Source organism: Salvelinus alpinus, chromosome 4, assembly GCF_045679555.1.
Source record: "Salvelinus alpinus chromosome 4, SLU_Salpinus.1, whole genome shotgun sequence".
Lineage (NCBI taxonomy): Eukaryota > Metazoa > Chordata > Actinopteri > Salmoniformes > Salmonidae > Salvelinus > Salvelinus alpinus.
In genome coordinates, this window is record NC_092089.1 from 70,153,248 (window position 1) to 70,225,336 (window position 72,089).

The 72,089-nt window shown below is 42.3% G+C and overlaps 1 pseudogene; it reads right to left on the bottom strand.

The window, feature by feature from the left end:
• Positions 1 to 40,544: 40,544 nt before the first annotated feature.
• On the bottom strand, positions 40,545 to 44,415 carry LOC139572644 (protein lin-28 homolog A-like; annotated as a pseudogene).
• Positions 44,416 to 72,089: the final 27,674 nt, after the last annotated feature.

Sequence of the window (72,089 nt, forward strand, 5' to 3'; positions counted from 1 at the left end):
GTTGAAACTAATGATGCTAATGACTCGCAATGCCCCCCTGCCAAACGCTTAATCATTAACTCTGTCCCTTTAAGTTTCCACCAAATGTGCATGTTTTTTTATTTTGGGTGGGGGGGTTAGCTGGATTAGAGTTGGTTGGGAGCGGGAGGAAACAAGTGATAGAATGGATGAAGTTATGCAGAGCACTTAGCTTGCTGATAAATCAAACACACTTGCGCACACACACACGCATGCACGCACACATACATCTACACACATTTAGTTTGAAAAACAAAAGTAGCTTGTGATTCATTCATCTTATTAATGTGTCTTAAGTGCACTGGAAATGAACTTGTCTCTTAGATTAACAGCTTGCAAAAGTGACATCCCCCATGTGCGAGTTTGTAGTCTGCATAACACCACAAATTTAAACTGCATTAACTATGAGTTTCAATATGTCTGTGTGGGTGAGCTTTTCTGAAGGGGGAGAGGCATAGTGACAGAAACAGAGCAAGCTAGAGATAGGGAGAACTACAGAGACAAAAGAGAGAGATGTGAAGATAGGGGGAGACAGAGAGAGAACGAGAGAGGGTGAGAGAGAATTCCAGAGAGAAGGAGATAGCTAAGAGAGAGAGAGAGAGAGAGAGAGAGAGAGAGAGAGAGAGAGAGAGAGAGAGAGAGAGAGAGAGAGAGAGAGAGAGAGAAATCATCCAGTAGCTGATCAAATCATTTCAGACACAAGGAGAAATCATGGCTTATCTCAACTAAAGCTGCAATATGAGCCAGGCAGCAGATCAAATTCTATTACCTTGGGAACAAGACACTGTATTTCCCCCACAGCCCAAATGAAAGCCTAGCGATGAGGCTGGAGACCTGGTCGTCTTCACTCTCTCTGTCACTCTCCATATCTCAGAGCCCAGGCTCCACATAGAGACTGACTGACTGGTTCATCTAGCACAGTTACTGATGCAGTGCTGTATGTGCCCTATTCCTCCACTTTGGTCTTCATCTCAAACTCCGGTTAGATATACAGTTGATATCATTATGACAGCACTTGCTGTGACAGTAGTCAAGCTGATAGCATGAGCAGAATGCATATCTGTTGTAAAGAGTGGATATTTTCTGATATTTCATTGTATTCCTTGATGCTGTAACACGCATACAGTAACACATATACACCAGCTGTACAGTTAAAATTGTGCTAGCATTGGTTGAAGTTGAACAATATAATGCACATGACTTTGTAATGAGCAATGAACTTCGATCCATAGTTCATTGTAGTGAACCCCAGACTTCAGGAATGTCACGCTGTTCTAGTTGGGTGTGTGTGTGTGTGTGTGTGTGTGTGTGTGTGTGTGTGTGTGTGTGTGTGTGTGTGTGTGTGTGTGTGTGTGTGTGTGTGTGTGTGTGTGTGTGTGTGTGTGTGTGTGTGTGTGTGTGTGTGTGTGTGTGTGTGTGTGTGTGTGTGTGTGTGTGTAGTGTGTGTGTGTATATGTGTGTGTGCATGCGTACAATGTGTGTGTATATGTGTGTATATCTCTGGAAGAAGAATATGCAGCACTGCCTCTTGGCAGACTGCCTTATTTGAACATGTTACAATGATCTTCACCCTAAGAGTATAATCCCTGCCAACCCTCAGAGCACCGTCAGCGATGGCGCCGTGCCAAGAGGAGATGCGAGAGCTGGGCATCGTTTCATGACACCCGCTGCTCTGCCAAGGTCAAGTGTATTTAGCCGTGCTTTTTCTCCACTCAATGGGGGGGGGGGGGGGGGGGGGTTATACAGTACATTCATATTCAGATTAAGAAATCCATTGACAGTGCTCTCCAAGCTATTTTCCCCTGGATGCAAAGTTTAACAAGACTAATATAGGAAGAATACAGAGGACGTTTCCAAAGATGCATAAATAGAGTCTAGGGGATGTAATATGTGGATATGTCTTAATCTGGAAACCTTTATATGGACATAGAATATAACTCAGGAAATTTGGAGAAACATAGAAAGAGAGAGAAACAAAAATGGAGAGGGAGAGAGAGAGGGAGTTTTGAGTGTTTATTAAACCTTTATTTTATACTCATGAATTAACCAATTAAATTGGGGCGGCAGGTGGCCTAGTGGTTAGAGCGTTGGACTAGTAACCGAAAGGTTGCAAGACCGAATCCCCAAGCTGACAAGGTAAAAATCTGTCGTTCTGCCCCTGAACAAGGCAGTTAATCCCTTGTTCCTAGGCCGTTATTGAAATTAAGAATTTGTTCTTAACTTCTTATGGCTGCAGGGGCAGTATTGAGTAGCTTGGATGAAAGGTGCACAGAGGTGCCCAGAGGATACGGCCTGCTCCTCAGTCATAGTTGCTAATATTTGCATATTATTATTAGTATTGGATAGAAAACACTCTGAAGTTTCTAAAACTGTTTGAATTATGTCTGTGAGTATAACAGAACTCATATGGCAGGCAAAAACCTGAGAAGTTCCACTTCCTGTTTGGATTTTTTCTGAGGGTGCTAGATTTTCAACCAAGCTCTCATTGAAATTACAGCGAGATATTGATGAGTTTTCACTTCCTACGGCTTCCACTAGATGTCAACAGTCAATAGAACTTTGTCTGATGACTCTAATGTGAAGGGGGGCCAAAGGAGACAGGAATTAGTCACCACTGCCACGAGCTGACCATGCTTTGACCACGCGCGTTCACGTGAGAGGCATCTCCGTTCCATCGCTCAACTGAAGTCAATCTAATTCTCCGGTTGGAACGTTATTCAAGATGTATGTTAACTTGGATTCAGTACATCGTTTGACATTTTTCTACTGACTGTTATGGAACTTTTGGAAATTTCGTCACGTTATAGTGGACGCGCTTTGTGACTTTGGAATTGTTTAACAAACGCGCAAACCAAAGTAGCTAATTGGACATAAATAACGGACATTATCGAACAAATCAAGCATTTATTGTGGACCTGGGATTCCTAGGACTGCATTCTGATGAAGTTCATCAAAGGTAAGGAAACATTTATCATGTATTTTCTGGTTTCTGTTGACCCCAAGATGGCGGCTAATTTGGCTATTGTTCTGAGCTCTGTCTCAGATTATTGCATGATTTGCTTTTTCCGTACTTTTTGGGGGAAATCTGACACAGCGGTTGCATTAAGGAGAGGTATATCTATAATTCCATGTGTATAACTTGTATTATCATCTACATTTATGATGAGTATTTCTGTTGAAACGATGTGGCTATGCAAAATCACTTGATCTTTTTGGAACTAGTGAATGTAACGCGTCAATGTAAACTCAGAATCTTTGATATAAATATGAACTTTATCAAACAAAACATGCATGTATTGTGTAACATGAAGTCCTATGAGTGTCATCTGATGAAGATAATCAAAGGTTAGTGATTAATTTTATCTCTATTTCTGCTTTTTCTGACTGCTATCTTTCGCTGGAAAAATGGCTGAGCTTATTGTGGTTTGGTGGTGACCGAACATAATCGGTTGTAGTGCTTTCGCTGAAAAGCATATTTGAAATCGGACACTTTGGTGGGATTAACAACAAGATTACCTTTAAAATGATATAAGACACATGTATGTTTGAGGAATTTTAATTATGAGATTTCTGTTGTTTGAATTTGGCGCCCTGCACTTTCACTGGCTGTTGTCATATCGATCCCGGTAGCAGGATTGCAGCCATAAGAAGTTTTAACTGACTTTCCTAGTTAAATAAAGATAATACAAATTTACTAAATAATGGCACACTGTGCCTTTTCAGAAAATAAACAACAAATGTGTCATTCTTAAATGAACATAAAAAACGAATAAATACAAATAAAAAAACATTTACATTCAACTCATTTCATCAACAAAAAATGGTTTCCTCTCCTCCACAAAACAAACAGCTCCTTCGTAAGCCTACTTCTCCTCAAACAATGGGAGATCTTTTACAGCCGAGAAGAACTCAAAATACACTTTTATTCTCGTTTTGACTAATCCCTTAAAAATACATTTGACATCCTGCCTATAGCCTGTGTCTATCTTATGTTCCCTACTCAGAGAAATTTACATCTTAGCTTGTCCCAAAATAAAATGTAAACAGTTGACATTTTCTTTTCTGTTGCTTACTATATTGAAACCCCAAAATAAAAACAGTGTTATTGAAAATCTCCCCTACAGCTGTAAACAAAGACTCTATTATTTCAAAGAGATACTTTATCCTCTCACACTCCATAAAACAACGAAAATTGTTTATGTTATATTAGAAAAAGGACATCTCCAACATCTGAATTAATGACAGAAACAAAAGCATTAACTGCATTGATGCCATGTATCACCCTACATTGATGCCATTCAAAACCCTCCATTGATGCCATGCAAAACCCTCCATTGATGCCATGCAAACCCCTCCATTGATGCCATGCAAAACCCTCCATTGATGCCATGCAAAACCCTCCACTGATGCCATGCAAAACCCTCCATTGATGCCATGCAAAACCCTCCATTGATGCCATGCAAAACCCTCCATTGCGTATCACCAGTACCCTTTTGTAACGATGGTTTATACAGTGCTCTCCATGCTGGCTTTACCTTGTCATCAAGGCCCAGTTTTATTTGACTATTTTTCAATTTATCTTTATTCAAAACCTTGACACTATATACATTCTTCCCATTCACCTCATCCAAACCCACCTCTTCCAACCCTCTCAAATCCAGTAATAACACCTTTCTTTCTGACTCTGAGATATTGGGTGTAATCCCTAGTCTTGGAAATGGGACGTTTTCATCTTGTACCTTTTCCGTGTGACTGTTAAGCATAATCCACTCTTCTGCTGACAGAGCCTTCCTGCAGCTTCCAGGCAGTTGTCCAACAACCCTTTCCGACCTCACCCCCAAATGTTCAGCCATGGCCCAGCCATGTTTTAGGTTGATGATTTTGCCCTTCACCAGAATCATGGAGAAATGTGGAACAGCTGCAGATGTACAATCCGATCTTGCCCCATACACCAGAGGTTCCTCCAGCAGCCAATGCACAGACTCCGTTGTAGTGCTTCTGGACACCTTCATTATACTCCAAACCCCAAGAAGGCCTCTGTAAAACAGAGGTACTCCCTAGAAATCTGGCTACTATCAACCAAAAATAAAGCCTTCTTTAAACCTAATCCCCTACCTGCTGTATTACAAGACCTCCCACACCTCTTCAAACTACATTTTTCGGTCCATAAAGCAACCTTTGAATAAAGTGGAACCGGAAAGCAGCAGCCCTACTAGCAAGATGTACAAGACCTTGTCCCCCCTCCTCTTTCGACAAATACAAAAAAACTGTCTGTAATGAACACGATGGGAGACAGAGAGCTGGTTTCAAGCGCAGGGCGCAGCAGGTGTTTATTGGTAAAGGACCACAGGAGGAGGCAGGTAGCTGGGTCCAGGGGCAGGCAGAAGGTCATACACAGGGGGTCCAAAAAAGGCAACAATACAGGAAGGGAAAGGCTTGTAACGTCATCAAGGAGATCGGGCAATAGGTTGATAACAGGAGATCCGATAAGCTAAAGTACAGGCAGGGAATATACAAAAAGCGTCGTTAGTGAGGCAGGCCAAAACTATCATACATGGGAGGATTGAATTACAGAAAAAAACAGAGCTCCGACTAGAAGTGTGTCACAAAACAAACAATACCTCACAATGAGGGGGTGCAAAGAACTGAACTAAATAGTGTGTGATAATGACATACAGGTGTGTGAACAGGTGATCAGAATTCAGGTGATTGGGATCTGGAGAGTGAGCTGCGTTCAGGGGATCTATGTGTTTGAGAATGTGGGCTGTAAAGTGGGCTGTAAAGTGAGCTGCGTTCAGGGGATCTACGTGTTTGAGAGTGTGAGTTGGAAGCAGACGTTACACTGTCGAACCCAATGATATTTATCCCCCCAAAAATCTACAATAATTGCCTGTATCTTAGCCAGAAGGCCAGATGGTGCCTCTAAACATGACAACCGATGCCACAGTGCAGCGGCAACCACATTGTTAACAATAATAATGTGCCCCCTATATGGCATACGAGATAACAACCAACGCAATCTCCTCATTCTCCCTTCCACCATTTCAACCACTACATTCCATGTTTTCCCCATAGTCCCCTCATCCCCTAGGTACACTCCAAGATACTTAAAACCTCCCTTACACCATTCTAGCCCCTCTGGCAAAGCCATAATCCCTCCAGACCATTTCCCAATCTATAAAGCACAACTTTTTCGGCAATTTACATTTGCAGAGGATATTCCCCTAAACTGATCAACTATTAGACTCAAACTATCCACCTCCGCTTGATTCTTCACTAAAATAACTACTTCATCTCCATAGGCTGAGAGACGAACAGGAGGAATATCCTCTGAAAGGTACACCCCTTCAATCTGACTTCTAATGCTATTTAGTAGTTGCTCTATATGGGGCAGCAGGTAGCCTAGTGGTTAGAGCGTTGGACTAGTAACTGAAAGTTTGCAAGATCGAATCCCCGAGCTGACAAAGTAACAGGTCGTTCTGCCCCTGGACAAGGCAGTTAACCCATTGTTTCTAGGCTGTCATTGAAAATAAGAATTTGTTCTTAACTGGCTTGCCTAGTTAAAAATAAATACGGTGATGGCATATAACATTCCTGACAACAAACACAACTGCCTAACACACTTTAAAAGGAGCACTCAACCCACTGTTAACTTTCAACACACTTTCAATGTCACCATATATCACTGTGATCATGGCAATAAAACCAGAGCTGAAACCAAAAGCCTCAAAGTCGCGCCATAAGTATTGATGTTCAACTCGGTGAAACTAGACCAGCATCCAACCCAACAGCCCTGGAGACGTCCACAACATCCAGAATCAGGGAAATATTATCCTGCCTGCCAGGAACACAGTTGTGTATGATTTTCCCCATCACCTCCCTCAGCCTTTTGGACAAAGCCATGGACAGGATCTTATAATCAGTGCACAATAAGGCCACCAGCCTCCAGTTCTTCAGCTCCCGAGGGTCACCCTTTTTTGGTAGTAGGGTGAGGACAGCCCTTCTGCAGGTTATCGGTAGTAACCCTCCGGTCAAGCTATCGTTAATTACTGCTAGCCAATCCTCTACCAACATAGCCCAAAAATACTTAAAAAATTCAACAGGAAGCCCATCAATTCCCGGTGCCCTTCCATTTTCCATGCTTTTCAATGCAGTGTATACTGTAGCTCCTGCAAAGACAATGGCTGCTCTAGCTCAACCCGGAGCTTCTGCAGACACCTGTGGGAGCCCATCAAGAAACTGTTGTGTCACTGTTAAATCCTCTTTGTCCTCACACTTGTAGAGCTCAGCATAGAACTCTACTGCCCTCTTTCTAATTTCACTTGGGCTAGTGAGCTCCTGTTCAACAGCTGATTTGAGGCAATGAATAAATTCTTCTTTGTCCATTCTTTTTCTCGAAACCAAAGAAAAATTTGGATGAGGCATCCATTTCAGAGATTCTCTGGAACTTACTTTTCACCGATGCCCCCTGTGCTCTGATACCCAGCAGGTCTGCCAAAGCGGCTTTTTTCTCTCTTGAGGGCCTGAGTATAGCATTGATCTCCTGTGGTCTCAACCAACATCAGGAGTTCCACTATTTCAGACTCTAAGGTGTTCATTGATCTGGTTTATCTCTGGTGACGTTCATCGTGTACTGATTACAGAATTGTTGAATCTGGATTTCCCCTCTATCCCACCACCGTTGAAGGGATACAAAACTGGCCTTTTGAGATCTCCACCTCTTCCAGAAAAAACGAAAACATTTCCTGAAGTGAGCATCACTCAATAAAGTTATATTAAAATACCAGTATGCACTTTGGGGTTTTACAGCGTTAATGTACACCACCTCTGTTATTAAACAATGATCAGAAATTCCCACTGGGGTTTTATCACACTTGATTTACAGACCTGAGATTGATGCTCAAAACAATTAAACCTATCTAACCTGGTCAGAGAGATGGTGTTCTCTCTCACTTGAGCCCATGTGTACTGTCTCGTACCTCCATGTTGGATCTGCCAAATATCACACAGTGTACAATAAAACCTATCTAACCTGGCCATAGAGATGATGTTCTCTCTCACTTGGGCCCATGTGTACTGTCTCGTGCCTCCATGTTGGCTCTGCCAAATATCACACAGTTCATGTGTTACAGTAAGGCGTTTTTAAAAAGTCCTTGAGGCTATATGAGGTTCTTTGTGGTTTCTATCTAAATCACTGACTGTGCAGTTAAAATACGCAGCAAGAAATAAATAATCATCAGTGTTACATTTCTCAATGATATTTGATAATGTCTCAACAAAACATACCCTCTCAACTGTCACCACAGGGGCATATGCATTTATTAAACACATAGTGATGTTTTCATACCGCGCTCTAACTTTGAATAACCTCCGCTCAACTACCTCTTCAACCTCATATGACAAAGGCAAAAACCCTTTTGAGAACAGGATAGCCACACCCCCACTTTTGAGCTTTTATGACTACACACCACTGTCCCCCCCTCCACACTCCTGTTGCCACAACTTAATTTTCAATATTACTACGCGTTTCCGGTAGAACTTGTCACTTCCCTTTCCCTTCATTAACTAAAACAACACAGCTCTTTTTTTTTACTCTCTCGCCCCATTTATTTAAAGAAGAAATCTTAAAACTGCTTACGGCTGGGGGAAAAAATATAGAGGAAGAGACAGAGAACTATTTCTGTCTCTTTACAGAGTTAAGACTGCGACTGAACTAGCGACTTCAGGGCTTGTCAAACCTCCCCCTGTTATTTTTTACATCAAAACCTTTGCTGATTCAATAAAAAAATCACTTTCAGGAAAAAAATCTGTTACATTATAATCCTGCATATATTTCTTCCCTTTCATCAAATTCCTAAATTGATGTACATTCTCAATCCCATACCTCCCTTCCACACCATTTCCCTCACTATTTTGTTGTGATGCATCAAATGACTCACTCTCGCTATCCTCCCCAGAAGAAAACTCCATCATCTCTACAACCGTTTTATCCTCAACTGATTTATCAATCTCTACCTTCGTCTTAGAATTAGAACCTTCATCACCCCTTAAATTCTTCCTCTTATTCCTCGGTACTTTAAACACAGCTGCTTCATTTCCCATTGTTTCATTCTCCTCTTGAACTCCACTTTCATTTTCCAGCACCGACTCAGCGACCCCAGTCGCAGACTCACCGGCTATTTCCCCTCCCTTTTTGGTCTGACCCACCACAATTGCCCCCGTAGGCACCCTGCTCTCCTTTCCTACTTTTCCAACCACATCTGCCCACCTTCTCCCTTCCCCTGCAACCTTAGTATGTTCATCCCTTCATGGTGGTGCATTAGCTGTACCATCGCTATAGCTGCTACCTGGATCTGCGCACTGGTTTTTGGGACAATAACGTACAAAATGCCCCCCTTCTTCCACAGCCAAAGCGTTTCATTGATTCAGTAGAAGCGTAGAACACATAATCAAATCTTAAAACTGAATGCTAAATTCAGTTTGTCAGTATCCTTCTTTAAAATCATGTGCACTTGTCTCCTATGAGACATGACATGTTTCAGCAAAGGAGATTTGAATCCAAAAAGTATCTTCTTTATTGTAGATACAAGTTGACCATGACGAGATAACTCTCGCTCCAACACTTCATCCCTAACTAATGGTGGCACATTAGAAAGTAGAACTTTCTTCACTGGATTCATAAGAGGAAATACCGACGTCTGCGTATCCCGCAATACCACACACTCTCAACTATCGTATTCACCTTTTCAATGGAATCTAAGAATATCACTGCAGCGCTATGCATCCTTGAGGCAGATTTTATGCTATCCTACCCAATGATAGGGCCAACTGTTTTAGCTACATTCTTCCGCAGAAAACCCTGCGGCAGCCGGAATCTTTACTCCATGCCGCTGACTAAGTTTTTCAAACCCCAACCCTCCGTGAGTGGCCATTGCAACCAGCCCCACACGCTGGTTGCACCCTTGACAAAAACAATCTGTATTATCACACCACCCCTTTACGTGCTTAGTGAAAATGAGACAAATATAACCTTAGAACAACTAAACTAATCAATGTATATACAGTTGAAGTTGGAAGTTTACATTCACTTAGGTTGGAGTCTTAAAACTCGTTTTTCAACCACTCCACAAATTTCTTGTTAACAAACTATAGTTTGGCAAGTCGTTTAAGACATCTACGTTGTGCATGACACAAGTAATTTTTCCAACAATTGTTTACAGACAGATTATTTAACTTATAATTCACTGTATCACAATTCCAATGGGTCAGAAGTTTACATACACTAAGTTGGACGTGCCTTTAAACAGCTTGGAAAATGTAAAAAAAATATGTCATGGCTTTAGAAGCTTCTGATAGGCTAATTGACATAATTTGAGTCAATTGGAGGTGTACCTGTGGGTGTATTTCAAGGCCTACCTTCAAACTCAGTGCCTCTTTGCTTGACATCATGGGAAAATCAAAAGAAATTAGCCAAGACCTCAGAAAAAAAAATATATATAGACCTCCACAAGTCTGGTTCATCCTTGGGAGCAATTTCCAAACACCTGAAGGTACCACGTTCATCTGTACAAACAATAGTACGAAAGCATAAACACCATGGAACCACGTAGCCGTCATACCTCTCAGGAAGGAGATGCGTTCTGTGTCCTAGAGATGAACGTACTTTGGTGCAAAAAGTGCAAATCAATCCCAGAACAACAGCAAAGGACCTTGTGAAGATGCTGGAGGAAACAGATACAAAAGTATCTATATCCACAGTAAAACAAGTCCTATATTGACATAACCTGAAAGGCCGCTCAGCAAGGAAGAAGCCACTGCACCAAACCCGCCATAAAAAAGCCAGACTATGGTTTGCAACTGCACATGGGGACAAATATCGTACTTTTGGAGAAATGTCCTCTGGTCTGTTGAAACAAAAATAGAACTGTTTGGCCATAATGACCATTATTATGTTTGGAGGAAAAAGAGGGAGGCTTGCAAGCCGAAGAACACCATCCCAACCGTGAAGCACGGGGTGGCAATATCATGTTGTGGGGGTGCTTGCTGCAGGAGGGACTGGTGCACCTCACAAAATAGATGGCATCATGAGGTAAAAAAATTATGTGGATATATTGAAGCAACATCTCAAGACATCAGTCAGGAAGTTAAACCTTGGTCGCAAATGGGTCTTCCAAATGGACAATGACCTCAAGCATACTTCCAAAGTTGTGGCAAAATGGCTGAAGGACAACAAAGTCAAGGTATTGGAGTGGCCATCACAAAGCCCTGACCTCAATCCTATAGAATATTTGTGGGCTGAACTGAAAAAGCGTGTGCGAGCAAGGAGGCCTACAAACCTGACTCAGTTACACCAGCTCTGTCAGGAGGAATGGGCCAAAATTCACCCAACTTATTGTGGGAAGCTTGTGGAAGGCTACCCGAAATGTTTGAACCAAGTTAAACAATTTAAAGTCATTGCTACCAAATACTAATTGTAAACTTCTGACCCACTGGTAATGTGATGAAAGAAATAATAGCTGAAATAAATCATTCTCTCTACTATTATTCTGACATTTCACATTCTTAAAATAAAGTGGTGATCCTAACTGACCTAAGACAAGGAATTTTTTACAAGGATTAAATGTCAGGAATTGTGAAACACTGAGTTTAAATGTATTTGGCTCAGGTGTATGTAAACTTCCGACTTCAACTGTATATATACACACTGAAAACACCAAAACCCAATAGAGTGAAAAAAATTCAGTTGCTCTCACAATCGCTCCTGCTTCCCGACTCACTCACAGCATGCACTTCAACGAGAGAGAGAATTTGAAAACATTGATAAACTCCATATATGTTGGGCAAAATACCATTGTGCAATCACAGCAGCAAGATTTGTGGCCCTTTGCCATGAGAAAAGGGCAACCAGTGGTGCACTAACAACAATGTAAATACAACCTATATTTAGGTTGAAAATAGACTCATTTTTCTCCCTACTGTGTTATTGACTTGTTTATTGTTTACTCCATGTGTAACTCTGTGTTGTTGTCTGTTCACACTGCTATGCTTTATCTTGGCCAGGTCGCAGTTGTAAATGAGAACTTGTTCTCAACTAGCCTACCTGGTTAAATAAAGGTGAAATAAATAAATAAAATAAATCTGTTTATTTATTTTCCTTTTCCTACTTAAACTATTGGCACATGGTTACAACACTGTACATAGTGAATAATATAACATTTGAAATGTCTATATTCTTTAAAAAGTTTTGTGAGTGTAATGTTTACTGATTGTTTATTTCCCTTATTTACTTCCCTTTTGTTTATTGTCTATTCCATTTGCTTTGGCAATGTAAACATACGTTTCCCATGCCAATAAAGCCCTTTGGAGAGAGAGAGAGAGGAGAGAGAGAGAGAGAGAGAGAGAGAGAGAGAGAGAGAGAGAGAGAGAGAGAGGGAGAGAGAGAGAGAGAGAGAGAGAGAGAGAGAGAGAGAGAGAGAGAGAGAGAGAGAGAGAGAGAGAGAGAGAGAGAGAGAGAGAGAGAGAGAGAGAGACCAAGCTTCATATCCATTTAACATAGACCGCAGCTACCTAACTGCTCACAGGGAATTAAACAAGAACGTTAATAGTATTGGCACAAAATGGGACATCAACACAAATGAGAACTACTGTAGTATGATAATATTGTATTTGACATCATATTCCTGTCAGACTTGAATAAATAAATTAACTTCAACATGATAATGTTGCTTTTGACAGCATGGTTTTCTATTGAATTACGTTTCCTGTATGGTTTTCTAATTAGTCTATAGTCCAATTACTTATAAAACTGCATGGCTTGTGATAACACATTAATCACATGAAAAACAAACTGTGTACCACCATACTTAGAGTCTGTACATGAAACACAAACACAGTGATATTATCCTGAAGCAAGATGATGGTCCTTGTGTATGGTTGTGACCAGGACAGAGTGAGAAGAGTTGGGTTTTAAGATAAGGAAAATAAACTCAGTAACTCATTGTCCTGTGTTAACCCCCATAGGAGAAATGCCAAGGCATTAGCATTATAGTGACTAAAACAACAGCCTGGAGAAGGAGAGAGCTGTCAGTGATGTCTGAAAGGTTACACATATTATCGGTCCTACCTCACATTACCCCAGCAGCCTTAACTAGGTTCCTCCATTCCTGACCTGAACTATCTGCATTCTGTATCTTAGAGGAATATGATTGGCCAGTGAATATGAATAATGAGGATTACAGGATATAAGTTGTGAAGGTTTAAGACCAGGAAGAGAGGAGAGAGGAGAGAAAAAGAGAGGAAAGGAGTCCACTCAGGAGTATTGGGCCTCAGTGTGGGTGTAGGACCGGAGCCAGCTATACAGTCGGAGGTCTGGCCATGGCTGACCAGTCATTGTGGATGTTGGCTGAGACCATGAGGACTACCTTTGGCTGACCAGATGCCTGTCGCCATGGTGAGGGGATAGCACTGCTGTGGACCTCCTCACCTGCTGCGTCTCGCCTGATTACTTCCAGCAGGACGTTAGATACACTGACTGCGGTAGGTTGAAATATGGCCACGCTCAGCATCTAGTGGTACATTCAATAGAATGTCCTGGCATTCGTATACTGTAGTCTAGGGCTTCTGTAATGGAGTAGAATAGACTAATATGAAATGGAAGTTAACATTAAGGCTTCAGAGTATAGCTACATCCGACATCAATCGATCAATCAATTAAACAGCTGTGTGAAGATTTGCATGTATACATGTGTATAAATGTGACATTATTAGGGACTCATCCTACGAGAGATCTAAAGAGAGGCTCACTGTTACATTGCCTATAATCCTCTCTACCTGCGGTGTATCTAGGGGTGTATATTCTGGAAGCACTGCTCTGACAGCTAGTCGACGACAGCCTGCTTCTCCCCCAGACAGCCTGATACATGATTGATAGTCTCTTTGAAATATTAGCCCTGTGAAAGCCACACACTCAATTTCATCACACTAATGAAGCGCATGCAGGGGCTCTTGACTAGACATTAGAAGAAATAGCTAATTTCAGACACAGGTTCTTTTTAAATGTTGTTTTATGTTTGGGATGAAAGTGGGTAGATATCTGGCCCTATGGTTTTGGATATGAATGACAGGCTATGTAATTTGCTGCCAGAAAGTGGTATTTCTAGTACCCAACATACTGAGTGACTGAGGTGTTACTGGAAACACATACAGGAAGACACAGAGGTGGGTCTTGTCCTCGAAACCCATCAACATCTCTGAACGTCTGAAATCTCTAAATTGAAACAGAAGCACTGAAGGTGGAATCTTGCTATAAATACGTATATCCACCTTGTTGTTGCAGGAAACATCCGGAGGTGAAAGCCAACCCAGCAATGAGAGGTTATTTTCTCTCCTTGTCGTTGGCTGTTTGGCTTTCTGGAGCATGCAGGGCTGGAGGCCATCTTGTAAAGAACACACCTGAGTTAGGGTGCCAGGGGCAGCCGGGGATCAGGTGTGACTAATCTCCCACCTCTCACTGGACATCACGCCTCTGAGTGCTTTATCTTTATTTTGAAGTCTGGAAGCTCAGGTACAATAGCTTGTAGTGTGTGTGTTAGTGTGTGTGTGTGTGTGTGTGTGTGTGTGTGTGTGTGTGTGTGTGTGTGTGTGTGTGTGTGTGTGTGTGTGTGTGTGTGTGTGTGTGTGTGTGTGTGTGTGTGTGTGTGTGTTTGTGTGTTCACGCATGTGTGTGTGCGTTCGTGAATCGTGTGTGTGAACACACTGCATATGTATTCATATTTAGTGTGTCTACGTTAATTGGCCATTTTTGTTAATTGTGAATTGGTTAATTAATGAACGCTTCCGTTCTCACCAAGTAGTCAATATTCAATTACCGGATAACATAAAGATATGACTGCAGGCTATACTGCTCCAATAAGACTGTCCCCTTCACATGAGGAGACTATTAGTAGCAGGGTAGTAACACTCTCCTCTGCTCCCTTCCTCTATCTTTTTCAGCCAGGTCACCTGTGATGATACAAGTCAGTATTCGACGTCAATCCATATCTGAGTACGTCGGGAGAGGATGTGGAAAAACGGCCACTAGGGACAACAGCGAGAGCTGTTACCTTCAAGTAGGTTTTGGTTTTTCTAGTGTGTTGTGGACAGGGATGGCGGATGGTTGTAATCCTGTTCAAATCCAGCTATGTTTGTTTTAAGCCTATCCCAAACATTAACCCTTACCTTAAACATCCAGAGTTAATACCTAACCTCAAGGTTTTGGAATTAATGCCTAAACTTTTTTATTTTTATTTCACCTTTATTTAACCAGGTAGGCAAGTTGAGAACACGTTCTCATTTACAACTGCGACCTGGCCAAGATAAAGCAAAGCAGTTCGACACATACAACAACACAGAGTTACACATGGAGTAAAACAAACATACAGTCAATAATACAGTAGAAAAATAAGTCTATATACAATGTGAGCAAGTGAGGTGAGATAAGGGAGGTGAAGGCAACAAAAAGGCCATGGTGGCGAAGTAAATACAATATAGCAAGTAAAACACTGGAATGGTTGATTTGCAGTGGAAGAATGTGCAAAGTAGAGATAGAAATAATGGGGTGCAAAGGAGCAAAATAAATAAATAAATACCGTAGGGGAAGAGGTAGTTGTTTGGGCTAAATTATAGATGGGCTATGTACAGGTGCAGTAATCTATGAGCTGCTCTGACAGCTGGTGCTTAAAGCTAGTGAGGGAGATAAGTGTTTCCAGTTTCAGAGATTTTTGTAGTTCGTTCCAGTCAAGTTTGAGAAACATGGATGAACGTCTAAATCAGACGTGAGAGCTAGTTGCTCTTGTTAGAGATGAGAGATGCTTAGGTACAGAAGAGATGAGGTAGTACTCAGGACAGAGCTCAGAGCTAAATTAATCACTTCAAGCCTGTCTGCTCTCTTACAGTAAAACAGACAAAGTCATACTGTTAGGCCCCTTTTAGCGGTTCTCGTTGTCGTTTTCTTTAGCGGGCCCCGCTTGCCCTATAAACGTTTCTCTCATTACCGCCAGGCTTCTGCCTAGTTGCCTACAATTGCCTTCCCTTCTTTTTTCTTTTTTTAATGGTCTGTTTTTCCTTTCTCCCCATCAGCTGTGTCAATGTAATTGAGGGAGACTCAGTTAAGGATCTTTTATGCTCTTTGGTTGTTGAAAGTGTCCTAAAGGGGGTTCGTCAGTGTTTTACAGCGCCGGAGGAAGATGGCGGATCAAGGACAGAACAGCTGCAGACAATAACAGAGGAAATTGGTCCTCTGGTGCAGAGGGGGGTGGAGGTGGGGGGTGAGAACACGGCACGGCCTTAAAAAGACAGCTAACACGCACGGAACACTATCACTGCAGTTTGGTTACTGCTTACCATCCAGCAGGCCCTCTGGCTCGGCTCCAGCAGCCAGCTCTGCAGGGGAAACAACCTTAGCTTGATGTTATAAATTGGTGAAAATGGGATGCAAATTGGGTCTGAAATTGTATTAAAGTCTTTTGACAGGTGAAATTGCATGAAAGTCTATATGACAGGTATGAGTGATGCTGAAAAGACAGATTTTGTGTTACAGGCAGTTTCATTTGTGATATCAGGAGAGAGAGGGAGAGGGAAGAGAAGAGGAAGAGGGGAAGATAGAGAGAGAGAGGGAAAGAGAGATCTAATAACTATTGGCGACAAAAAAACAACCCTTGTGCCATATTAGCTGCAAAATATGTAGCTTCCTGCCACACCCATAGGGACAGCCAGTGGAACGACCAACCAGAACAATAACATTGCTGCCTGTGTCTTTCTCACTATTTCTTACTGTAGTGTCCTGTTAATTGTTACTACTCCTTGAGTATTATTATTGTTCCTATTATTATCTATCTGCGTCATCATTGATTTTATATGTCTATATGTTTGCTTTGGCAATGTATGTGGTAACACTTTCCATGCCAATAAAGCCATTTGAATTTAAGAGAGAGAGAGGGGAGTGGGGAGAAAGACGGATTGAGAGAGAGAGAGAGAGAGAGAGAGAGAGAGAGAGAGAGAGAGAGAGAGAAGACTGACAAACTTAGTCTTCCAGCTGTCAGGATAATACACTAGAGACATGAAGAGGCACCACTGTGTCCGCGCCATGGACGCCATTAGTCCAATATTCCCGCTCGGATGGGAACATTCAGCTTTCCTACACCGCTCCACTTAGAAAGCAGGAGATAAAGCGAGGGGTGGCAGAGACAGAGAGGAAAAAAGAGAGAATAGGAGAGACCGACGCCGAGAGAGAATAGAAGTCAGAAAGATTGAATAGAAGAGAGATTTAGGTCAGGGCTGACACGATGACTGTAGCACAGAGGCTGGCCCAGGATTGAGGTCAGCGGCTGGCTGGACACACAGCCTAGTCTGAGTCACAGTCCAGAAGAACACTGTCGCCAGTGAATCACTAGTCATTAGAAATCAAATGACTATCTGTTTGTTGTGACATTTCCCTACTATGGGAATTTGGGCTATGCAGAAATATACCATTTTTAATTGTTCATTACATATGGTATCTCCTTCATAGAATACACCATGCACATTTTAGTCATTCAGCAGATGTTTTTATCCAGAGCAAAGTAGTAAGTTCATACATCTTCACGCTTTACCTTGAGGGAATCAAACCCACAACCCTGGCGTTGCAAGCACCATGCTCTACCAACTGTGCCACACTGATTGTACAACATGTCAAGAGCACCTTCCTAATATTGAGTTGCACCCCTCCCCTTTTTGCACTCAGAACAGCCTCAATTAGTTGGGGCATGGATTCTACAAGGTGTCGAAAGCATTCCACAGGGATGCTGGCCCATGTTGACTCCAATGATACCACAATTGTGTCAAGTTGGCTGGATGTCCTTTGGGTGGTGGAGCATTCTTGATACACACTGGAAACTGTTGAGCATAAATAACCCATCCGCATTGCAGTTCTTGACACAAACGGGTGTGTCTGGCACCTACTACCATACCCCTTTCAAAAGCACTTAAATCTATTGTCTTGCCCATTGACCCTCTGAATGGCACACAGACACAATCCATGTCTCAATTGACTCAAGGCGTAAAAATCATTCTTTAACCTGTCTCCTCCCCTTTATCTACACTGATTGAAATTGATTTAACGAGTGGCGTCATTAAAGCATCATAGCTTTCACCTGGATTCACCTGCTCAGTCTATGTCATGGAAAAACCAGGTGTTCTTAATGTTTTTTACACTCAGTGCATGTGTCTAGTTGCATGGCCAGTACAACCCCAGACAGGAAGAGACAGAGACCATCTACAGGCAGAGATGTCTGAACCAGGTGTTTCTGACTGCTCCTCTCTTAGCACAAAATGGCTGACAGTATGTTGTGGTCTATCCTCATGGCAATGAATGAGATACGGTAGGTCGAATCCATATAGAATCAGAGTTAAAACCCTTGACCCAAGGCCAACCGCAAGTGTGTTCTGGGGAATGCTTTCTCTCTCTCTGTCTGGCATCAACCAAACAGACACACACTCATATAACACACAAAAACACACACACTTTAGCTCCACAATTACTTTCTAATTGATGGTCTGGCCCCTGTCTAAACTTGTGCAGACCTGGGCAAGCAGGGCCAAATGAATCCTGACTTTGATATGAAATAAACTGCAGGAGCTTCCCATGTCAATGTTTCATTCCTTCTCCTTCTCTCGCTCCTCTCTTCTCCCTCCATCACATCTCCTTTAGAGTGAGGAATGAGGGCAGAAAAGGGGATGAGAAGAGGGAGAGTGGCAGGAGGGCTAAGGAGAAGGGCCGTGGGATGAGGAGAGATGTGATATGGGGGTGAGGGTTGGGGTCGAGGGTCACGGGTAGGGGGATGATGAGAAGCAGGGAGGCAGGGTTGTGGATGATGATGAGGGGAAAAGGGGGTGAGGAGATGGGTCCACATTAGGTCAGCCTGCTACTTGAGTGTTATCAGGTTCCACTTGACCCAATTACAGCAGAGAAAGAGAAAGAGAGAAAGAGAGAGGCAGACCAGAGAGAATGATTAACCCTCGGCCACACACACACAGCCACAGGCGCTCTGGGCCTGAGAAGGGGAAGAGGGCTTGAGAGAGGGGATAGGGGATAGGGGAGAGTGCCTGAGAGGGGGAGAGGGTGATGGGATAGGGCCTGAAAAGGGGAGAGGGGATAGGGCCTGAGAGGGAGATAGGGAATATGGCCTGAGAGGCGAGAGGGAAGAGTGGAAAGGGGAGAGAGGGGAGAGGGGAGAGTGGGGACAGGGGAGGGGAGAGAGGAGGAGGGGGCTTGAGAGGGGGAGAGGGCCTGAGAGATGGGCGAGGAGGGAGTGGGACAGGGGAGAGAGGGGGAGGGGGCTTGAGAGGGGGAGATGGGAAGGATAGAGACTTAGTGATCCAATTTTGGTTGTTGTGGTTGCTGTTTGTTGGGTGTTTGATTACAGAGACACCATTTTCTGGACCTCATGACCTCTCATCCGTTATGGTGGCGCTCATGGGCAAATCACTTCCCTGAAGCAGTATTTACTTGATTGTCCTTTACTCTGTGATTCATACCAAACATTTCCACTGCCCACTAAATCAGTCCTGCCTCTTCTCCTCCTTTCCTCTGTCTCTTTGACCTCCTCTCCGCCCAGTAAAGTTCACCCCAGTTTGTCTTCCTCAACGACTCGGACAAAGACAACTCCTCCCCTCCTCCACTCTGCCGTCTCTCTCCAACAGAGACTCAAATAAATAGTGACGCTTCACACAGACCCCATGAAACCATCTGATATACTTTATATGTCTCCTATTGATTGGCCCCTGGCCTCTTCCTCAACCGCCTGGGTCGGCATTAGTATCGACGAGGAGGAGATTTCTCACCCTGCCTGCTATAAAGCAGCCATTTCCGTGCCCTTTCAAAGACGGAGAATTAGATGAAGTGCTATTTACAACCCTTCCTCTCTGTACCGACACATAGACAAAGTGCTGCGGGTGTGTACTCCAAGGGCCATGAGTGCTGCCGGGTCGAATACGTTTTGGAGTCTCTGACATGTCTCACTTTCCAGTATAACGTCCCTTTCAGACTCTCTAGCACTGTCATATACACCTCAGAGTAGTTTGAAAGTGTCTTAGAGACTCAGATCAGGTTGACTTTATGTTATAATCTTGAAATACTATATGAGATTAGAAAGGTCCTAAATTTCCGTAAGGAGACCTAAACACAGTGCGGTGTGTTAGGATGAGATGAATCCTGCAGGACATTCACCTTTCCGAGCTATCATCTCTGTCTCTAGCTGTCTGATTCTGGAAACTCTAAATATCAAGTTTGGTGAAGTCTGTATGCGAGACAGACACAACACATTCTCTCCAGCCTGAAAGAGGCTCATCCTTCCTGTGAATGGAGAAAATAAAAACAGAACAGAAGGAAAAAATAAAGAGGTAAAAGAACTAAAAAGGGAGAGCTGGCTGGCCCAGACTTTAAAAAGTCCTTGACCTTGGCGTTAGGGCCAACCTTCAGCTGTACCTTTATTTGAGACGTGCTAATGAACAGTCACATCATATAAGGGCCTCTACCAAACTAGGCCACAGGAGAAAAAAAGAGAAAAGAGGGAGAGATTGTTTTTGTTGTTGTTGAAAGAGTGGACTCGCCGCTCGTCTTATCCAATCTCTTATCATGGTTAGTCACTCACCCTGAAGGTTGAAACCTAGAAGTTAGACAATCAGAATGTCAGAACGTCACACGATAATACCTGGTGCATAGACCCCGTTTACCGTCTTAGTTGCCTCTCTCTCTGCCACCAACGAGAGCGACTTTGTTGTATAAAATACGAGATGTGTATTTGGAATAGGGAACTATTTCCTCCTCCTGTCACACCAGAGATATTGGAACTCATAACATGGGGAACATAATTGGTTATAGGGAATATTGTGAAGGGAAAAGGAGTGAAAGAAAGAAAGGGAAAGGGAAAAAGTAAACTCATTTGCAAGCGACTACACTTATAATTAAATTCCAAGCTAAAAGCCTTGCTTGTCATGTGTACTCATTTGCATCTCTGTTAAATATTCATGAATTTATTTGCATGAGCAGGCACAGTGTCTACACATGAGACGTCACACAGAATTTTTAATATATACTTTATAATATTTGACAATCTGCCCAGTGGCACCAGACAGGGTAATGCATTTGTAGGGATATTTTTTTTTTACAGAAATGGAAAGCCATAGTTACTGTAAAATTCACAAAATGATTTTCATTAATCTCTCAACAGCTACATTAGAAAGAAGAGGCAATTGATTCCATGGTAAACTACTTGCGGATGTTGAAGTGGCTACTGAGTAGGGTTGTTTACTGAAGCACCTCAGGAATTCATCCTACAAGAACATCAAAACATGCTGTGTATTGATCTGATTGATCTGTTTTTTATATGTATTACATTTTTCCTGACATGGTTTTCCTGTATTGGATCCATTTCTTTTTCATTGTATCTAATTTTCCTCATATGAACCTGATGGGCATCAAAGAGCAAAACCTAGATTTATGTGTAGTTCATTGAAAACACACGTAGCATCTCCAAATGACATTGAACCCCCCTGGTCGGTAGTTGCAGTGAACAAAGCCTTCCGAAGGAGAGCATCAAAGTAGGCTTTGAGTTAGACACACTCCCTAAGTGACAGAATGGTCCGGATCACATTCTAATACCTCTTTGTTTTATTAAATCACTAAGCAAACACTTTGTGTTTCTCTAAATGTGCTGCTCTCATTCCATTACCATCAGCCCAGACCGGTAGCACAACCAGGGTGAGAGGCATTCGACACGACAGCATCTTCTAAATATTTAACATCGTGGGACAAAGCAGAGAGAGGGATCGCACTCCGTAAATAAGTAAAAAACAAAGAGGGAAAACACATAAGAGGAGAGATTAGTCCCTGCTAAAAGTGCAACAATGCCTCACTGTTCCAGCCTGCATAATTTAGAGGCCTTGCTGTGTCCGATCGAGTCCCAGCCCCTCTGGATTGAGACATCCTTCCATGGAGCACCAAGGAGAGAGGGAGAGAGGGAGAGGAGCCGCCTGCTTCCGTTTTGCTCGGGCTCGGTCGGAGAAAATCACAGTTCCGTGTTTACAGATGAGCTAGTTTTCCCAGAACGCACTTTGCATTTTAATGAGGCCCTTGCCTGCATACTAAGTGCACATTAAGCCGATGCAGTGGGGGCGAATGTAGTGATACATTACGGTCAAAGGGAAACAGCCTCTTCAAATTTTTAAACAAACAAAAGTTTTAGAGGGGCCAGAGTTGTTGTGATGCAGATTAGGGTGGAAGTTGTGCTGGTGGTTGTGCTGGTGGTAGGGATGATGATGAGGAAGAGGAGGAATACTAGGAAGAGGCTGGCTCATAAGTGATTATCTTTATGTTTAGATTGATGATAGTGACGATAGTGTCAGTGTTAGCTCAGGTAAGTGTTCAATTCAGAGGTATGATCCAGTTAAACCACAGCATCCCCCAAATACCTCTCCCCCTAATACAATGATATATTTTCATACAAGAAGTCTTCATTTTCTAACAGTTATTTAGAGAAGGAGTACCTGTATGTACTGTACTGAGCCTGGCTGTGACCCCACTCTCAGAGGGTGTCTCAAGGAGAGTTGGGATACGATATCTGCGCCACTCAGGAGCCCCTAAGAAAACTTGACGATCTGAAATGAGAGACAATGTTTTTCTTTTCCCTTAATATTCCCAATCCTCCTCGTCTTCAGAGGTACTCTCGTTACTGTAATTGAGTAGTTTTCCAAGTACTTGTACTTTTTTATAATTGTTTTAGTAATCAGTCATTGAACTTCTACTTTAATGACATTTTATTGAAGTAACAGTCCTTCTAATTGAGCAGGATATTCAGTCCTCTTTCCACCCCTGGTGGTCTACTATTCCTGCAGAATTCCTGGTTTCCTTGGAGACAGCCAGGGAGCGTCGGCGGAATGGAAGACGCCAGGTCTCTTCAGGCTCAAGCGGGAAGGATCCTGCTGTGGCCAAAGCCCTCTCCGGAGCGCCGGGAATCCAAACTGACACAGATTTTCCATCGCCCAGTCGGAGCCAAACACCAGCTGACAGTATCAAGCACTTCCTTCAGGCCCTGTCTCAGACAGCCAGACCGCTGCATTAAGGACTAGACTACAGACCAGCAGAAAGACTGACCAAGGAAGGCCTTCTTCATTCATTGACTCAATCATGAACCCCAAATTCTCAAAATGGCTTCCTGTTATTTGTTCACATTTCCCGAAAAATGCACATTGTTTCGAATAATGTTCTGGGTTGCTATACATAACCCATGCTTAATTAAGCGAAAGCTTGGTCCTTATGGAAGTATGTGTCCCTGAAATGTGAAATATAATATTTTTCCTTAACCTTTCAGAAAATAATTCCTGCTGTTTCCTGAAGTGCTACATTTGTCTGAAATAATTTGCAACCTGATTATCTTGGGGGAAATGAACAGTGCCATTTGTAGATGAAAATAAAATAAATAGCAAGGTCTAGAAATGATAGCTCAGGGGATCAAATCCAGACAGGTCAGGGAAGTAAGAAAAATAAAGTGGCCTCCTTTCCGACCATGTGTTTGGTCCCCGGGTATTACACATAGTTTAACCCTGCGACGGCTGAAAAGCCACTCAGGCTCAGAGGAAATGGGTTGAAGGGAGAGTGAGGGAAGGTGTGCTCTTCTTAGTGAACCTCCCCAGAGCGAAAAAAGTAATTTCTCACTCTGATAATATATGTCGTCAAAACTTATTCATTTGTATAATATGTTATGACAGGGTTGTATGAATTGCTAATATTTACTATGCTATTTCAACTGGAGGGTATTGCTAGATAAGCGTCATTCAATAGCTAAGATCTGACCTCAGAAAAGTTTTTAACCCCTAGAGTGGTTTTGACTAGATAATAATCTGTTGTCAGTGTCAGAGGTGACAAATAACAATTTCGTGGTCAGGGTAAGAGACATTCCAATGTATGTACAGTACTCATATTTACAAATGGCAATACATTAACATAGAGTGGAACTGAGTTAGAGTTGACAAATCCGGCCTCCCGGGTGGCGCAGTGGTATAGGGCACTGCATCGCAGCGCTAGCTGCGCCACCAGAGACTCTGGGTTCGCGCCCAGGCTCTGTCGCAGCCGGCCGCGACCGGGAGGTCCGCGGTGCGATGCACAATTGGCCTAGCATCGTCCGGGTTAGGGAGGGTTTGGCCGGTAGGGATATCCTTGTCTCATCGCGCACCAGCGACTCCTGTGGCGGGCCGGGCGCAGTGCGCGCTAACCAAGGGAGCCAGGTGCACGGTGTTTCCTCCGACACATTGGTGCGGCTGGCTTCCGGGTTGGAGGCGCGCTGTGCGGCTTGGCTTGGTTGGGTTGTGTTTCGGAGGACGCATGGCTTTCGACCTTCGTCTCTCCCGAGCGTACGGGAGTTGTAGCGATGAGACAAGATAGTAATTACTAACAATTGGATACCACGAAATTGGGGAGAAATTTTTTAATAAAAAAATTATAAAAGAGTTGACAAATCCTTAAGTGGCTCTTGGAATGGTACCTAAAGCGAACATTGCCATTGACTGCACAGAGTAGAGAAATCCCATGCAGCCTTGTTTACGCGTTCGAACACTGGAATGTGAGATGTAATCTACACCTCAATTACATGCTGACCAGACCGGACACGTCACGTGCGCGAGCGTCGCAAAATACATTTTGAAATCCATGTTATTCAATTATTGCACCCACACTGCTCACGAGCGCCAACGAGCATTTGCGATGCCAAGGGCTAAAATAGAACTCCTTTCTATTTCTGACGCAGATCGCGCTGCAACTCCTGCCTCTCCCATCTCCTCATTGGTTTATAGAAGTAGGTACCCACGTGCCATACCCTCATTGGTTATACCCACGTGTGTGATTGAAAGACGAACTGTTGCCGGTAGTCGTGGTAATACTATGAAAGTTTAGATGCCGTTCACCATATAAGTTCAAAGATGAAAAAGCCTGGAAGGAGGAGAGATGACTAGAAACGATCCGGTTGGCCGTTTTATGTGTGGATTAATTGTCGGAGTAGAAGACCTTGTGAATTTCAGGTAAAATAACAACTCAATGTTTATATCCCAGGACAAATTAGCTAGCAACAGCAAGCTAGCTAAATAGGACAAATTAGCTAGCAAGTGCAAGCTAACTAGCTAAATTGCCATACATGTTTAATGCTTTTCAATCTGTCCCCAAATTAATGTCATTGGTTCAGAGTTTGTTTTGATATTTTAACCTGCGTGTCGTGATCGCGTTTGGTGTAGGGGGACAAAATACATTTATGCACGATAGCGCACAGCCGGTTTGGATTCCGTGTTAGGCTCATTATTTAGTTGAATGATTTTCAATGTGAGCGTCATTATTTCTATCTAACATATCCCAGTCCACGTGATAGAAGCAATCTTGAAGCGTGGAATCAGATTGTTCGGACAAGTGTTGAACAGACCTGAGTACGGCGTTTCCTGTTTTAGTTTCTGTCTATAGGCTGGGAGCAACAAAATGGAGTCGTGGTCAGATTTGCCGAAAGCAGGGCGAGGGAGGACTTTGTAAGCGTCGTGGAACATAGAGTAACAATGATCCAGGTCGTGCATTCAATATGCTGATAAAATTTAGGGAGCCTTGTTCTCAGATTAGCCTTGTTAAAATCCCCAGCTACAATAAATGCAACCTCGGGATATGTGGTTTCCAGTTTACATAGTCCAATGAAGTTATTTCAGGGCCGTCGAGGTGTTTGCTTGGGGGGATACACACGACTGTGACTTTAATCGAAGAGAATTCTCTTGGTAGATAATGAGGACAGCATTTGATTGTAAGGAATCCTAGGTCAGGTGAACAAAAGTACTTGAGTTCCTGTATGTTGTTATGATCACAACACAACTCGTTAATCATAAGGCATACACCCTCGCCCTTCTTCTTACCAGAGATATGTTTGTTTTTGTTGGTGCGATGCGTGACGAAACCAGGTGGCTGTACCGACTCTGATAATGTATCCCGAGTGAGCCATGTTTCCGTGAAGCAGAGAATGTTGCAATCTCTGATTTCTCTCTGGTTGTGAGCACTCTGGAGCAATGTTTTTATCAAGAATCTCAAATCAAATCAAATCAAATTTTATTAGTCACATACACATGGTTAGCAGATGTTAATGCGAGTGTAGCCAAATGCTTGTGCTTCTAGTTCCGACAATGCAGTAATAACCAACAAGTAGTCTAACCTAACAATTCCACAACTACTACCTTATACACACACACAAGTGTAAAGGGATAAAGAATATGTACATAAAGATATATGAATGAGTGGTGGTACAGAACGGCATGGCAAGATGCAGTAGATGGTATAGAGTACGGTATATACATATGAGATGAGTACTGTAGGGTATGTAAACATAAAGTGGCATAGTTTAAAGTGGCTAGTGGTACATGTATTACATAAAGATGGCAAGATGCAGTAGATGATATAGAGTACAGTATATACATATGAGATGGGTAATGTAGGGTATGTAAACATTATATTAAGTGGCATTGTTTAAAGTGGCTAGTGGTACATTTTTACATAATTTCCATCAATTCCCATTTTTAAAGTGGCTGGAGTTGAGTCAGTATGTTGGCAGCGGCCGCTAAATGTTAGTGGTGGCTGTTTAACAGTCTGATGGCCTTGAGATAGAAGCTGTTTTTCAGTCTCTCGGTCCCTGCTTTGATGCACCTGTACTGACCTCGCCTTCTGGATGATAGCGGGGTGAACAGGCAGTGGCTTGGGTGGTTGTTGTCCTTGATGATCTTTATGGCCTTCCTGTGACATCGGGTGGTGTAGGTGTCCTGGAGGGCAGGTAGTTTGCCCCCGGTGATGCGTTCTGCAGACCTCACTACCCTCTGGAGAGCCTTACGGTTGTGGGCGGAGCAGTTGCCGTACCAGGCGGTGATACAGCCCGACAGGATGCTCTCGATTGTGCATCTGTAGAAGTTTGTGAGTGCTTTTGGTGACAAGCCGAATTTCTTCAGCCTCCTGAGGTTGAAGAGGCGCTGCTGCGCCTTCTTCACAACGCTGTCTGTGTGGGTGGACCAATTCAGTTTGTCCGTGATGTGTACACCGAGGAACTTAAAACTTTCCACCTTCTCCACTACTGACCCGTCGATGTGGATAGGGGGGTGCTCCCTCTGCTGTTTCCTGAAGTCCACAATCATCTCCTTTGTTTTGTTGACGTTGAGTGTGAGGTTATTTTCCTGACACCACACTCCGAGGGCCCTCACCTCCTCCCTGTAGGCCGTCTCGTCGTTGTTGGTAATCAAGCCTACCACTGTAGTGTCATCCGCAAACTTGATGATTGAGTTGGAGGCGTGCATGGCCACGCAGTCGTGGGTGAACAGGGAGTACAGGAGAGGGCTCAGAACGCACCCTTGTGGGGCCCCAGTGTTGAGGATCAGCGGGGTGGAGATGTTGTTACCTACCCTCACCACCTGGGGGCGGCCCGTCAGGAAGTCCAGGACCCAGTTGCACAGGGCGGGGTCGAGACCCAGGGTCTCGAGCTTGATGATGAGTTTGGAGGGTACTATGGTGTTAAATGCTGAGCAGTAATCGATGAACAGCATTCTCACATGGGTATTCCTCTTGTCCAGATGGGTTAGGGCAGTGTTCAGTGTGGTTGCGATTGCGTCGTCTGTGGACCTATTGGGTCGGTAAGCAAATTGGAGTGGGTCTAGGGTGTCCGGTAGGGTGGAGGTGATATGGTCCTTGACTAGTCTCTCAAAGCACTTCATGATGACGGAAGTGAGTGCTACGGGGCGGTAGTCGTTTAGCTCAGTTACCTTAGCTTTCTTGGGAACAGGAACAATGGTGGCCCTCTTGAAGCATGTGGGAACAGCAGACTGGGATAAGGATTGATTGAATATGTCCGTAAACACACCAGCCAGCTGGTCTGCGCATGCTCTGAGGACGCGGCTGGGAATGCCGTCTGGGCCTGCAGCCTTGCGAGGGTTAACACGTTTAAATGTTTTACTCACCTCGGCTGCAGTGAAGGAGAGCCCGCAGGTTTTGGTAGGGGGCCGTGTCAGTGGCACTGTATTGTCCTCAAAGCGGGCAAAAAAGTTGTTTAGCCTGTCTGGGAGCAAGACATCCTGGTCCGCGACGGGGCTGGTTTTCTTTTTGTAATCCGTGATTGACTGTAGACCCTGCCACATACCTCTTGTGTCTGAGCTGTTGAATTGCGACTCGATTTTGTCTCTGTACTGGGACTTAGCCTGTTTGATTGCCTTGCGGAGAGAATAGCTACACTGTTTGTATTCGGTCATGCTTCCGGTCACCTTGCCCTGGTTAAAAGCAGTGGTTCGCGCTTTCAGTTTCGCGCGAATGCTGCCGTCAATCCACGGTTTCTGGTTTGGGAATGTTTTAATCGTTGCTGTGGGTACGACATCGTCAATGCACTTCCTAATGAACTCGCTCACCGAATCAGCATATTCGTCAATATTGTTGTTGGACGCAATGCGGAACATATTCCAATCCGCGTTATCGAAGCAGTCTTGAAGCGTGGATTCAGATTGGTCGGACCAGCGTTGAACAGACCTGAGCGCGGGAGCTTGTTGTTTGAGTTTCTGTTTGTAGGCTGGAATCAACAAAATGGAGTCGTGGTCAGCTTTTCCGAAAGGGGGGCGGGGGAGGGCCTTATATGCGTCGCGGAAATTAGTATAACAATGATCTAGGGTTTTTCCGGCCCTGGTAGCACAATCGATATGCTGATAGAATTTAGGGAGTTTTGTTTTTAGATTAGCCTTGTTAAAATCCCCAGCTACGATGAATGCAGCCTCAGGGTGTGTGGTTTCCAGTTTACAAAGAGTCAGATAAAGTTCGTTCAGGGCCATCGATGTGTCTGCTTGGGGGGGAATATATACGGCTGTGATTATGATTGAAGAGAATTCCCTTGGTAGGTAATGCGGTCGACATTTGATTGTGAGGAGTTCTAGATCAGGTGAACAGAATGACTTGAGTTCCTGTGTGTTGTTATGATGATCACACCACGTCTCGTTAATCATAAGGCATACCCCCCCGCCCCTCTTCTTACCAGAAAGATGTTTGTTTCTGTCGGCGCGATGCATGAAGAAACCAGCTGGCTGCACCGACTCCGTTAGCGTCTCTTGAGTTAGCCATGTTTCCGTGAAGCAGAGCACGTTGCAATCCCTGATGTCTCTCTGGAATGCTACCCGTGCTCGGATTTCATCAACCTTATTGTCAAGAGACTGGACATTGGCGAGTAGTATGCTAGGGAGTGGAGCGCGATGTGCCCGTCTCCGAAGCCTGACCACGAGACCTCCGAAGCCTGACAGAGAATCTGTCAGTACTTTGCTTCAGTCATTTTTGCCTTGAACCTGACTAGTCTCCCAGTCCCTGCCGCTGAAAAACATCCCCACAGCATGATGCTGCCACCACCATGCTTCCCCATAGGGATGGTGCTAAGTTTCCTCTGGACGTGATGCTCGGCGTGCTGCAGAGATGGTTGTCCTTCTTGAAGGTCTCCACAGAGGAACTCTGGAGATCTGTCAGAGTGACCATCGGGTTCTTGGTCACCTCCCTGACAAAGGCCCATCTCCCCCCAATTGCTCAGTTTGGCCGGGTGGCCATCTCTAGGAAGAGTGTTCCAAATGTTCCAAACTGACATGCACTGTTAACTGTGGGATTTTATATAGACAGGTTTGTACCTTTCCAATGTCCAATCAATTGAATTTACCACAGGTGAGCTCCAATGAAGTTGTAGAAACATCTCAAGGATAATCAAAACGTGGAAAAAGTCAAGTGGCCTGAATACTTTCCGAAGGCACTGTATATTCCAGTGGTGATCCGTGACTATTGAAGATAGTAAAAATATCTGACATCATACGTATAGATCGAGAACTCAGATACCTGTGTATACAGAGCTTGACTTGAGACCTTTCATTTGCAGACCTACAGTATGTATGAGAATCAATTCTTTGATGACAGAGTCAAACGGTCCTAAGACACGCCTTGGCTGTGGCTCGCAGAAGCAGCACACGTACACAACAGTTGCAAAAATCAATTGCAGGAAGCACTTTAGAAGAAAATACGGTTGCGTCGTTTCAAAGAAGCATTTGCCAAAACAAACAGTCACTCAAATAGTGGCAGAATAAATTCAACCACACAACTAGTCACATTGTTTCAAGACCACGGACAGTCTATGCTGTTAGAGAGAAAAAAGTTGCGCTGTATTCGATGTTCTATCTCCAGCATGCAAAAAAAATAAAATGCACCACAACACGAAACGTCATTACCTTTGTTTTTACCACACAACCAGTGATCTAAAGTTGAAATAATATTTTACACATTGTATTCAAAATTATATGAACGATATAGAAACAAAAATCAAGCTCTAGATTAAAATAAAAAGTCTACTCACCATTATGATTATCATTTAAAACCGAAGTCCATTCTCCTGTCCTTCTTTATGAAATGGGCAATGTCAGGTTCATATAGCTTGTCTTTTGATTTTTAATCCAAAATAAGTAATTTTTCGATTGTGATTAAAGCCAGGGCTGACAGTCGGGCCTGTCCAGTGGTGTTCCTGGAATATGTCTGTATCCTTTTTGAGTGCAGAAAATGTTCTTTCTACTGATGCAGTGGACACTGGAATGGTCAAAACTAGACAGGTAAGCAGATACAATTGGCGCATACTATCAGTCAGTCTCTTCTGCTGGAGAAGGTGGAGCAGATCAGCCGGGCTTTTACCCTCGAAGTCAGACATTGAGTACATAACGGTAAGTTCTGTTTTAAGCCGCAACATATCAAAATTAGGGCCGTAGCTTTCCTCGAGACTTGAGAACGCATCATTTGGAAAGTTTGCTGTTTCCCTATCTATTGGGAACTTTTGTGGTCAAGGAGGGCAAGGAACATGAGCATTTCATGGCCATTGAACCGGTTTCTTAGCTGAGTGACAATGTTGTCGGTGATCACACTGTGTAGCTGTTGGTACTGCCCGCGAACGTCTCCTTGCACGTGTGTCCTGAGCCCCCTTGGAACTTCGGTCTCACTCACAGTGTCCTCGTAGATGAAATCGAATTTTCCTTTTTCCTTCTCTGTGGTGTTGCAGAAGTCGTCCACCCTGGACAAGCAGAACTGCATGTGAAACTCCCTGTTCTGCAATATTCCAAATAGCACGTCGGAGTATGCAAACATGGAGTAGATCGCCGATAGCAGGAAGCAGAACTCGAAGCTTGTTAGGGGCACCATGTATCCATCTGCGCTGTGAACTGTGTCTTCATCAAAGGCATCGTGATGGTCCCCTATGTATTCATAGAGATCAATGAGTTCCGCCGTTTTTTCATACACAGTGCAAACTAAGCGTGAGGAGAAGTTCCATCATCTTGGCGCCACTCTGGGTAGTCTCTGATGGCATATTTCATCCAGTAGTTTTCTTCGTTTGACAGATCTTGAGAAAAACGCTGCTAGGCCACCAAGATGAGAAAAAAAATATTGCATTCTTTTACTTTACCAGCACCTTGTGACATCACCAGATTAAGAGTGTGCGCATAGCAATGAATGAACAGAGCTTGCGGGATAGTTTCTTTCACCTTGGCTTGTACTCCGTTTATACCAGAGGCCATGGACTGGGGCCCCATCGTAACACTGTGCCACAACTTTGGCCGTGCATTCACACTCCTCTAAAAATATGATAATTCGTGCAGCAACCTCTTCTGCTCGTTTTTTTCTCAGTTACATCCATCCTCAAATTTGAAAAACCTTTCCTTCACACCACCATCGGTAGTGTAACGCAACACATAAGACATTTGAGCTACATTGCTGATGTCTGTCGTCTCGTCAACCATGATGGTTACAAAAATTTTTTTTTTCAATTTTCCTGTCATTACATTCGCAACCGCGTGTACCAGGTCATTTAGGATTTTGCTGGAAGTGCCTGTGAACACGGTAGCCATAGCCAAATGGCAGTTTAACGTGCTGTCACTCTCAGCCAAGCATTCCAGTATTTCCAAGTAGTTTCCCTATTAGCTGACTCTTTGCCCTCCACGTGTCCTCTGAATGCAAATTCTTGCTTGCCTAAAAACACAACCGTATAAATAAGGCACTTTAGAATCTCCCTGTTGTGTCTGACTTCATCATTGTGAGCAAGTGTCTCATTCCTCCGCTCCTCGTTAAGGTCTACTCTTGTTTCCACAAATGTTTTTAAATTCACTGTAGCTCGCAGGTGTGAAGTTGAGTTTTGGTGTCGAAGTGCTGACTGTCAAACAGGCTAAATCTTTGAAACCAGTTGTCCAGCTTGAGCTATTATTTGTGCTGAAGAGTAGGCAATTCCAAGAGTAAAGCTTTTTTTGTCAGCTCACAGCAGGTTATCCACGGATAGCGCTCATAATTATTAACTTGAAAATGCCTTTCAAAACTCTTTCCTCGTGGCACCAAATCAGGCAGTGCAGGAGCTGGTCTCCAGGTATGTACAAGATTGAACTTTTCAATAAAAGTTAGTCTTGAAATGGGCGATGTTAACAATTTAGTCACCACATCGTCCTCGATTACTCTCTCTGCAGTTGCCACTGCCATCGCTACATACACAAAAAGATAGCCAGCTAGCTAGGCTCAAGCTTGAGAAAACAAGATAAGGCTCGCAATTAGCTCTGAATTAGTGACGTATACTTAGGCCCTCTAGAGGGCCTTGAGGCATCATACGATTGTCCCACCTATTACAAGACAATTTGTGATTGGTTGATTCTACTGTCATTCCAAAATGCTGCTCTCATTGAAGTCAACGTCAACCTTCTATTCAAAGCCTGAGGACCTAGCCATTGAGCTTTGAGCCCAGCTAGATTATTTCTACCAAGAGACTACCAAAGAAAAATTCTGATTGGATATTTTTTTCTCTTGGATATTAACCCTTCTTTTTCCAACACAAACGGAAGAAATTCAATAGGAAGATACTTACAATTAAGACAAAAAAAAGACTAAATCAATGAAAACAAAATTGCAAATTATAATATATAAAAATATATACAGATTTGTATCTATCCTTGGGCCCTCTCCGAGGGCGTATAGGGCCCTGACGGTTCCCCACTGGTATATTCGCTGGTGAATTCAGGCTTTTACATCATATATTCATGAGCTCTGGGTTATTTTCAGTATTCAAATTAATCAATATTGCATCATCCATCAAAGTTGTAGTAGTAGTCAGTGTCAGACATAAGTATAGTTAGGAACCATCCATCTTTCATAATACTTTCCCTGACAGGAGTTGTTCAAACTGTCTTGTTTACAATGTGGAGGCAATGTTTACCCAATGTTTGGAGACCCACCCAAGGTATGAGTTTACAGGGTTCAGGGAGAGAAAAACGGAGAGCGGCTGAGGGAGAAAGAAAGATATAGATAGAGGGGGAGAGAGGGAAAGAGAAAAAGGCAAATTAATTTCATTAATTTTATATCCTTCTCTGGGAGCAGAGGTTGTGTTTGTGAAAGCCTGGGAGTGAGACACACTGCACAGGGTCAGAGAGAGAGAAGCACCATACTGGCTGGCTGTGCTCCATCAAAGACCAGGAAGTGCCAGGGAGCAGCACCGTGCCGGAAGAGAATGGCTGAGCACCATCCACAAATGCTCCACCTACACCCCTGTACCACACCACAGCACAGCACAGCACAGCACAGCTCCCCAGATTGTAGGCCGCTTGGCACCTAAGGCCCGGCACCCACAACCATGCCCTGCCCAGGAGCACTGGATATGTTGGCAAGGGTCAGAGTTCACAGACCACAGGGTCGCAGAGATAGAACAGGATGCACAGAACCGACAAACGGCTATTTCCAGCTCTGGATAGAGAGAGTTATCTGTGCAAAGAGAGAAAAATATTACCTTCAGAAATACAGGGAGCAGTACAAGGGAAGAGTTGGTTAAAAGCACACAATAGATGCAGAACAAAGATCATGAATAGTCATTGTAACTCAGAGGAAATGTCATTTCTGCCCAACGGCACATCCTTAGAGTTCTTCAAATTCAACAATGTAGTGTGGAATTTTTATTGAAGCTTTATGTAACTAGGCAAGTCAGTTAAGAACAAATTATAATTTACAATGACGGCCTACCCCGGCCAAACTCTAACCCGGACAACTGTGCACCGCCCTATGGGACTCCCAATCACGGCCAGTTGTGATACAGCCTGGAATCAAACCAGGGTCTGTAGTGACGCCTCTAGCACTGAGATACAGTGCCTTAAACCGCTGCACCACTCGGGAGCCCTAACATTAAATATGGCTAGTTTTACTACTGTAACGTCAAAGCAACGTGTAAATAGTGCATCGCCCTTTTGGCTCTTTTGGCAATCAATGATCTGCATGGGTTTTCCCAGCAACCCAGTCGATAGGCTATAGGTACACACATAAAATACTTTACCACTCCTTCCAAAGTAGCTCCTCTTTAATGGGGTTTCCCTGAGTTCAACATGAGGATTTCAGAGAAACTAAACCCTAGCTGCAGTCATAAGGATCAAGGAGCAATTAAGTATCTTTAAGAAATACCCATACTCCTACACATGATTAGTGCAGAGTATTGTCGCAATGGTTTAAGGACAATATATCACGAAGTCAACTGAAAATGAAGCCCATTGAAAGAGACACTGAAAAGTAAAGCACAATTGTTTGCTAAATATCACCATGAAGCTCTAAAGAGCCCAGAACCAAAGCCAGTTTCAGTTTAAACAGAAATGAGCTAGAAATTGTAATACTGTATCAATTAGAGGTTTAGAGAATTAAGACAATTAATAAATAATTAATATAAAAAAGATTACAATATCTACATCCATTTAGGTGGTTTAAAATATTCCAGCCACTCCTGTAAAGAAGGAATGAAGACTAAACTTAGAACCACCTTAACACTTGAGTCCCTTTATCATGAAAATATGTCCTTGAAGAAAAAAAATAACACTCAGCTCCATCCAAGAAAGCAAATTTTTTTCTAAATAGTTTCCGAGTTCATTGATACAATGATAAACAGCTAATGTTTATCAGGGTAGGGTATGAGAACACCCCTAATACAGTGGGGAGAACAAGTATTTGATACACTGCCGATTTTGCAGGTTTTCCTACTTACAAAGCATGTAGAGGTCTGTAATTTTTATCATAGGTACACTTCAACTGTGAGAGACGGAATCTAAAACAAAAATCCAGAAAATCACATTGTATGATTTTTAAGTAATTAATTTGCATTTTATTGCATGACATAAGTATTTGATAACCTACCAACCAGTAAGAATTCCGGCTCTCACAGACCTGTTAGTTTTTCTTTAAGAAGCCCTCCTGTTCTCCACTCATTACCTGTATTAACTGCACCTGTTTGAACTCGTTACCTGTATAAAAGACACCTGTCCACACACAATCAAACAGATTCCAACCTCTCCACAATGGCCAAGACCAGAGAGCTGTGTAAGGACATCAGGGATAAAATTGTAGACCTGCACAAGGCTGGGATGGGCTACAGGACAATAGGCAAGCAGCTTGGTGAGAAGGAAACAACTGTTGGCGCAATTATTAGAAAATGGAAGAAGTTCAAGATGACGGTCAATCACCCTCGGTCTGGGGCTCCATGCAAGATTTCACCTCGTGGGGCATCAATGATCATGAGGAAGGTGAGGGATCAGCCCAGAACTACACGGCAGGACCTGGTCAATGACCTGAAGAGAGCTGGGACCACAGTCTCAAAGAAAACCATTAGTAACACACTACGCCGTCATGGATTAAAATCCTGCAGCGCACGCAAGGTCCCCCTGCTCAAGCCAGCGCATGTCCAGGCCCGTCTGAAGTTTGCCAATGACCATCTGGATGATCCAGAGGAGGAATGGGAGAAGGTCATGTGGTCTGATGAGACAAAAATATAACTTTTTGGTCTAAACTCCACTCGCTGTGTTTGGAGGAAGAAGAAGGATGAGTACAACCCCAAGAACCCATCCCAAACGTGAAGCATGGAGGTGGAAACATCATTCTTTGGGGCTGCTTTTCTGCAAAGGGGACAGGACGACTGCACCGTATTGAGGGGAGGATGGATGGGGCCATGTATCGCGAGATCTTGGCCAACAACCTCCTTCCCTCAGTAAGAGCATTGAAGATGGGTCGTGGCTGGGTCTTCCAGCATGACAACGACCCGAAACACACAGCCAGGGCAACTAAGGAGTGGCTCCGTAAGAAGCATCTCAAGTTCCTGGAGTGGTCTAGCCAGTCTCCAGACCTGAATCCAATAGAAAATCTTTGGAGGGAGCTGAAATTCCGTATTGCCCAGCGACAGCCCCGAAACCTGAAGGATCTGGAGAAGGTCTGTATGGAGGAGTGGGCCAAAATCCCTGCTGCAGTGTGTGCAAACCTGGTCAAGAACTACAGGAAACGTATGATCTCTGTAATTGCAAACAAAGGTTTCTGTACCAAATATTAAGTTCTGCTTTTCTGATGTATCAAATACTTATGTCATGCAATAAAATGCAAATTAATTACTTAAAAATCATACAATGTGATTTTCTGGATTTTTGTTTTAGATTCCGTCTCTCACAGTTGAAGTGTACCTATGATAAAAATTACAGACCTCTACATGCTTTGTAAGTAGGAAAACCTGCAAAATCGGCAGTGTATCAAATACTTGTTCTCCCCACTGTATGTAGTATATGTTAGAAAGCCATGTCTACATCCATAGTAAAAGCTATGGGATAGACAGGAAGACACTGTCAACGCTGGTCTCGCATTTAGCCTAGAGTCAAAGCTTTGTAAAATGCATGGGAGGAGGCAACATCCAACCACTAATGATGACCAGGCTATGGCACTTATGACAAGCTGTATTGTACAGAGTCCTACAGTGGGGAGAACAAGTATTTGATACACTGCCGATTTTGCAGGTTTTCCTACTTACAAAGCATGTAGAGGTCTGTAATTTTTATCATAGGTACACTTCAACTGTGAGAGACGGAATCTAAAACAAAAATCCAGAAAATCACATTGTATGATTTTTAAGTAATTAATTAGCATTTTATTGCATGACATAAGTATTTGATACATCAGAAAAGCAGAACTTAATATTTGGTACAGAATCCTTTGTTTGCAATTACAGAGATCATACGTTTCCTGTAGTTCTTGACAAGGTTTGCACACACTGCAGCAGGGATTTTGGCCCACTCCTCCATACAGACCTTCTCCAGATCCTTCAGGTTTCGGGGCTGTCGCTGGGCAATACGGACATTCAGCTCCCTCCAAAGATTTTCTATTGGGTTCAGGTCTGGAGACTGGCTAGGCCACTCCAGGACCTTGAGATACTTCTTACGGAGCCACTCCTTAGTTGCCCTGACTGTGTGTTTCGGGTCGTTGTCATGCTGGAAGACCCAGCCACGACCCATCATCAATGCTCTTACTGAGGGAAGGAGGTTGTTGGCTAAGATCTCGCAATACATGGCCCCATCCATCCTCCCCTCAATACGGTGCAGTCGTCCTGTCCCCTTTGCAGAAAAGCATCCCCAAAGAATGATGTTTCCACCTCCATGCTTCACGGTTGGGATGGTGTTCTTGGGGTTGTACTCATCCTTCTTCTTCCTCCAAACACGGCGAGTGGAGTTTAGACCAAAAAGCTCTATTTTTGAATCATCAGACCACATGACATTCTCCCATTCCTCCTCTGGATCATCCAGATGGTCATTGGCAAACTTCAGACGGGCCTGGACATGCGCCTGCTTGAGCAGGGGGACCTTGTGTGCGCTGCAGGATTTTAATCCATGACGGCGTAGTGTGTTACTAATGGTTTTCTTTGAGACTGTGGTCCCAGCTCTCTTCAGGTCATTGACCAGGTCCTGCCGTGTAGTTCTGGGCTGATCCCTCACCTTCCTCATGATCATTGATGCCCCACGAGGTGAGATCTTGCATGGAGCCCCAGACCGAGGGTGATTGACCATCATCTTGAACTTCTTCTATTTTCTAATAATTGCGCCAACAGTTGTTGCCTTCTCACCAAGCTGCTTGCCTATTGTCCTGTAGCCCATCCCAGCCTTGTGCAGGTCTACAATTTTATCCCTGATGTCCTTACACAGCTCTCTGGTCTTGGCCATTGTGGAGAGGTTGGAGTCTGTTTGATTGAGTGTGTGGACAGGTGTCTTTTATACAGGTAACGAGTTCAAACAGGTGCAGTTAATACAGGTAATGAGTGGAGAACAGGAGGGCTTCTTAAAGAAAAACTAACAGGTCTGTGAGAGCCGGAATTCTTACTGGTTGGTAGGTGATCAAATACTTATGTCATGCAATAAAATGCAAATGAATTACTTAAAAATCATACAATGTGATTTTCTGGATTTTTGTTTTAGATTCCGTCTCTCACAGTTGAAGTGTACCTATGATAAAAATGACAGACCTCTACATGCTTTGTAAGTAGGAAAACCTGCAAAATCTGCAGTGTATCAAATACTTGTTCTCCCCACTGTATGTGCAACCATGGTGTACCAACATTCATACAGCAGAAAGGGTTAAAACATTCACTTGGCTGAAGAAATGCCAATGACTTATAATAGCTAAAGAACATTTCAATAAGCAGAAGACACTCTTTCTTGAACAAGAAACAATCTATTTCTGTACATGTAACCGATGTGAAATGGCTAGCTAGTTAGCGGTGGTGCGCGCTAAAAGCGTTTCAATCGGTGACGTCACTTGCTCTGAGACCTTGAAGTAGTTGTTCCCCTTGCTCTGCAAGGGCTGTGGCTTTTGTGGCGCGATGGGTAACAATGCTTCGAGGGTGACTGTTGTCGATGTGTGCAGAGGGTCCCTGGTTCGAGCCCAGGTAGGGGCGAGGAGAGGGACGGAAGCAATACTGTTACATACATTCACTTGTATGATTGTATTTTCTTTACCTTTTTCTAACATAAGGTTTCGGGTAAAACACTCACGATCGTCTCCAGTAAAATCAACATAGGCTAGCTCTGATTTAGCTGCAGCAGGGAAAATAAAGTTAGCAGTGCACATACAGTTGAAGTCGGAAGTTTATGTACAATTAGGTTGGAGTCATTAAAACTTGTTTTTCAACCACTCCACACATTTCTTGTTAACAAACTACAGTTTTGGCAAGTCGGTTAGGACATCGACGTTGTGCATGACACAAGTAATTTTTCCAACAATTGTTTACAGACAGATTATTTAACTTATAATTCACTGTACCACAATTCCAGTGGGTCAGAAGTGTACATACACTAAGTTGACCATGCCTTGAAACAGCTTGGAAAATTCCAGAAAATTATGTCATGCTGTTAGAAGCTTCTGATAGGCTAATTGACATAATTTGAGTCAATTGGAGGTGTACCTGTGGATGTATTTCAAGGCCTACCTTCAAACTCAGTGCCTCTTTGCTTGACATCATGGGAAAATCAAAAGAAATCAGCAGACCTCCACAAGTCTGGTTCATCCTTGGGAGCAATTTCCAAATGCATGAAGGTACCACGTTCATCTGTACAAACAATAGTACGCAAGTATAAACACCATGGGACCACGCAGCCGTCATACCGCTCAGGAAGGAGACGTGTTCTGTCTCCTAGAGATGAACGTACTTTGGTGCGAAAAGTGCAAATCAATCCCAGAACTGTAATAGACCTTGTGAAGATGCTGGAGAAAACAGGTATAAAAGTATCTATATCCACAGTAAAATGAGTTGTATATCGACATAACCTGAAAGGCCGCTCAGCAAGGAAGAAGCCACTGCTCCAGAACCCACATAAAAAAGCCAGACTACGGTTTGCAACTGCACATGGGGACAAAGATCGTACTTTTTGGAGACATGTCCTCTGATCTGATAAAACAAAAATAGAACTGTTTGGCCATAATTACCATCATTATGTTTGGAGGAAAAAGGGGAGGCTTGCAACCCGAAGAACACCATCCCATGCGTGAAGCATGGGGGTGGCAGCATCATGTTGTGGGTGTGCTTTGCTGCAGGAGGGACTGGTGGACTTCACAAAATAGATGGAATAAATAATTCTCTCTACTATTATTCTGACATTTCACATTCTTAAAGTGGTGATCCTAATTGACCTAAGACAGAGAATTTTTACCTGGATTAAATGTGAAATTGTGAAAAACTGAGTTTAGGAATTTTGAAAAACTGAGTTTAAATGTATTTGGCTAAGGTGTATGTAAACTTCCGACTTCAACTGTAGGTACAGTGGTAAAAACTGGCATTAGGCTGACATTAGGCATAAGGCTTATCGCAGTTTGTTAACACAGTGAGATTTGATTGTTTCAGTTTTAAGCTAAGGTACTTCTTTATCTGACACAGAAATAATAACTTCATAGACGGAAAATAAATTAGTTAAAAGTAGTTGAGTTGCAAAAAAGGTGGATAGATGTGTCTCTCTGTGCATTAAAACATAGAGGTACCTCTCAATCGCAACTATCGCATCAATAAAAGTACAATTGTCTTGCTGTTTGTTCGATAAATAAAGACAGCCTGCTCCAGCAGCAGCATGACAATGAAACCTTGTGATTGGCTGAATCGCTGAATGGATCAATCAGAGCTCTCCTTGTGGAGCAAGGGGGCGTGTCTCTGCTCCTCTTTCGCATCCCTCAATGATGATGCTATTCCCTGAGAGCCAGGGGGACTGCTGTGCTATGACTGGACAGTTGGCCACAATGTGGCTGATGCTCTGGCAGAAATGGAACTTTTTGGGCTGACGAGGCATTCTTTGGCATGGTGGTCAGGTCCTCCACAGTTGTAGCACCTGTCCCCATTGGAGGATCGTTTCTGTTGCGCCGTAGGTGTCTTCTCACAGCCTATACACTGTGCTCAACCTGGCCCGTCACCGTGTCAGACTCTGGGCCTTTAGACGACTTCTTGAAGGTAGACTCCACCGCCTCGCCCTCCTTCAGGCTACGGAAGCTTGAACGAATACATCGACAGTTTCCTCGAGCGGTGTCCCATCTCGGTTGGTCATCGACAGGACCCCGAAACCCATCCGGACGCTGAACCATTTACACACGCCACTGCCACGAGACAAACATAGATCCTCCTCGGAGCCCGTGGCTTCCTCCTCTTCGATCATTGCACAGCCCCTGTAAACTGCTGTTCGGAATAAGAGACCACCCTTTCCCCGGGTATATTTTAATCCAGGGTTACCGTGTCCTCTCCCCAGTCCCCCTGCCCTGTCCCCTCTAACCCTCCTCCACTCTACACAACAACACTTTCAAGAATACAGTTTAACAAAGGCACAGAAGAGAAACGGAACAGCAATGGAGACAAACAAAGAGGGTTACACATATATGGCAATAAATAACAATGAAATAGGCGTTGAAAGACACACAAACTCACTCTCACACATACACACACACACACGAACATACCCACACGCGACTGACACATAAATGCTGACAGTGGGCTGCTGTGTTTGATGTGGCTGAATCCAGAGGCCTTGACCTGGCTCTTCACCCTCTTCACTTTGATTCTGCAGTTTTCCCATTAAAATCTGAAATGATAGATTATACTCCCATGACTCTCTGTTGATGGACCTCCAGATCCCCCAGGGCCACTCTCACAGCAGCTTTGCCCCAGGGTGATGCCTCAGAGCTGGGTACCGCACCAGGGCTGTGTAACTATCTGGAATGCAATGAGCACTGTGAATGGTGTGTTTTTGTGTGTTTCCCTCATAACCGGATGTCTAAGACCTCACCCAACCGAAACCATTACTTGAACTTCGATGCCAACCTTTTAAAATACTCTTTCTTTATTTGATGTCTTTAATAACACCTCTGGTGTATGCTTAAACAATATCTTACCCAGCTATACACTTAGAGAAAAGCGTTCCAAAAGGGTTATTTTGTATCCATAGGAGAATCCTTTTTGGTTTCAGATAGAACCTTTTTGTGTTCCATGTAGAACCCACTGTGGAAACGGTCCTTCATGGAACACAAAAGGGTTCTACAAAGAGTTATTTTACAGGCACAGCAAAGACATAGCACTGGGAAGTAGGGGGTAACGAGGGTGCTGCAGCACTGTGTGGTCTTACGTAGCAAAATTTGAAATTGGGTTTTTTACGTTGGTAAAAGTAGAGACTCAGAGCTACAAAATGATATCTCATACACTGCATTTTTGAGGAACAATAGTAAAGTAATTCTGCTTTGAAAGTTGATAAACTTGTGAACTCACTTTTGAGAAAAGGCCTTTGAATGTTTTGGTAGCTACTCGAGAGCTCTCCTTCGTCTACACCCATTCAGCATTGTTCACACCCTCTTAAGCCTTAGCCCCACCCATCTCTTAAAGGATTCACTCGTGAGGTCATGTACTAACCAGTGAGTAGTGTAGTAAAGATTGTCTAAAAGGGGTAGTAGCCTACAATAAGGAACAATTCCAGGTTAACAGAAAGTGTCCAGATGTAAAGATACCTTAATAGAAAATGACTGAAGTCAAAGTAAAAGTCACCCGGTAAAATACTACTTGAGTAAAAGTCTAAAAGTTTTTGGTTTAAAAAAATACTTAAGTATCATAAGTAAATGGAATTGCTCAAATGTATTTAAGTATGAAAAGTAAAAGTATAAAAATGTCAAGTTCCTTAAACCAGATGGCCCAATTTTTATGTTTATTTTTTTGGGGCACACTCCAACACTGTGTGGTATGTCACAAAATCATGTTACGACCACACATATGTCACGTTCCTGACCTGTTTTCTGTTGTTTTTGTATGTGTTTAGTTGGTCAGGGCGTGAGTTGGGGTGGGCATTCTATGTTATGTGTTTCTATGTTGGGTTAAATGTGTTGCCTGATATGGTTCTCAATTAGAGGCAGGTGTTTGACGTTTCCTCTGATTGAGAACCATATTAAGGTAGGCTGTTCTCACTGTTTGTTTGTGGGTGATTGTCGCTGTGTCTGTGTTAGTTGCACCACATGGTACTGTCTCGTCTCGTTCGTTCTTTTCCTGTTCATGCGTTCTTCGTTTTATGTAATTCTCATGTTCAGGTCTGTTTAACGTCGTTTATTGTTTTGTAGTTTGTGTAAGAGTTTTCGTGTTTCGTCTTGTTATTAAATTCATTATGTCTACATACCTCGCTGCGTGTTGGTCCGATCCATGCTCCTCCTCGTCTGAGGAGGAGAACGAATATGACGACCGTTACAACATATCAATATTCATTTTATATATAAATATTTTGGTAAGTTTTGCTAAGTGGATGGGTCTCTACAGAAGGTGTAAACGGTACAGCCAATGATTACTTGCATAGTAGCAATATCAGAAATATAATAGTGTCAATATAAATGAAATAATATACAGAATGTACAAGAACAAAATCAATAACGATAGTGACAAACAAGGTAGTTGTATGCATACAATTGGGGGTAAAGTGGCTGAGCAGCAGGATAAACAATAGTAGCAGCAACGTATGGCGTGTTAGGAGAGAGTCATGTGAATAGAGGCACTGCAGATAGTGCTGATGACTGGTCCGTCCGGACCACGCATGAACAAGGGAATCTATATTCAGAGTGTAACGATCGTCCTGGAAAGAAGGTGACCAAAATGCAGCGTGGTAAGTGTTCATTGTAATTTAATAAAATAACCTGAACACTGAAACAACAAAAACAACAAAGAGATTGAACGAAACGAAACAGTTCTGTCTGGTGCAACAACACAAAACAGAAAACACACAGAAAAAGAAAACATAACACCAGACATAGAATGCCCACCCCAACTCACGCCTTGACCAAACCAAAATAGAGATATAAAAAGGATCTCTACGGTCAGGGTGTGACACGGAGAGCCTGTTTCTGTCCTGTCCTTGACTTTGGTGCAGGACATGTGATGTTCATAGCCTCTTCGTCACCAATTTCCCTGATCGTTTGTCTAGCTGCGTCCAGTCCAGGTGGTGCTAGTACATGCAGACCATCTATGGGAGGAAGGATGTCAGCGTTGCGCAGCAGCTGAAACCTGGTCCTGACTGAGTCCGACAACACAACACAACACCAGGCTCCAGAGCATCGAAGCTGTAAAACAGAAAATAACAAAACAAACATTTGAAGACATTACAACCTTGCACAACATCAATTCACCTCCCAAGTTTAGATAAGAAGAATAACTTCATAAAATGCAATGAAAATTATATTCATCTGAAGTGCTGGTACTGCTTGATCTGTGACAGCGGCCTGAAGTACGAAGTCAGGTGTTGTTGCCAGGCATAGCTTTCCACCAACACTGTACCATCCTCCAGTCCAACCAGCTGCGGGATGTTGACCCCTGTCACAGTGCTGTACTTCACAACACCAGCAATCTCAGACAAAGTGTTCTCTTTGGTCTTTCTGAAGCACTGCTTGATGAGGCCGAAGCACCAGTCGGGGGCAAAGTTGGTGTGGCCTGTGATCAGGAAGTGAAGGTCCAGACTGTGGTGGAGCTTGTGCATGGTCCGCCAGCCACAATACCTGAGCAAAAACTAAACTTGGGGTCTTTTGTTTAGACATGTAATGTTAACATTAGCTAGCTAGCAAAAACATTTACTAAAATCCCTATCCATAGAGTAACGTTAGTAAGCCAGCCATCAAACTCCAGCTGGCTAGCTAACAGCAAGCTTTAACTAGCAATACACACCGATTGTCATAGCTAGCTAAAGTTAACCAAAATAGGTTAAATATTCAATTCTTACGCATATACATGCAACCCCTTTTATTAAATAAGATGTCCTGTGTAATTTCCGTTTAGTTTGAACAGCTTGTTTGGCCCGTTGTCAAGTCACTCTGGTTCACACTGACCGTGTGCAATGCCATAAGAATCATCATATCTTTCTCCATCTCTGTCACCGATGCCATGGTTGCCCTTAGTTTGTTGCATGTCATCCGGAGACATGTGTTTTATACAACAGCCTTCTGTGTTCTCTTTTCGACTCCTTATGCATTTGCAATCAAACACCAGAATTCTAGTAATCTCCTTATCATACTCTGCTTATACCAAGACATTACAGATTTCAAAACTCGGTCAACTTCTTCCGTGACAACAACACTGTTGATTGTCGCCGTTTCTTCTCCATCACTGTCATCAGAAGACTCTACAATGTCTTCTTCGATGAAAATGTTTTTAACTAAATCAGGGATTTCCTCATCGTCTGACTCATTTCCAGAGTCAGAGAGTCAGAGAGTCAGCATGGCACGATCGTCCTCCAGAAAGTAGTCAATCATAACTTTTTCCTACTGACCTTTGTCGATAGCGCCTGATAAATTCAGGGCAGCAATGTTATTGAGAGCAGTAGCAACATATTTGCAGTTCTCCATGGCTAAGGCTATATCTTTAGAAAAAAACTGCAGTAGAAAGGATTATCTACGCATCACGAGCAGCTCATTTTATAGACAAAAAGGTGTTACACCGCAGACCAATCCAAACTCATCCCTCGGCATGTCCAGCCCACTCATTATCTCAGCCAATCATGGCTAGCGGGAAGGTTGCTCACTTTTTCTGTGGCTAAACCAACTAGGCTCGTAATTTAACAATTGTATTTATATTAACAGATGGCATACAAGTTTGATATTAAGGCACATGAAAGTTCACATGTTCGAGAAGGCATTTCTTCCAAAAAACTCATTTTGATAAAAAAAAATAAAAAAATCGTTCATACGGCTCTCCTGTAAAGTTGCGACTTGCGACATATGCCTAGTTTCCTGAATTGGGTCACATTTTGTTACGTTACAGCCTTATTCTATAGTTGATTAAATAGTTTTTTCCCCCTCATCAATCCCCTCATCAATCTACAGTACACACAATACATTACATTTATTTGTTTGCAAATATATTTAAAAAAAATCTTAAATATAACATTTACATAAGTATTCAGACCTATTACTCAGTAATTTGTTTAAGTACCTGTAGCAGCGATTTCAGCCTCGAGTCTTCTTGGGTATGATGCTACAAGCTTGGCACACCTGTATTTGGGGAGTTTCTCCCATTCTTCTCTGCAGATCCTCTCAAGCTCTGTCAGTCTGAGGTCCTGAGCGCTCTGGAGCAGGTTTTCATCAAGGATCTCTCTGTACTTTGCTCTGTTCATCTTCAGTTTTACATTTTTAATACTTGCGAACATTTCAAAAAACCTGTTCTCGCTTTTTCACTTTTTCATTTCATAATGGGGTATTGATGAGAAAAAAAGTTATTTAAACGATTTTAGAATAAGGCTGTAACGTTACAAAATGTGGAAATAGCGAAGGAGTCTGAATACTTGCCGAATGCACTGCATGTGTATATTTAAATAAAATAAAAAAGCAACAATTTGCTAAAGTAGTGCACTGGGCCTTTACTAGTCCTGTATTAGTGGCCCGATTATATCCATCTCTAGCGTGGGAAAAAGAAATTGCAGCACCCCACCCCTGAACAATTTCACACAGCTATGGCCAAAGAATCATTTTAGGTTCTAGATAGCACGTTTTTCCTAAGTGTGTACACTTCTGTTCCGCTCTCTACCTCTTTCCCCCGGTACAACATAGTACTTGATATAAAGATACATAGTATGAAGCCTTTTATATTTCCTCAGCAGGTCTCCCACCCTATGCTCAGCGTGTGTGTGTCCCAGGTCTCACTCCCTGCGCTCTGCTCGGCTCCTTACTGCTCCCAGGTGGTAATTATACCGCCGCCCATCTCTCTGATGCATCCCGGGGATTATTTAAATGGTCAAATGAAGTGATGTTCCGCAGAGCAAGGAAGTACGCTCAGGGGAGTCCTTCGATTGGATAGGCAGTCATAATGCTGGCAGAGGGGGGTGAAGAAGTGTGTGTGGCTCTGTGTGTGTGTGTGGCTCTGCGTGTGTTCCTTTGTATGTGTGTGTGTGCCTCTCTGTGTGCCTCTCTGTGCATGTGCGTTATAATTTTTCCCAAACGAGCTGTGGTAAAAAGCATTATACTGTCAGGAAATCCCTGGTAGGCCTCAACTGTGCTTTTCTCCACAAATGATGGTGCTGTTGGTTAATAGCCATAGTATCCAGGGGTGAATTGCATTTCCTCCAATACCCAACCGCAAGATAAAAGGCTGTTATTGGGAATGTGATTGTGATGTGGTGAAATTAAGTGCTTGAAGGGAGTGCTTGCGCATTGTCTGTTTTTTGTGTACGTCAGTGTGTGCATTTACAGTACACTTCCAATGGACACACTCTGGTTGAATTAATGTTTTAGCTGTTTTTCTTTATCCCCTTTTTCATGATATCCAATCGGTAGTTACAATCTTATCTCATTGCTGCACTCCCCAAAGGACTCAGGAGAGGCGAAGATCAAGAGCCATGCATCCTCCGAAACATGAACCTGCCAAGCCACGCTCCTTATTAACACACTGCTCGCTTAACCCAGCCACACCAATGCGTCAGAGGAAATACCGTCCAACTGATGACCGAGTCAGCTTGCAGGCGCCCGGCCCGCCACAAGGAGTCGCTAGAGCACAATTAGTCATGGAAATCCCCCCCAGCCAAACCCTTCCATAACTCGGACGACGCTGGGCCAAATGTGCGCCACCCCCACGGGGCTCCCGGTCACGGCCGGCTGTGACACAGGCTGGGATTGAACTCGACGTCTGTGCGGTGGGTTAACAGTAGGAATATTACACATCATATATCCAGGCAACACAACTTCAGGCTTCAGACTTCAGCTCATCTCTTTCCACTTCCTTCTGATATGTTAAAGAAACAGCATTAAGATTCACAGAGCTGCATGTCTCTGACATGCCATTATGGAGCCCATATGTGTTCCTTCTCTGAGTGGAGGATAAGTGTTTGAGATACAGTATGAAATGGCTGCCCTTCAAATGGCATGCCACCGTCAATCAGAGGGAGTTGACGGACAGCCAATGCGCCCCCACATTACCATAACATCTGTTCCATTTGATATTTCAATACTAATATTACACATTTTTAATCAAATCACACTTTTACACTACCAGGAGGTCTCCCTTGGTCAATACGCAGTTTCAATGTTGATGATATTTTATGGTAATGCTTTACGAAAGAGTAGAAAGTTGGTTTATTGAAGAAAGTTAAACTTGTTAGAGCCAGAGAGTGACCAATTATAACACTCAAGTTGGCGTTTAAGGAAAATTATGTATTGATTTATGCTGATAAGTAAACTGTGGCCACTTAATTGTGTGTGTGTCTGAGTGAGTGTGCGTGTGTGCATTGCTAATTGGCTCCTCTATCTAGACAATGATAAAAAATACACACCTCACTGTGTGTGTGTGTGTGTGTGTGTGTGTGTGTGTGTGTGTGTGTGTGTGTGTGTGTGTGTGTGTGTGTGTGTGTGTGTGTGTGTGTGTGTGTGTGTGTGTGTGTGTGTGTGTGTGTGTCTCGATGTCTGTACGCTTGTATGTGTGTCACCACAGCTTTCACATTTTTGCCGTTAATTGGGGATTACCATGGTAATATCGTAAGCCTTTTTTTACAGAGAAATGTTCACAATTATCACAGATAAATACCATACAATTGTTAGTCTTCTAAACGGTCAGTTTTGGCTGCAGCCGGTGTGTATGTCTACGTGTTTGAATAGGAAGCATCTTCTATTATGTTCCGTGATGAAACTGGCACCAGTTAACACTTTTGTCCTCCAGGAAGTGTAGTGGAGGGAGAAGTGCCACTATTATTACTGTGACAATCAACAACTCTCTCTGCTGTGTGTGTGTTTGTGTGTTTGTGTGTGTGTGTGTTTGGCCTGTTCCCTATGCTGGCACTCCTCCAGTGAAGGATTAGCTGATCAGCGTCTGGATGGTAGCTAATTGGCTCCTCAATCTGCACAATAATAAAAAACTCACAATTCCCTGTGTGTGTGTGTGTGTGTGTGTGTGTGTGTGTGTGTGTGTGTGTGTTGATGTGAATACGCGTGTATGTGTGTCAGAACAGCTTTCACCTGAAAACACAGGTTTTTGCCAGTAATTGGGGATTGCATGGTACTATCGTAAGCCTTTTTTAAGATGAAATATTCACAATTATCTTCGATAAATAGCATATGAAGCGTTAGTATTATAAATGGTCACTTATGGCTGCATGGGTATGTATTTAAATAGGAAGCATTAGCATGTCTTTTGTCGTGTGTATTTTAACAGCATGAATTAGAGTAACAGTGAAATGCTAATAACCCATAAACTGTTGATTGCCTCAATATCGAAATACACCAAGCGTTGGTGACCCAAATAAGTCGAATGGTCTATTTTGGTGGGAATATTTTTTTTTTTTATAAATATTTATTTCTTATTAATCTCTCATCCATGCAGATGATCCTTTTATGGGAGCGTGGGTTGATTAGATTATGTTTTCATTATCGTAATGGTGGATGAGTTTAGCATGGGAATGAAAAGATCAGAGTGAGTTTATTCTGGAATCTGATGTCTCAAACAGAAAGCCAGATGTCAATGTATGTACTGGATGTACTCTGACTATACTATGTCTGCATTCAGTGTGTGTGTGTGTGTGTGTGTGTGTGTGTGTGTGTGTGTGTGTGTGTGTGTGCTGCTACAATATGCATCGCTGAATTATTGTATTCACACACCCATTGGCTAACACCCTATTCAGTGATCTATCCAATATGTTAAGCTTTGCCTTTCAACGTCTCAACTTTGCTGGTCGACAGTATTAAAACAAAATAAACTTTCAACATCTGCTATTGCGTTCACCATGAATTCAATCCCTCTGTCTCCCACCAACAAACAAGCCATATGTTTTTATATTTTTGTGTTTTTATGATACATTGAATCCTCCTGTGACCTCTTGATGAAGTTTGTCAATATTCCTAATGGAAATCCAATCCAGTCCATTATAATGATTTTCTCATTCCCTTTAGAGGGTATAACCCTGCCGGTTAGTACATTACCAAGAGCTTTCCAGTACAGGACGTCATAAAGCCACTTGGATGGGTTACTTCCCAACCATACAGTATAGTCACTCCAATTCTACTACTCTACTACTGTAATCATCAAAGTGCTCTCAACCCAGCGTAAATACTCCTAATTTCAGAAAATGCCTATCATTTCATAAAGGGTAGAATCCCAATAGATTATGGATTAAATTAATCCAGGATCCCTGAGATGGGTGTATTATTTGGGTAAGACAACGAGTAGATTCAATCAAGCCAACATACAGGCGCTGGGACCGGTTCCCACGTCTAAATGACGTTGTTGTTGATGTCTTGTCAAGCTACAGCCTGAGACAACGCTTGGCTCACTTCACTCTGTTTTAGCCCGGTCCAGTCATAACTAACGCATCGTCCTGACGACTTTTATCTCTGTACCTTCCGCTTTCTCTCTGTCCTTCTACAACATTTCTCAACTAATTATAAGTTTTACTGCGTAATTGTTTGCATTTTAATGTGTGATATATCTCACCCCAGCTGAAATCGTTATTTTTCACATATTCCTCCATGTCCCTGACTCTTATGAAGTGACACCGTTAACATTTAATCAGCGCAGCGTGAGGCCAACACGCCCACACAACAATGTGCCAAGCCGTCAAGCTGTCAGCATTAAATGAGAGTCAGAAAAGGGACAATGGGATCTGAGTTAACAGTAGGGCACACAGGCACTACAGCTGGAGATAGCTACTCTGCCACTATGAGAGGAACATTTACAATTACCCCTCTCTTTTAACAAGTGAATGTTACAGAATGACAAAAATCGGAGAATGACTTCTCGGGTGGGGGTGACATTTTGTTCAGCTTTTGAAACTAACTTTTGAAAGTGGATTGAGGAAATAAAAAAGGATGAGAAGATACCCGCTATGCAAAGATCACAAGGCCCGTGTAGCCATGTCAGAGCCCGTTTCCTACCCGTCCCACTCCTCTAACTCGTTTACACGTCAGGTCAAAGAGGGGAGCAGAGACGTGCAGGGAGGTACAGATGTTACCGTGTAACTGACCCCGTCCTCTGCTCCAGCACACACACCTCCAGTAAAGACATAAAGCAGGAAATGTGGCAGATAAGAAATGGTGTGTGTTTGTGTACTCAGCCTATACGCAGACTACGCGCTGCACATGTAATTTGGGTTCTTTTGGGATGTAATTTGGGTTCTCAACTTAGTTGAACTTAGAAAACTAGATTAAAGTGCATCAGCAGTTCTCTACATGTTATGTCAGTCAATCACAGTCACTCAGTCCATGGCAGGTAACATTCTTTTAACGGCTAGGTAAGGTAGTCTAGCCAGCTATCTAAACCTTATAGTAATCATCACCAAATTACCAACCGGGCACGCACGGCATGTGTCCAGGGGCCCTGACCTCCAGGGGCCCCCCATTGATTTTGTTTGTCACTGTCACTCAGATATCATATGAACATGTGTATATTAACTTTAAAACTGCAAAAGAAATATCCACTGCCAGGGGGGTGGTGGGGGCACTAAAATGCAATGCCCTCGAGGTGGGGGGAGGGGGAGGCAACGAAATCTCTCTTAGGGCCCCAAAAAAGCTAGAGGCGGCACTGAGTGTTTATGCCTCCCTCCCTCCTTCCCACCTCCCAGACCTATTTTTGATGAAGATAGATAGTGAGATCTTAGGCAGAAGGAGTGCAGCAGGTCCACCCTTCCTCTAGCCCTCCTCCACTCATCCTCCAGCAATCCTCCATCCCTCCAGCCCTCCTCTACCCTCTAGACTCCAGCCAAAGAGCACTCGGTGTGAGTCCAGTTGAGGAGGCTGTTTCAGCATGACACTGACAGCCCTTGCGCGTACACGAACACACACTTTATCTCACTCCCATCAAGTAGAGGATAATTGCAATGGAGGAGGATGTGAGGAGGGTCTAACACTTCAGAGCATCACAGTTTTCTCCTCCGTCCTCTCCTCCTGGTTTCAGCCATCCCTACACACTCACTCATTTACACACACATCTATGATTGCTGTGGTGGTTGCGCAGTGTTTTGAGAGTTGGTGGTAACTGAGAGGTATGTATGTGTGTGTGTGTGTGTGTGTGCGTGTGTGTGCCAGCATGCATGTGTGTGTGTTTGTTTTGTCACTTGAGGACTGGTGTTTCAAAGGGTTATCAACATGCTGTCTGCCCAAATGAAGTGTTAAAGACACAGGTTCAGATGAGTGTGAATGAGTGTGTATGTGTGCGTGTGTGTGTGTGTGTGTGTGAGTGAGTGTTTGTGTGTGTGTGAGTGTGTGTTTGAGGCAAAATGATAAATATTGACATGAGTTGTATGTTTGTTGTTCAGCTCCTTTACAGACGCAGCTAGACTCTGAACCAGTCCTTATATCAGTCACTTACCATGCTTGCCTCGGTTTCATCACTCCCAGCTCTCTCTTCACACACCTCCACACACTGGCATCAACTGACAGGTCCACTCTGAAGAAATAATGAACTGAAGTGCAACAAAGGTAAAGTGACAGCAGTGGTGGTCGGTGCCGTTGAAGATTAGCATGGCTTTATTTCTGTTACAGCGTATTCGATGACTGCCATTCATATTCCATTCACCCAGCTTAATGTAACATCGATACGTTTAGGCTACTACATGATACTAGCATTTGCCCTGTACCCATCATGAGGTTGCTCCAACCTAGACTTACGAATTAAAATGTATAACGTAGGTGCACAGGTCGGGAGAATTTTGAGTAATCAAGGTGACAGACAGTGACACATTCAATACCGCCTTACACACTCTTGCCTTCTTCTAGCTGATCTAGGGTGTAATCATTAATACAAACCGTGGCAAACGAGAGTTTCTATTGAACAAATTCAGGTACTGTAGGTTTATTGCTGTTTTGTTCCGTTTGCTTCCGTTTATGATTTTTTTTCAACTGAATCGGCCAAATGAATACACCCCTGATCACCCGCACACACAGTTCACTTTCATAGCAGCCAAATTGAAACAGCATCATCACTTTTCTTGTTGTATATCTCCTCCTCGCACTTTTTCCCTTCGCTTGTGGACTTCGATCCTTTGATTGGGTGGACAACATGTCAGTTCATGCTGCAAGAGCTCTGATACGTTGGAGGACGTCCTCCAGAAGTCATCATACTTACTGTGTAAGTCTATGGAAGGGGGTGAGAACCATGAGTCTCCTAGGTTTTGTATTGAAGTCAATGTACCCAGAGGAGGTCTGAAAATAGCTATACTCTGGCTACACCATGGTGCTACCCCAGAGAGTGCTGTTGAGGCTACTGTAGACCTTCAGTGCAAAACAGTGTGTTTTAATCAGTTATTTGTTGACTTGAATATATTTGGTATAGTTTCATACATTTTTAAAATTTGTTTTAACGTTTCACTATTTTATTTTTGTGAAATTAATTGAGTAGGATGGTCCTCCCCTTCCTCCTCTGAGTAGCCTCCACTGATTGACAGAAAAACAGAGAACGAGAGAGAGATAAGGTGTAAAAGAGTAGCGATTCATTAAAAGTTACTAATTACTGTTGGAAATTAATTAACACTGCATTAAAATGTGTGAATGTGTGTAAAAATGTATAAACAGAGTTTTCAACAAAATAGTAACATACTGTACTGACTTCATAAAGATGAGTGTGGTTTGGTGGATGGGTTGCAGTGAGTGATACTACCACTAGGGGGTGGTGTGAAACACATGGCTCCCTAAGAGGTCTCTACTACTCAAGCAGAGCCAGAGTCAGTCAAACGAAGAGCAGACTGTCTGCATGTGAGAGATTATCACTCTCTTCCTCCCACTTTTCCCCTTTAGTCTAACCACCATCTAAGTCAGGGGTGGGCAACTCTGGTCCTCGAAGGCTTTTGTTCCAGTCCAGCTCAAACACAATTGATTAAACTAATCATGGTCTGAATGAAAGAGCATAATGAACAGATTATTTTAATCAGGTAAGTTAGTGCTGGAATGTTGCTTGTCCATCTATAGTCATTTAATCGCTATCATACATTGCATACAACATATTAAGCTTACGAGAGTGAATCAAAGATTACACCAATGCTGCAATACATGCCAATAATTTCCAATTGTATTCTCCAATACATCCCAATATTCAACTACTTTTTGAATAAAAAAATACCTGAATACTTTGAAATACCCAAAATAGTATTTTAAGGAAGGTCTGGAACACATCAATCCAGATTGGTTCTTCAAGGCCAGCTGAGTGTTTCTCCAAGGTTGACAAATGTTTGTGTAGCTTTGTCTCTGAGGATCAAAAGGATAGGTTGCCGGGAGACAGATAGAAATCCCAGTGCCACAAATCAATGGACCAGAGCCAAGAGATCAGAGCCAATAAATACAAGCAGGGACACACATACACACATACACATACATACACACATACACACATACACACATACATACACACATACACACATACACACATACACACATACATACATACATACATACATACATACATACATACATACATACATACATACATACATACATACATACATACATACATACATACATACATACACACATACATACATACACACATACACACATACACACATACACACATACATACATACATACATACATACATACATACATACATACATACATACATACATACATACATACATACATACATACATACATACATAGATACATACATACACACATACACACATACACACATACACACACACACACACACATACACACATACACACATACACACATACATACATACACACATACACACATACACCCATACACCCATACACCCATACACACATACACACATACATACATACATACATACATACATACATACATACATACATACATACATACAAACATACACACATACACACATACACACACATACACACACATACATACATACATACATACACACATACACACGTATACATACACACATACATACATATACATACACATACATACACACATACATACATATACATACACATACATACACACATACACACATACACACACATACACTCACACATTCAGACAGACAGACAGACAGACAGACAGACAGACAGACAGACAGACAGACAGACAGACAGACAGACAGACAGACAGACAGACAGACAGACAGACAGACAGACAGACAGACAGACAGACAGACAGACAGACAGACAGACGCAAAGATAAATGCTGAAATGGGAACACATGAAGAAACATAGTGATGAGGAGAAAAAAAGACAATAAAAAGAGGGAGAGTGCGAGAAAAGAAAAGAGAGAGAGAGAGAGAGAGGGAGAAAAGGACAGAGAAAAGGAGCAGCATTCCCTGCTTCCCCTGGCCCATAGATCAGAGCTGAGAGCTAGCCCAGCTCAGAGGCAGAGGGAGGGGATGCAAGGAGAGGGTCATAAATGTTGTATTCCCTTCGTCTTCTGAGATTTGAGACAATGTTTTGTTTAGTGCTTTTCTGTCCTCTTTTGTTTTCAAGTCGATGCATGAGTGCATCTGTGTGTGTGTGTATGTCCTTGTGTGCCATGTGTGTTTCTCTCTCTTTATGTGTGTATTTGTGCCTGCCTGTGTGTGTGTGTGTGTGTGTGTGTGTGTGTGTGTGTGTGTGTGTGTGTGTGTGTGTGTGTGTGTGTGTGTGTGTGTGTGTGTGTGTGTGTGTGTGTGTGTGTGTGTGTGTGTGTGTGTGTGTGTGTGTGTGTGTGTGTGTGTGTGTGCCTGATGTTTGTGTGTGCATGTATTCTCTGTGTGTATGTATTCTGTGTGTGTATGTATTCTGTGTGTGAATGTTTTCTGTGTGTAGGCATTTTGTGTGTGTATGAATTCTCTGTGTGTATGTATTTTGTGTGAAAGCAGCCTTGGGTAAGAGGTTGAGAGAGTAGGATGCCCACTCTTGAGAGGATTGCAGTTCTGATGAAATTTGTTGCTAGAAAGAGCACTGTGCACCTCACAACAACCATATTTCAGACACACACACACACACCCAACCTCAATAAAATGTATCAGATGATTCTCTCTTGAAAATCTCCCCAAATCTCTGAGCACTCATCTTTGAGTTTTTCCTTGTCCAGCATTTCACTTAATTTCATTCAATTTCTCAGTCAGTCTCAGAAAGTGACCATGCTGTCCTCACATAGCCTGTGTAGATGTGTTGACAGCAGTTAAGCGTGGTTTGATCTCTTCAGAGCTTGTTCCGTTTGGCATGGCCGTAGCAGGTTGGACGGCACCAGATGGCCCAGGCTGGGTTTGGCAGCAGCTGGCAGAGAGGGACTGTGCATGGCCTGGCAGAATGGAGAGACGGCAGTTAGTTTAGTATGCCACGCTGGATGCCAGGCAGAGATGGGCACAAACACCGCCCAACAGCACTGACCTATGAACCCTAGTGACCCATGAGGACGGAGGCGGAAGGCGGAAGGCTCTGTGTATATTTGTCTCTGACTGTGTGTTGCGGTAGAAACATGACTCTCAATTAACCAGGCCATTTATCATAGTCAAATGTTTTTTTATTTGGGGTTGTCATGAAAGAAATGAAATAAAATGTCCCTCAATATCCATTTTACAGTGATTAAACTTCTCTTGTTACATCGTTCCAACTTTTTTTTCTTTGAGTGAACTTGTAGGGGCTTTGAGTGCACCTAGCCTAATGGTGGTAGTGTGTAGTGTCTAGTGTGTGGGAGTCAGTGGACTCAGTGGGATCAGATGGATGGTGCTAGCTGTTGTGAAGTAGATGAAAGAACCCTGTGTCAGCAGCATGCTATTTATGACCATCTCAGCTCAGTTCAATCCTACTGCCTTAACACACTTTGTTACACAAAACACCAATTACCTCGCTGTAAAAAAATTCCTGTAATTTTTATAGTCAATGGTCCGGGCTAGAGCATATCGGACTGTTAGCTAATAGGCCCATCGGACAATTTCTCGGGCCACTATACATATCTTGCCAATTGGACTTGGACCCCTCTGCTACTCGGAACCCTACTAATCCTTCACGACTGCTCTATCGACATCACCGCATGAGGAGGCTAAAACAGACTTTCCTTCATTGCGACATCTCTCTAAGGCCCCTCTGCTAGCTTGCTAGCCACGGCCTGCTAGCTGTCTGAATCGCTGTGTCTCCAGCCAGCCCAACCACTCACTGGACCCCTATGATCACACGCATGCCTCTCCCTAATATGAATATGTCTTGTCCATTACTGTCCTGGTTAGTGATTATTGTCTTATTTCACTGTAGAGCCTCTAGCCCTGCTCAATATGCCTTAACCAACCATTTAGTTCCACCTCCCACATATGCGGTGACATCACCTGGTTTAAACGTCTCTAGAGACAATATCTCTCTCATCATTACTCAATTTCTAGGTCTACCTCCAATGTACTCACATCTTACCATACCTTTGTCTGTACATTATGCCTTGAATCTATTCTATCGTGCCCAGAAACCTGCTCCTTTTACTCTCTGTTCCAAACGTACTATACGACCAGTTCTTATAGCCTTTAGCCGTACGTACCCTTATCCTACTTCTCCTCTGTTCCTCTGGTGATGTAGAGGTTAATCCCGGACCTGCAGTGCCTAGCTCCACTCCTATTCCCCAGGTGCTCTCATTTGTTGACTTCTGGAACCGTAAAAGCCTTGGTTTCATGCATGTTAACATTAGAAGCCTCCTCCCTAACTTTGTTTTATTCACTGCTTTAGCACACTCTATTTCGCAACAAAGCGTCCCTCACTCATGCTGCCAAACATACCATGGTAAAACTGACAATCCTACCGATCCTCGACTTTGCTGATGTCATTTACAAAATAGCCTCAAACACTCCACTCAACAAATTGGATGCAGTCTATCTATCACAGTGCCATCCGTTTTGTCACCAAAGCCCCATATACTACCCACCACTGCGACCTGTACGCTCTCGTTGGCTGGCCCTCGCTTCATACTCGTTGCCAAACCCACTAATCTACAAGTCTCTGCTAGGTAAAGCCCCACCTTATCTCAGCTCACTGGTCACCATAGCAGCGCCCACCCGTAGTATGCGCTCCAGCAGGTATATCTCACTAGTCACCCCCAAAGCCAATTCCTCCTTTGGCCGCCTTTCCTTTCAATTCTCTGCTGCCAATGACTGGAACGAACTGCAAAAATCACTAAAGCTGGAGACTTATATCTCCCTCACTAGCTTTAAGCACCAGCTGTCAGAGCAGCTCACAGATCACTGCACCTGTACATAGCCCATCTGCAAATAGCCCATCCAACTACCTCATCCCCATACTGTATTTATTTATTTATCTTGCTCCTTTGCACCCCAGTATCTCTACTTGCACATTCATCTTCTGAACATCAATCACTCCAGTGTCTAATTGGTATGTTGTAATTACTTCGCCACCATGGCCTATTTATTGCCTTACCTCCCTTATCTTAACTCATTTGCACACACTGTATATTGATTTTCTTCAACTGTATTATTGACTGTATGTTTTGTTTATTCCAATTGTAACTCTGTGTTGTTGTATGTGTCAAACTGCTTTGCTTTATTCTTGGCCAGGTCGCAGTTGTAAATGAGAACTTGTTCTCAACTAGCCTACCTGGTTAAATATAGGTGAAATTAAAAATAAAATAAAAGCAGAGATTAATTTATTTTAGCTCAATTTAATCCACTGTACAAGATGCGAACAGATGACTGCTGTTTCGATGTCAAGCTGACTTTTTCCTCAGAGAGACCTGACCGTTGCACTTAACCTTCTCACACGTACCAACAAACGGGTGTGATCATTCAACACTCAAACCGGTGTGATTAGAATGCTTATTTAGAACGTGCAGTTTCAATTGACGCAACAATCAGCATTTGAGCTGGCCACACTGTTTTCACAGAAACATTTTGCACAAACACAGTCCTTACAAAGTTATGTCCAGAATGTGACCAGTTTATTTTTGGATGCAATGTTCAGACCTTCACAGAAGTAGCTACAGCATAACACATTCATCCAAACCGGAAAATGAAGGCTACATTTGTCCAAGTGCTAACTGAGGAAAGCTTGACATAACACAAGCGGTCATATTTGTATAACTCTCGGCTGACAGAAACTACAATATGAATTGGCTAATAACAATTACTATTTATAATTAATCATATCACGGGTGAGCTCACGATTGATCGAAAAAAAATTGTAAAACAATTTCTAGAAATCGAATGTAATACGACGATGAGTATTTTTTTTTTCATCAACCAAAGATAATAAGAGTAAACAAGATGAGTTTGGTCTGTTTGTAGTACGCATTTTCAAGGGGGTGTGTCGTTTACGATCATCCACTTCCCTTCATTTATTTCCGGAAGTTTACCCAAAAGATTAGTGAACCATTCCTTCACCTCATTATATATAACGTCTTTGGTCTGGCAGATTACATGACACTCAGAATGCATTATATAATGTCAACAAACATGGCGCCACACAAATCTGGCAAGTACCTTAGCTCATTATAATCAGTACAACCTTCAAAAAAGCATTTTACACACATCATAGGTGTCCAAATGCATTATTTGTCACCAGTAATTGAAAACGTGAATAAAACTGTAAATACATTATGTTCATTACATATAAACATATATATGAATACATACTGTATGCGCCTACAGTAGAAACAACAACACGATATACAGAAAATAAGGAACTTACTTTGATAGGAACACACACGTCCTAAGTTATTATGTGTAAGGAAAACAACAAGGAAGGCAAAGCTAGCGCCAGCAAGAACATTTTCCAATTCTTGCAAGACTGCGCAGATATACGCATACTTGATCTGCGCAAACATGAGTGAAGTGCGGTGGGTTCTCCTGAAAGAGAGAAGTTTATGGCTCAGTAAAGCCTCAAGCATACATTGTCCACAACGCAGAAATGGGCTACTTCTATGTGAGTTAATGAGGAGGCGGAACACCTCAATTCAAACTGTTGTTAGAAAATACAACTTGTTAGAAAATAATTTTGAAATTGACAAGCTGAAACAGCCTACAGATAATTAACAGGCAGCGCGTGTTAACTGTCCTGTTACGTAATAATCACATTTTGGAACAGTGAGTGCATTTTGACATCACGTGCATAAAACAACTGACGCTGGGTTGACCATTAGAGATATTTGGAACTCACTATGAAAAGGTTAACTCCTACTTATAGCCTAGTGGCTCATTGAGACACAACCATATAACATAATAATAATGAAAATATGTTTCAAGGTTTATTGCAAATTATATCACAAAATAATACTAATAATAAGATAAATAGTATGTCTCGTTAATCAATAGGACATGTCAAAATACTTGTACGTGTATATAGGTGATATTTGAGTATCTGTGAATCCGGAGAGACCCCGTGACTTTTTCCACATTTTGATACACTACAACCTTATTCTAAAATTGATTAAATTTATGTTTTTCCTCATCAATCTACACACAATACCCCATAATGACAAAAAAAAACAGTTTTTTAGAAAAAACTGAAATACCTTATTTACTTAAATATTCAGACCCTTTGCTATTAGACTCGAAACTGAGCTCAGGTGCATCCTGTTTCCATTGACCGTCATTCAGATGCTTCTAAAACTTGAGTCCACCTGTGGTAAATTCAATTGAATGGACATTATTTCGAAAGGCACACACCTGTCTATATAAGGTCCCACAGTTGACAGTGCATGTCACACCAAAAACCAAGCCATGAGGTCGAAGGAATTGTCCGAAACAGGCTTGTGTCGAGACACAGACCTGGGGAAGGGTACCAAAACATTTCTGCAGCATTGAAGTTCCCCAAGAACACAATAGTCTCCATCATTCTTAAATGGAAGAAGTTTGGAACCACCAAGACTCTTCAAAGAGTTTGCCACAGGGCTAAATTGAGCAGTTGGGGGAGAAGGTGACCAAGAACCCAATGGTCACTCTGACAGAGCTCCAGTTCCTCTGTGGAAAAGGAACCTTCCAGAAGGATAACCATCTCTGCTGCACTCCACCAATCAGGCCTTTATGTTATAGTGGCCAGACGGAAGCCACTCCTCAGTAAAAGGCACCTGACAGCCCGCTTGGAATTTGCCAAAAGGCACCTAAAGAACTTTTAGACCGTGAGAAACGGTCTGGTTTTTAAGCGACAGGGACTGGGAGACTAGTCAGGATCGAGGGAAAGATGATCAGAGCAAAGTACAGAGAGATCCTTGATAAAAACCTGCTCCTCGGACTGGGGTGAAGGTTCACCTTCCAACAGGACAAGTCTCTGAATGTCCTTGAGGGGCCCAGCCAGAGCCCAGACTTGAACTGGACCGAACAACTCTGGAGAGACCTGAAAATAGCTGTGTAACGACGCTCCCAATCCAACCTGACAGAGCTTGAGAGGATCTGCAGAGAAGATGGGATAAACTTTCCAAATACAGGTCTGCCAAGCTTGTAATGTCATACTCAAAATCATTCGAGGCTGTAATCGCTGCCAAAGGTGCTTCAACAAAGTACTGAGTAAATTGGCTGAATACTTATGTAAATGTGATATTTTTGCAAACATTTTGCAAACATTTATAGAAACCTGTTTTTGCTTTGTCATTATGAGGTATTGTGTGAAGATTGATGAGGAAAAAAAACAAATCAATCCATTTTAGAATAAGGCTGTAACGTAACAAAATGTGGTAAAAGTTAAGGGGTCCGAATACTTTCCGAATGCACTGTATACTCATTTTTACATGGCCTATTGATTAACGAGACACACTATTTCTCTTATTATTATTATTATTATTATTTTGTGATATAATTTGCAATTTACCTAATTGTAATTATTATTTTGGTATATTGTTGTGTCTCAATGGGCCACTAGAGTTAAGTGCAATGGTCAGGTATCTCTGAGGAAGACGTCAGATTGACGTCAAAACGTCAAGTAATACAATTCTTTATTGTAAAATTCTATTTTATAAGTATTGCTCTTTACAGTACTGTATTGTTGTCACGCCCTGACCTTAGTTCCTTTTTTATGTCTCTATTTTGGTTTGGTCAGGGCGTGAGTTGGGGTGGGCATTCTATGTGTTTTTCTATGTTTTCTATTTCTATGTGTTTGGCCTGGTATGGTTCCCAATCAGAGGCAGCTGTCTATCATTGTCTCTGATTGAGAACCATACTTAGGTAGCCTTTTCCCACCTTGTGTTTGTGGGTAGTTGTTTTCTGTTGTGTGTCTGCACCAGCCAGAACTGTTTCGGTCGTTATCTTTGTTATTTTTGTTATTTCAGTGAATCATTTAATAAATATGGACATGTACCACGCTGCACCTTGGTCCTCTCCTTCCAACAGCCGTTACAATTATAATATAGATTTGCTTTACTTAACTGTCATTTAGTTGCTGTAAATTTACAGCAATTATACAATGCTGCTAATAGCAAGAGAAAATAGACGGAATCTGAAACTGACACACACACACACACACTTAGTGGTCTGGGAAGATGTTAACCTGCTTCTCTATGTATTTCTGGTATGTTGTGGTCAACGAGGGGAGAGCATCGTGAAATATTAATACACAGCATTGTATTCAGGTTTCTGACAGCGTCAGATTGTCTGCCTATTTTAGATGTGTGTGTGTGTGTGTGTGTGTGTGTGTGTGTGCGCGTGTATGTGAGTGAGAAAGAGTGTATGTGTGCAAGTGTGCGCGTGGGTTTGTATTGATGTGTGTCTGTATTCAGACTCACCAAAGATTTGTCTTGTTTCTTCTTCAGACGTGCAATGGAGGGATTCCGAGAAGTACGTGGCGCCAAGATGGATTTGGTTCAATATGATGGAGTAAGCTGATAACGTTGGAGGGAACAATGTGAATGTGTGTTTGTGTGTGCATGTGTGTGTGCGTGTGTGTGTGTGTGTGTGTGTGTGTGTGTGCGTTTGCGTGTGTGTGTGTGTGTGTGCGTGTGTATGATTATTAGACATATCTGCCACTGAGACTGGGATAGAGAGGAGAATGATACTTTATTCAGTACAAATGATTCTACATTTACAGATTTGAATAAAGTCATAATTGCCAGCTTAATACACATCTCAAGTTTTATAGAGACATAAGTAATAGGCAAGAGAAATGAAATGATTTTATTAGTATATTTATTACTCTGATTTGAATCCTTTGCACTAAAGTTTCAAATTAGATCCATGTTGAAAATGATCTTACAAATGATTCCTTGTGAGTCACCTAATTAAATAAAACTCTCTCTTGGGTTCGTTTGGGGTCTGACAAAAATGATTTAACATCTTGGATAAAGTAAAGATGTGAAATTGGAAGAAAAACGTGTCTTGACTAATGGGAATTTATTATGGATCTGTCAATGACTTGGGGACTAACTAAGAATCACCGGTAATATTCTATGTTTTTCTAAAAAATGTCGAGTTTAGTTCCAAAATGCTATATCTGCCAATTTTCACATTTGTGATTTTTACCCAAAATTATTGCTCATGAGTACCTTCTTGTGTGTGTAAAATATTACAGTTCTCAGAATTGTAATTCATACTTTTTAGATGTGTATTAAAATAGATTGTTTTGAAAACACTATACACTGAGTATACCAAACATTGGGAACACCTTCCTGATTTTGGCGGGGCATGGACTCTACAAGGTGTCAAAAGCGTTCCACAGGGATGCTGGTCCGTGTTGATTCCAATCCTCCCCACAGTTGTATCAAGTTGGCTGGATCTCTTTTGTGTGGTGGACCATGCTGTATACACACTGGTAAATGTTGAGCGTGAAAAACCCAGCAGCGTTGCGGTTCTTGACATAAACCATTGAGCCTGGCACCTACTACTATACCCCGTTCCAAGGCATTTAAATATTTTGTCTTGCCCATTCACCCTGTCAATGGTATACATACACAATCCATGTCTTAATTTTCCTTCCCTTTATCTACACTGATTGAAGTGGATTTAACATGTGACATCAATAAGGGATCATAGCTTTCATCTGCATTCACCTTATCAGTTTATGTAATGGAAAGAGCAGGTGTTCTTAATGTTTGTATACTCAGTGTATCTTCATTGTTTAACTGGAATGGAATGTTCATATAGTGTATATTTGACTGTGGTTGTCTCACCTAACTATCTTAAGATAAATGCACTAACTGTACTGTAAGTCACTCTGGATAAGAGGATATGCTAAATGACTAAAATGTAAAATGTAAATATTTTACGTACATACAGTTGAAGTCGGAAGTTTACATACACTTAGGTTGGAGTCATTAAAACTCGTTTTTCAACCACTCCACAAATTTCTTGTTAGCAAACTATAGTTTTGGCAAGTCGGTTAGGACATCTACTTTGTGATTGACATAAGAAATGTTTCCAACAATTGTTTACAGACAGATTATTTCACGTATAATTCACTGTATCACAATTCCAGTGTGTCAGAAGTTTACATACACTAAGTTGACTGTGCCTTTAAACAGCTTGTAAAATTCCAGAAAATGATGTCATGGCTTTAGAAGCTTCTGATAGGCTAATTGACATAATTTGAGTCAATTGGAGGTGTACCTGTGGATGTATTTCAAGGCCCATCTTCAAACTCAGTGCCTCTTTGCTTGACATCATGGGAAAATCCAAAGAAATCAGCCAAGACCTCTGATTTTTGTTTTTAGACCTCCACAAGTCTAGTTCATCCTTGAGGGCAATTTCCAAATGCCTGAAGGTACCACGTTCATCTGTACAAACAATAGTACGCAAGTATAAACACCATAGGACCACGCAGCCGTCATACTGCTCAGGAAGGAGACGCATTCTCCTAGAGATGAATGTATTTTGGTGCGAAAAGTGCAAATCAATCCCAGAACAACAGCAAAGGACCTTGTGAAGATGCTGAAGGGAAGTATCTATATCCACAGTAAAATGAGTCCTATATCGACATAACCTGAAAGGCCGCTCAGCAAGGAAGAAGCCACTGCTCCAAAACAGCCATAAAACAGACTATGGTTTGCAACTGCACATGGGGACAAAGATCATACTTTTTGGAGAAATGTCCTCTGGTCTTATGAAATAAAAATAGAACTGTTTGGCCATAATGACCATCGTTATGTTTGGAGGAAAAAGGGGGAGGCTTGCAAGCCAAAGAACACCATCCCAACCGTGAAGCACGGGGGTGGCAGCATCATGTTGTGGGAGTGCTTTGCTGTAGGAGGGACTGGTGCACTTCACTAAATGGATGGCATCATGAGGAGGGGAAATTATGTGGATAAATTGAAGCAATATCTCAAGACATCAGTCAGGAAGTTAAAGCTTGGTCACAAATGGGTGTTCCAAATGAACAATGACCCCAAGCATATTTCCAAAGTTTCCAAAGAACTGAAAAAGCGTGTGCGAGCAAGGAGGCTTACAAACCTGACACATTTACACTATCTCTGTCAGGAGGAATGGGCCAAAATTTGACCCAAGTTAAACAATTTAAAGGCAACGCTACCAAATACTAATTGACTGTATGTAAACTTCTGACCCACTGTGAATGTGATACAGTGAATTATAAGTGAAATAAATAATTCTCTCAACTATTACTTCGACATTTTACATTCTTAAAATAAAGTGGTGATTGTAACTAACATAAGACGGACTTTTTACTAGGATTAAATGTTAGGAATTGTGAAAACTGAGTTTAAATGTATTTGGCTAAGATGTATGTAAACTTCCGACGTCAACTGTATCTCAAATTACATATTTTTAGTTATTTATCTTATTTGACTCTGTAAAACCTAGCAGTACTACTTATTTTTCTGAGAGTGAGGTGAATATACAGTGCCTTCAGAAAGTATTCACAGCCCTTGACTTTTTTCCATATTTTGTTATGTTACAGCCGGAATTAAAAATGTATTACATTTAGATTTTGTGTCACTGGCCTACACACAATACCCAAAAATGTCAAAGTGGAATTATGTTTTTAGAAATGTTTACAAGTTAATAAGTATTCAACCCCTAAATACGTTCACGAGTAAGAATTAGCTTTACAAGGTCACATAATAATCAGTGTTTAACATTATTTTTTTATGACTACCTCGTAACTGTTGCCCACACATACAGTTATCTGTAATGTCCCTCAGTCGAGCAGTGAATTTCAAGCACATATTCAACCACAAAGACCAGGGCAGTTTTCCAATGCCTCGCAAAGAAGGGCACCTATTGGTAGATGGTTAAAATAAAATAAAAAAACAGACACTGAATAGCTCTTTGAGCATGGTAAAGTTATTATTTTCACTTTGGATGGTGAATCAATACACCCAGTCACGACAAATATACAGGCATCCTTCCTGACTCAGGATGCTTGTCATCGGCACAGACTAGGGAGTTTTTTTGTATAAAAAGACACGGAATAGAGCTAAGCACAGGCAAAATCATAGAGGAAAACTTGGTTCCTGTCACACCCTGATCTGTTTCACCTGTCTTTGTACTTGTCTCCACCCCCCTCCAGGTGTAGCCCATCTTCTCCATTATCCCCAGTGTACTTATACACGCCAATCTTTTAAACAATAAAAGCTAATTGACCAACATTTCTAAAAATGGATGTATAGCATTTTGGAAGAGAAACTCTTCAAATAGCTAATCACAGAACATGTGAAGAGAAATCTATTTAGTGAAAGTAATTGGATAAGAAGTATCCTTAGAATTTACATCACTTGGGCGCCATTCTGACTAGATTAGCAATAAGGCAGGGGGGGTGGTATATGGCCAATATACCATGGCTAAGGGCTGTCTTTAGGCATGCCGCAACAAAGTGTGCCTGGACACAGCCCTTAGCCAGGGTACATTGGCCATATACCACATACCCCAGAGGTGCTGTATTTCAACTATAAACTGGTTACCAACATAATTGGAGCAGTAAAAATAAATGTTTTGTCATATCCGTGGTATACGGCTGTCAGCCAATCAGCGTTCAGGGCTCGAACCAACCTGTTTATAAAATGCTTTAAAACATGCATCATAACGTGTCATGACAGAGACTACAAATGTCCATAACAAATCATAAGCGGTTTTATGTTTTATGGATTTGAACATTACAGTGCTTTCAAGGAAATTCCCCTCATCTGTACATTAAGGCAGTTCTAAAGACGCTTGCATGTTTACATGGTGACTCACTTCATCTCTTAATCTTCCAAGAAACATGCAATCCACATTCTCTCCCCTTTTCTTCCAGCCCATAGGTCTTACATCACATTCATCTCAACTGCTTCTAGTCCATCTAGTCGAAGGCCAATCAATTGGAAGATGAAAAGCAACAATCAGAAACCTTGGTGAATAGCCTTCATGTACAAAGCCTAGTGAAGGCAGAGTTTGTATCTTCAGACACATGAAATGGCAACAGTTTGCCTACCCGGCGCGCAGGGCAGCGGAATTGGCTGCACCTACCAACAACAGCCCGAGACTAATAAAATACAAAAGGAACACAAGGCTTAATTGATTTAATTTTTTACAGAAACGTTTGGCGATCGACTAGAAATGCTTTAGAGATCGTCAAGCCGATCGCGATCGACCGGTTGGTGACCACTGGCCTAGTAAATAGCCTTCATGTATAAAGCTAGTGAATAGCCTTCGTGTACGTAGCCTAGTGAATAGCCTTCGTGTACGTAGCCTAGTGAATAGCCTTCATCTATAAATCCTAGTGAATATCCTTCATGTATAAAGCCTAGTGAATAGCTTTCATGTATAAAACCTAGTGAATAGCCTCCACGTTTAAAGCCGAGTGAATTTCCTTCATGTATATAGCCTAGTGAATAGCCTTCACATTTAAAGCCTAGTGAATATCCTTCATGTATAAAGCCTAGTGAATATCCTTAACTTTTAAAGCCTAGTGAATAGCTTTCATGTATATAGCCTAGTGAATAGCTTCCATGTATAAAACCTAGTGAATAGCCTTCATGCATAAAGCCTAGTGAATATCCTTAACTTTTAAAGCCTAGTGAATAGCTTTCATGTATATAGCCTAGTGAATAGCTTTCATGTATAAAACCTAGTGAATAGCCTTCATGCATAAAGCCTAGTGAATATCCTTCACGTTTAAAGCCTAGTGAATAGCTTCCATGTATAAAACCTAGTGAATAGCCTCCACGTTTAAAGCCGAGTGAATATCCTTCATGTATAAAGTCTAGTGAATAGCTTGCATGTATAAAACCTAGTGAATAGCCTTCATGTATAAAGCCTAGTGAATATCCTTCATGTATAAAGCCTAGTGAATATCCCTCACTTTTAAAGCCTAGTGAATAGCATTCATGTATAAAGCCTAGTGAATAGCATTCATGAAAATAGCCTAGTGAATAGCTTTCATGTATAAAGCCTAGTGAATATCCCTCACTTTTAAAGCCTAGTGAATAGCATTCATGTATAAAGCCTAGTGAATAGCATTCATGAAAATAGCCTAATGAATAGCCTTCATGTATAAAGCCTAGTGAATAGCCTTCACATTTAAAGCCTAGTGAATATCCTTCATGTATAAAGCCTAGTGAATATCCCTCACTTTTAAAGCCGAGTGAATAGCTTTCATGTATAAAACCTAGTGAATAGCCTTCATGTATAAAGCCTAGTGAATAGCATTCATGAAAATAGCCTAGTGAATAGCCTTCATGTATAAAGCCTAGTAAATATCCTTCATGTATAAAGCCTAGTGAATAGCTTTCATGTATAAAACCTAGTGAATAGCCTTCATGTATAAAGCCTAGTGAATATCCTTCACTTTTAAAGCCTAGTGAATAGCTTTCATGTATATAGCCTAGTGAACAGCCTTCATGTGTGTAGCTTAGTGAATAGCCTTCATGTATAAAACCTAGTGAATTTCCTTCATGTATAAAGCCTAGTGAATATCCTTCACTTTTAAAGCCTAGTGAATAGCTTTCATGTATAAAACCTAGTGAATAGCCTCCACGTTTAAAGCCTAGTGAATAGCTTTCATGTATATAGCCTAGTGAACAGCCTTCATGTATAAAGCCTAGTGAATAGTCTCCATGTAAATAGCCTAGTGAATAGCCTTCATGTATAAAGCCTAGTGAATAGTCTCCATGTAAATAGCCTAGTGAATAGCCTTCATGTATATATCCTAGTGAATAGCCTTCACATTTAAAGCCTAGTGAATAACCTTCATGTATGAAACCTAGTGAATATCCTTCACTTTTAAAGCCTAGTGAATAGCTTTCAATTATAAAACCTAGTGAATAGCCTTCATGTATAAAACCTAGTGAATTTCCTTCATGTATAAGCCTAGTGAATATCCTTCACTTTTAAAGCCGAGTGAATAGCTTTCATGTATATAACCTAGTGAACAGCCTTCATGTGTGTAGCCTAGTGAATAGCCTTCATGTATAAAACCTAGTGAATTTCCTTCATGTATAAAGCCTAGTGAATATCCTTCACTTTTAAAGCCTAGTGTATAGCTTTTATGTATATAGCCTAGTGAACAGCCTTCATGTATGTAGCCTAGTAAATAGCCTTCAATTTTAAAGCCTAGTGAATATCCTTCACTTTTAAAGCCTAGTGAATAGCTTTCATGTAGCCTAGTGAATATCCTTCATGTATAAATCCTAGTGAATATCCTTCATATATAAAGCCTAGTGAATATCCATCTCTTTTAAAGCCTAGTGAATAGCTTTCATGTATACAGCCTAGTGAATAGCTTTCATGTATAAAACCTAGTGAATAGCCTTCATGTATAAAGCCTAGTGAATATCCTTCACTTTTAAAGCCTAGTGAATAGCTTTCATGTATATAGCCTAGTGAATAGCTTTCATGTATAAAGCCTAGTGAATATCCTTCACTTTTAATGCCGAGTGAATAGCCTTCATGTATATAGCCCAGTGAACAGCTTTCATGTATAAAGCCTAGTGAATAGCATTCAGGTATAAAGCCTAGTGAATAGCATTCAGGTATAAAGCCTAGTGAATATCCTTTGTGTATAAAGCCTAGTGAATGGACACCACCCAGCTACATATCTATACATGTATATACAAGATACGTTCAGGATGTCTTCGTTTCCCCCAGTCAGCAACTGTATCTTTGTTGTATTTAGCTACAATCCTCTCTGATGTTTCTGGTAAAGCAGGAGTACAGTATATACAGAGCAAAGAGATAGAGGCATTTGAAACCGACCATTTATAACTATTATACACAGTTGAATAATACCTGGCTGAAAGTAAAGACTGCGCCAGCACCGTGTGCAGTGTCAAAGGGCCATGGCTGTGTAATGCATAAACAACAGAGATAGCAGAGAAAGAGAGCGAGAGAGAGAGAGATGGAGTCACAGAGAGGAAGAGATGGAGAGGTGGAGTGACTGAGCAAGAGCAAGGGAGAGAGCAAAATAGAGAGAGAAAGCGAGCGAGAGAGAGAGGGAAAGAAAGTGAGAGAAAGCCAAAGAGAGAGAATGAAACAGCGATAGTGTCTAAGAAAATGCCTCTGAACTTCCCTGTCTCTTTTGCTAACCTCATCTATTCCGCTGAACCTCTTGCTCATCTAAAAGGAGAGAAAATCAAAACAGTAGACAGGTGGGTTATTTTCTCTTACAAATAGCTCAGTGGAGATGTATGCTCACTGTATGATCGGGTCCTTTATTTAGTAGAATTTATATCAACAGTCCTGCACCTGTCCAATCTGACCACACACACAGGACTACACATGCATGCTCATTCACATGCATATTCATATATACCCCATATGTATGTGTAATGTATGTGCAGTATAGGGAAGGTACATAGGTTCGTCTCTTCTTTTTCATCTGGGGCAGTGTATGCATGGAAGAGATAGCCTAAAAAAGACATACAAGAGATTTGACCAAATCATACATCATTGTTCCCCTAATTCTGGTTACTCTGCCCTGTCATGTCTGGGTCTGGGTTTCCTATATAGTCTATATTGGTCAAAAGTAGTGCACGACGTAGGGAACAGGGTGCCATTTGGAACACATTCCCAGTGCATGCAGAGTTCAGTCTCTGTTACCACAGGAAGCGAGAACATGCAGTGTTAAGCACTCCCTAAAATGGTGAAACATGTTTGTGGTTGACTGGCTCCTTTCTGGAGCCCTGACAGGACGGTGACCCAGATTCACTGGGTACCATAAGTCCCTTTATCTGGGCTTTCTCTCACCAACACACAAGCACGTGCACACAGGCACACAGGCACACACACAAACACACACAGACATACAAAGACAGGCTGCTCATGGGAGAGGATGGAGGAAGGAAGGAAGGAAGGAAGGAAGGAAGGAAGGAAGGAAGGAAGGAAGGACGGAAGGAAGGAAGGAAGGAAGGAAGGAAGGAAGGAAGGAAGGAAGGAAGGAAGGAAGGAAGGAAGGAAGGAAGGAAGGAAGGACGGAAGGAAGGACGGAAGGAAGGAAGGAAGGAAGGAAGGAAGGAAGGAAGGAAGGAAGGAAGGAAGGAAGGAAGGAAGGAAGGAAGGAAGGAAGGAAGGAAGGAAGGAAGGAAGGAAGGAAGGAAGGAAGGAAGGAAGGAAGGAAATGGGGAAGAGGACTGGTCTGAGGTGAAACGAGCTGAGCTGTATTGAACCGATTGAGCGGACAAGAAAATATGGTCTAAAGTGGTCTTGTTTGTATATCCGTTTTGACCAATTTATTTAACTCTGGTAAGAAAGGAGATGTATGGGTGCCAACCAACATTAAACTGGGTAGATTCAAAGCAGTAAAAGACACTTAAGATTAATAAAACATAACTTAGATTTGTATCTACAGTGATAAAATCAGGTAGATTAAACATGAATGTTAAACATGCAGTGGAGGTTTTAATTGCCTCCAAAATGGATGAAAATAAATAAGCTGTTTTTCATCGCATTAGAAACCAATGAAATAAATACATCTTGGAGAGAACAAAACCAGTGAGTTTTTTCAGTGAGTGGCTGATTAAAAGAGTCTACATAATGAATGTTTTGTTATTCTCTTTTGACAATTTAAATTAAAATTAAAAGAGATGTGGATGATTAAAGGGAGGCAGCCGGAAAGAGAGAGAGAAAGACAGAGAGAGAGGGACAGAGAAAGACTGAGGGGGGAGAACGAGGAGAACGAGGATAAGCTTGGCACCAAAGGTGAAGGACTAAGCTATGTATTTTGGGGTTACATGTTATCCTCCACACAAAAGCACACTGTGTATATCTGTGTACCACTGTGTACCGCTCTACCCAAAATGGTTCCAGGAAATTCTTCCAATGAGTTGAATAATTGATCATCAGTCTCCCTTCTCCCTTCTGTCAATTTCATCTCTCTCTTTCCTTCTCTTCCGGCCCCCTCTCTCTCCCACTTCATCTGTCTCATCTAACCCT